Here is a 71,790-nt window from a genome sequence, read left to right as displayed (position 1 = left end):
CGCTGTCAGTGCAGTGTGCCACTTTTCCCTCCATTCAGAGCAGTGTGTCACTTTGCCCACAATCAGCGCAGTGGGTGACTCTGCCAACAGTCAGGGCAGTGTGTCACTGCCCACAGTCAGTGCAGTGGTGCACTTTTAACATAGTCAGTGCATTGTGTCACTTTTGCCCAATGTCAGTGCAGTGTGTAACTTTGCCCACAGTCAGTGCAGTGTGTCACTCTGCCCACAGTCAGCGCAGAGTGCCACTTTGCCACAGTCTTTGCAGTGTGTCACTTTTGCCCACAATCAGTGCAGTGTGTGACTCTGCCAACAGCCAGTGCAGTGGCACACTTTTGACACAGTCAGTACAGTGTGTCACTTTCCCCACAGTCCGTGCAGTTTGCCACTTTTCCCCACAGTCAGTGGATTTAGGCACTGTGACAACTGTCAGCGCAGTGTGGGACTTTGGCCACAGTTACTGCAATGTGTCACTTTGCCCACTGTCAGTACAGTGTGTTAGATTGCCCACAGTCAGTGCAGTGTGTCACTTTTGCCCACAGTCCTTGCAATGTTCCACTTTCCCCACATTCAGTACACTGTATCATTTAGTCCACAGTCAGTGCAGTGTTTCACTTTTCCCGTCAATCAGTGCAGTGTGTGACTCTGCCAGCAGTCAGTGCAGTGTGTCACTCTGCGCACAGTCAGTGCAGTGTGTCACTCTGCGCACAGTCAGTGCACTGTGGCACTGTTAACACAGTCAGCGCAGAGAGCCACTTTGCCAAAGTCAGTGCAGTGTGTCACTTTTCCCCATAATCAGTGCAATGTGTGACTCTACCAACAGTCAGTGCAGTGTGTCACTCTGCCCACAGTCAGTGCAGTGGCGCACTTTTAACACTGTCATTGCAGTGTGTCACTTTTGCCCACAGTAATTGCAATGTTCCACTTTCCCCACATTCAGTACACTGTATCATTTAGTCCACAGCCAGTGCAGTGTGTCACTTTTCCCACAGTCTTGCAATGTGCCACTTTGCCTACAAACGGTGCAACTTTGCCAAAAGTCAGTGCATGGTGTAAATTTTCCCTGCTCTCAGTGCAGTGTGCCACTTTTCCCTACATTCAGAGCAGTGTTTCACTTTGCCCAAAGTCAGTGCAGTGTGTCACTTTTACCCACTGTCAGTGCAGCATGTATCTTTGCCCACAGTCAGCGCAGAGAGCCACATTGCCACAGTCTTTGCAGTGTGTCACTTTTGCCCACAATCAGCGCAGTGGGTGACTCTGCCAACAGTCAGGGCAGTGTGTCACTGCCCACAGTCAGTGCAGTGGTGCACTTTTAACATAGTCAGTGCATTGTGTCGCTTTTCCCACAGTCATGCAGTGTGTCACTTTACCCCACAGTCAGTGCAGTGTGTAACTTTGCCCACAGTCAGCGCAGAGAGCCACTTTGCCAAAGTCAGTGCAGTGTGTCACTTTCCCCCATAATCCGTGCAATGTATGACTCTACCAACAGTCAGTGCAGTGTGTCACTCTGCCCACAGTCAGTGCAGTGGTGCACTTTTAACACAGTCAGTGCATTGTGTCACTTTTCCCACAGTCATGCAGTGTGTCACTTCCCACAGTCGTGCAGTTTGCCACTTTTCCCCACAGTCAGTGGAGTTTGGCACTGTGGCAACAGTCATCGCAGTGTGGGACTTTTGCCACAGTCACTGCAATGTGTCCCTTTGCCCACAGTCAATGCAGTGTGTTACATTGCCCACAGTCAGTGCAGTGTGTCATTTTTCCCGACAGTCAGTGCATTGTGCCACTTTGCACACAGTCAGCGCTAAGTGTCACTTTGCCAAGAGTCACTGCCTGCTCTAAATTTTCCCCACAGTCATGCAATGTGCCACTTTGCCTACAACCGGTGTAATGTGCAACTTTGCCAAAAGTCAGTGCATGGTGTAAATTTTCCCCGCTCTCAGTGGAGTGTGCCACTTTTCCCTGCATTCAGAGCAGTGTGTCACTTTGCCCAAAGTCAGTGCAGTGTGTCACTTTGCTCAAAGTCAGTGCAGTGTGTCACTTTTACCCACTGTCAGTACAGTGTGTAACTTTGCCCACAGTCAGCGCAGAGAGCCACTTTGCCACATTAATTGCAGTGTGTCATTTTTCCCCACAATCAGTGCAGTGTGTGACTCTGCCAACAGTCAGTGCAGTGTGTCACTCTGCCCACAGTCAGTGCAGTGGCGCACTTCTAACAGTCAGTGCATTGTGTCACTTTTCCCACAGTCATGCAGTGTGTCACTTTTCCCCACAGTCCATGCAGTGTGTCACTTTTCCCACAGTCAGTGCAGTGTGGCACTTTGCCAACAGTCAGCAGAGTGTGGGACTTTGGCCACAGTCAGTTAATGTGCCCATATATAGTGACGTTTGTCTCTTTTGACCGCAGTCAGCGCAGTGTGTCTCTTTTCCACACTATCAGTGCAGTGTGTCACTGTTCCACATAATCATTGAAGTGTGTCACTTTACTCACAGTCAGTGGAGAGAGCCACTTTGTCACAGTCAGTGCAGTGTACCACTTTTCCCACATTCATTGCAGTGGGTCAGTTTATCCCAACATTCAGTGCAAGGTGCCACTTTGCCACAGCCCATTCAATGTGCCACTCTGCCCACAGTCAGTGCAGTGTGTCAATCTGCCCACAGTCAGTGCAATGTGTCACTTTGCCCACATTCTATGCAATGTGCCACTTTGCCCACAGTCAGTGCAGTGTGTCATGTTTCCCCACAGTCAGTGCAGTGTGTCAGTTTTCCCCACATTCCGTGCAATGTGCCATTTTCCCACTGTCAGTGCAATGTGCCATTCTCCCACAGTGAGTGTAGTGTTTCAATTTGCCCGCAGTGAGAGCAATTATCACTTTGCCCACAGTCAGTGCAATGCACCACTTTGCCCACAATCAGTGCACTGAGACACTTTTACCAGCAGTCAGTGCAGTGTGTCACTTTTGCCCACAATCATTGCAGTGTGTGACTCTGCCAACAGTCAGTGCAGTGTGTCACTCTGCCCACAGTCAGTGCAGTGGCGCACTTTTAACATGGTCAGTGCATTGTGTCGCTTTTCCCACAGTCATGTAGTGTGTCACTTTTCCCCACAGTCAGTGCAGTGTGTAAATTTGCCCATAGTCAGCGCAGAGAGCCACTTTGCCAAAGTCAGTGCAGTGTGTCACTCTGCCCACAGTCACTGCAGTGCCGCACTTTTAACACAGTCAGTGCAGTCGGTCACTTTTCCCACAGTCCTGCAGTGGCGCACTTTTAACACAGTCTGTGCAGTGTGTCAATCTGCCCACAGTCAGTGCAGTGCCGCACTTTTAACACAGTCAGTGCAGTGTGTCACTTTTTCCCATAGTCCTTGCAATGTTTCACTTTCCGCACTTTCAGTACACTGTATCATTTAGGCCACTGTCAGTGCAGTGTGTCAATTTTCCCACAGTCATGCAATTTGCCACTTTGCCTACAACCGGTGCAACTTTGCCAAAAGTCTGTGCATGGTATAAATTTTCGCCGCTGTCAGTGCAGTGTGCCACTTTTCCCTCCATTCAGAGCAGTGTGTCACTTTGCCCAAAGTCAGTGCATTGTGTCACTTTTGCCCAATGTCAGTGCAGTGTGTAACTTTGCCACAGTCAGTGCAGTGTGTCACTCTGCCCACAGTCAGCGCAGAGTGCCACTTTGCCCACAGTCAGTGCAGTGGCACACTTTTGACACAGTCAGTACAGTGTGTCACATTCCCCACAGTCCGTGCAGTTTGCCACTTTTCCCCACAGTCAGTGGATTTAGGCACTGTGACAACTGTCAGCGCAGTGTGGGACTTTGGCCACAGTTACTGCAATGTGTCACTTTGCCCACTGTCAGTACAGTGTGTTAGATTGCCCACAGTCAGTGCAGTGTGTCACTTTTGCCCACAGTCCTTGCAATGTTCCACTTTCCCCACATTCAGTACACTGTATCATTTAGTCCACAGTCAGTGCAGTGTTTCACTTTTCCCGTCAATCAGTGCAGTGTGTGACTCTGCCAGCAGTCAGTGCAGTGTGTCACTCTGCGCACAGTCAGTGCAGTGTGTCACTCTGCGCACAGTCAGTGCACTGTGGCACTGTTAACACAGTCAGCGCAGAGAGCCACTTTGCCAAAGTCAGTGCAGTGTGTCACTTTTCCCCATAATCAGTGCAATGTGTGACTCTACCAACAGTCAGTGCAGTGTGTCACTCTGCCCACAGTCAGTGCAGTGGCGCACTTTTAACACTGTCATTGCAGTGTGTCACTTTTGCCCACAGTAATTGCAATGTTCCACTTTCCCCACATTCAGTACACTGTATCATTTAGTCCACAGCCAGTGCAGTGTGTCACTTTTCCCACAGTCTTGCAATGTGCCACTTTGCCTACAAACGGTGCAACTTTGCCAAAAGTCAGTGCATGGTGTAAATTTTACCCGCTCTCAGTGCAGTGTGCCACTTTTCCCTACATTCAGAGCAGTGTGTCACTTTGCCCAAAGTCAGGGCAGTGTGTCACTTTTACCCACTGTCAGTACAGTGTGTAACTTTGCCCACAGTCAGCGCAGAGAGCCACTTTGCCACATTAATTGCAGTGTGTCATTTTTCCCCACAATCAGTGCAGTGTGTGACTCTGCCAACAGTCAGTGCAGTGTGTCACTCTGCCCACAGTCAGTGCAGTGGCGCACTTCTAACAGTCAGTGCATTGTGTCACTTTTCCCACAGTCATGCAGTGTGTCACTTTTCCCCACAGTCCATGCAGTGTGTCACTTTTCCCACAGTCAGTGCAGTGTGGCACTTTGCCAACAGTCAGCAGAGTGTGGGACTTTGGCCACAGTCAGTTAATGTGCCCATATATAGTGACGTTTGTCTCTTTTGACCGCAGTCAGCGCAGTGTGTCTCTTTTCCACTCTATCAGTGCAGTGTGTCACTTTTCCACATAATCATTGAAGTGTGTCACTTTACTCACAGTCAGTGGAGAGAGCCACTTTGTCACAGTCAGTGCAGTGTACCACTTTTCCCACATTCATTGCAGTGGGTCAGTTTATCCCAACATTCAGTGCAAGGTGCCACTTTGCCACAGCCCATTCAATGTGCCACTCTGCCCACAGTCAGTGCAGTGTGTCACTCTGCCCACAGTCAGTGCAATGTGTCACTTTGCCCACATTCTATGCAATGTGCCACTTTGCCCACAGTCAGTGCAGTGTGTCACTTTGCCCACATTCGGTGCAATGTGCCACTTTGCCCACAATCAGTGCACTGAGACACTTTTACCAGCAGTCAGTGCAGTGTGTCACTTTTGCCCACAATCATTGCAGTGTGTGACTCTGCCAACAGTCAGTGCAGTGTGTCACTCTGCCCACAGTCAGTGCAGTGGCGCACTTTTAACACAGTCAGTGCATTGTGTCGCTTTTCCCACAGTCATGCAGTGTGTCACCTTTCCCCACAGTCAGTGCAGTGTGTAAATTTGCCCATAGTCAGCGCAGAGAGCCACTTTGCCAAAGTCAGTGCAGTGTGTCACTCTGCCCACAGTCACTGCAGTGCCGCACTTTTAACACAGTCAGTGCAGTCGGTCACTTTTCCCACAGTCCTGCAGTGGCGCACTTTTAACACAGTCTGTGCAGTGTGTCAATCTGCCCACAGTCAGTGCAGTGCCACACTTTTAACACAGTCAGTGCAGTGTGTCACTTTTTCCCATAGTCCTTGCAATTTTTCACTTTCCGCACTTTCAGTACACTTTATCATTTAGGCCACTGTCAGTGCAGTGTGTCAATTTTCCCACAGTCATGCAATTTGCCACTTTGCCTACAACCGGTGCAACTTTGCCAAAAGTCTGTGCATGGTATAAATTTTCGCCGCTGTCAGTGCAGTGTGCCACTTTTCCCTCCATTCAGAGCAGTGTGTCACTTTGCCCACAATCAGCGCAGTGGGTGACTCTGCCAACAGTCAGGGCAGTGTGTCACTGCCCACAGTCAGTGCAGTGGTGCACTTTTAACATAGTCAGTGCATTGTGTCACTTTTGCCCAATGTCAGTGCAGTGTGTAACTTTGCCCACAGTCAGTGCAGTGTGTCACTCTGCCCACAGTCAGCGCAGAGTGCTACTTTGCCACAGTCTTTGCAGTGTGTCACTTTTGCCCACAATCAGTGCAGTGTGTGACTCTGCCAACAGTCAGTGCAGTGGCACACTTTTGACACAGTCAGTACAGTGTGTCACTTTCCCCACAGTCCGTGCAGTTTGCCACTTTTCCCCACAGTCAGTGGATTTAGGCACTGTGACAACTGTCAGCGCAGTGTGGGACTTTGGCCACAGTTACTGCAATGTGTCACTTTGCCCACTGTCAGTACAGTGTGTTAGATTGCCCACAGTCAGTGCAGTGTGTCACTTTTGCCCACAGTCCTTGCAATGTTCCACTTTCCCCACATTCAGTACACTGTATCATTTAGTCCACAGTCAGTGCAGTGTTTCACTTTTCCCGTCAATCAGTGCAGTGTGTGACTCTGCCAGCAGTCAGTGCAGTGTGTCACTCTGCGCACAGTCAGTGCAGTGTGTCACTCTGCGCACAGTCAGTGCACTGTGGCACTGTTAACACAGTCAGCGCAGAGAGCCACTTTGCCAAAGTCAGTGCAGTGTGTCACTTTTCCCCATAATCAGTGCAATGTGTGACTCTACCAACAGACAGTGCAGTGTGTCACTCTGCCCACAGTCAGTGCAGTGGCGCACTTTTAACACTGTCATTGCAGTGTGTCACTTTTGCCCACAGTAATTGCAATGTTCCACTTTCCCCACATTCAGTACACTGTATCATTTAGTCCACAGCCAGTGCAGTGTGTCACTTTTCCCACAGTCTTGCAATGTGCCACTTTGCCTACAAACGGTGCAACTTTGCCAAAAGTCAGTGCATGGTGTAAATTTTACCCGCTCTCAGTGCAGTGTGCCACTTTTCCCTACATTCAGAGCAGTGTTTCACTTTGCCCAAAGTTAGTGCAGTGTGTCACTTTTACCCACTGTCAGTGCAGCATGTATCTTTGCCCACAGTCAGCGCAGAGAGCCACTTTGCCACAGTCTTTGCAGTGTGTCACTTTTGCCCACAATCAGCGCAGTGGGTGACTCTGCCAACAGTCAGGGCAGTGTGTCACTGCCCACAGTCAGTGCAGTGGTGCACTTTTAACATAGTCAGTGCATTGTGTCGCTTTTCCCACAGTCATGCAGTGTGTCACTTTTCCCCACAGTCAGTGCAGTGTGTAACTTTGCCCACAGTCAGCGCAGTGAGCCACTTTGCCAAAGTCAGTGCAGTGTGTCACTTTGCCCCATAATCCGTGCAATGTGTGACTCTACCAACAGTCAGTGCAGTGTGTCACTCTGCCCACAGTCAGTGCAGTGGTGCACTTTTAACACAGTCAGTGCATTGTGTCACTTTTCCCACAGTCATGCAGTGTGTCACTTTTCCCCACAGTCCGTGCAGTTTGCCACTTTTCCCCACAGTCAGTGGAGTTTGGCACTGTGGCAACAGTCATCGCAGTGTGGGACTTTTGCCACAGTCACTGCAATGTGTCCCTTTGCCCACAGTCAATGCAGTGTGTTACATTGCCCACAGTCAGTGCAGTGTGTCAATTTTCCCGACAGTCAGTGCATTGTGCCACTTTGCACACAGTCAGCGCTAAGTGTCACTTTGCCAAGAGTCACTGCCTGCTCTAAATTTTCCCCACAGTCATCCAATGTGCCACTTTGCCTACAACCGGTGTAATGTGCAACTTTGCCAAAAGTCAGTGCATGGTGTAAATTTTCCCCGCTCTCAGTGGAGTGTGCCACTTTTCCCTGCATTCAGAGCAGTGTTTCACTTTGCCCAAAGTCAGTGCAGTGTGTCACTTTTACCCACTGTCAGTGCAGTGTGTAACTTTGCCCACAGTCAGCACAGAGAGCCACTTTGCCAAAGTCAGTGCAGTGTGTCACTTTGCCCCATAATCAGTGCAATGTGTGACTCTACCAACAGTCAGTGCAGTGTGTCACTCTGCCCACAGTCAGTGCAGTGGTGCACTTTTAACACAGTCAGTGCATTGTGTCACTTTTCCCACAGTCATGCAGTGTGTCACTTTTCCCCACAGTCCGTGCAGTTTGCCACTTTTCCCCACAGTCAGTGGAGTTTGGCACTGTGACAACAGTCATCGCAGTGTGAGACTTTTGCCACAGTCACTGCAATGTGTCCCTTTGCCCACAGTCAATGCAGTGTGTTACATTGCCCACAGTCAGTGCAGTGTGTCAATTTTCCCGACAGTCAGTGCATTGTGCCACTTTGCACACAGTCAGCGCTAAATGTCACTTTGCCAACAGTCACTGCCAGCTGTAAATATTCCCCACAGTCATGCAATGTGCCACTTTGCCTACAACCGGTGTAATGTGCAACTTTGCCAAAAGTCAGTGCATGCTGTAAATTTTCGCCTCTGTCAGTGCAGTGTGCCACTTTTCCCTCCATTCAGAGCAATGTGTCACTTTGCCCAAAGTCAGTGCAGTGTGTCACTTTGCCCCATAATCCGTGCAATGTGTGACTCTACCAACAGTCAGTGCAGTGTGTCACTCTGCCCACAGTCAGTGCAGTGGTGCACTTTTAACACAGTCAGTGCATTGTGTCACTTTTCCCACAGTCATGCAGTGTGTCACTTTTCCCCACAGTCCATGCAGTTTGCCACTTTTCCCCACAGTCAGTGGAGTTTGGCACTGTGGCAACAGTCATCGCAGTGTGGGACTTTTGCCACAGTCACTGCAATGTGTCCCTTTGCCCACAGTCAATGCAGTGTGTTACATTGCCCACAGTCAGTGCAGTGTGTCAATTTTCCCGACAGTCAGTGCATTGTGCCACTTTGCACACAGTCAGCGCTAAGTGTCACTTTGCCAAGAGTCACTGCCTGCTCTAAATTTTCCCCACAGTCATCCAATGTGCCACTTTGCCTACAACCGGTGTAATGTGCAACTTTGCCAAAAGTCAGTGCATGGTGTAAATTTTCCCCGCTCTCAGTGGAGTGTGCCACTTTTCCCTGCATTCAGAGCAGTGTTTCACTTTGCCCAAAGTCAGTGCAGTGTGTCACTTTTACCCACTGTCAGTGCAGTGTGTAACTTTGCCCACAGTCAGCGCAGAGAGCCACTTTGCCAAAGTCAGTGCAGTGTGTCACTTTGCCCCATAATCAGTGCAATGTGTGACTCTACCAACAGTCAGTGCAGTGTGTCACTCTGCCCACAGTCAGTGCAGTGTCGCACTTTTAACACAGTCAGTGCATTGTGTCACTTTTCCCACAGTCATGCAGTGTGTCACTTTTCCCCACAGTCCGTGCAGTTTGCCACTTTTCCCCACAGTCAGTGGAGTTTGGCACTGTGACAACAGTCATCGCAGTGTGAGACTTTTGCCACAGTCACTGCAATGTGTCCCTTTGCCCACAGTCAATGCAGTGTGTTACATTGCCCACAGTCAGTGCAGTGTTTCAATTTTCCCGACAGTCAGTGCATTGTGCCACTTTGCACACAGTCAGCGCTAAATGTCACTTTGCCAACAGTCACTGCCAGCTGTAAATATTCCCCACAGTCATGCAATGTGCCACTTTGCCTACAACCGGTGTAATGTGCAACTTTGCCAAAAGTCAGTGCATGCTGTAAATTTTCGCCTCTGTCAGTGCAGTGTGCCACTTTTCCCTCCATTCAGAGCAATGTGTCACTTTGCCCAAAGTCAGTGCAGTGTGTCTCTTTGCCCAAAGTCAGTGCAGTGTGTAACTTTGCCCACAGTCAGCGCAGAGCGCCACTTTGCCCCAGTCTTTGCAGTGTTTCACTTTTGCCCACAATCAGTGCAGTGTGTGACTCTGCCAACAGTCAGTGCAGTGTGTCACTCTGCCCACAGTCAATGCAGTGGCGCACTTTTGACACAGTCCGTGCAGTGTGTCACTTTTCCCACAGTCAGTGCATTGTGTCACTTTTCCCACAGTCAGTGCAGTGTGTCACTTTTGCCCACAGTCCATGCAGTTTGACACTTTTCCCCACAGTCAGTGGATTTTGGCGCTGTGACATCTGTCAGCGCAGCGTGGGACTTTGGCCACAGTCACTGCAATGTGTCACTTTGTCCACTGTCAGTACAGTGTGTTAGATTGCCCACAGTCAGTGCAGTTTGTCACTTTTGCCCACAGTCCTTGCAATGTTCCACTTTCCCCACATTCAGTACACTGTATCATTTAGTCCACAGTCAGTGCAGTGTGTCACTTTTCCCCACAATCAGTGCAGTGTGTGACTATGCCAGCAGTCAGTGCAGTGTGTCACTCTGCCCTCAGTCAGTGCATTGTGGCACTGTTAACACAGTCAGTGCAGACTGTCACTTTTCCCACAGTCATGCAGTGGCGCACTTTTAACAGTCAGTGCAGTGTGTCACTCTGCCCACAGTCGTGCAGTGTCGCACTTTTAACACAGTCAGTGCAGTGTGTCACTTTTGCCCACAGTCCTTTCAATGTTCCACTTTCCGCACATTCAGTACACTGTATCATTTAGTCCACAGTCAGTGCAGTGTGTCAATTTTCCCACAGTCATGCAATGTACCACTTTGCCTACAACCGGTGCATCTTTGCCAAAAGTCAGTGCACGGTGTAAATTTTCGCCGCTGTCAGTGCAATGTGCCACTTTTCCCTACATTCAGAGCAGTGTGTCACTTTGCCCAAAGTCAGTGCAGTGTGTCACTTTTGCCCACTGTCAGTGCAGCATGTATCTTTGCCCACAGTCAGCGCAGAGAGCCACTTTGCCACAGTCTTTGCAGTGTGTCACTTTTCCCCACAGTCCATGCAGTGTGTCACTTTTCCCACAGTCAGTGCAGTGTGGCACTTTGCCAACAGTCAGCAGAGTGTGGGACTTTGGCTACAGTCAGTTAATGTGCCCATATATAGTGATGTTTGTCTCTTTTGACCGCAGTCAGCGCAGTGTGTCTCTTTTCCACGCTATCAGTGCAGTGTGTCACTTTTCCACATAATCATTGAAGTGTGTCACTTTACTCACAGTCAGTGGAGAGAGCCACTTTGTCACAGTCAGTGCAGTGTACCACTTTTCCCACATTCATTGCAGTGGGTCAGTTTATCCCAACATTCAGTGCAAGGTGCCACTTTGCCACAGCCCATTCAATGTGCCACTCTGCCCACAGTCAGTGCAGTGTGTCAATCTGCCCACAGTCAGTGCAATGTGTCACTTTGCCCACATTCGGTGCAATGTGCCACTTTGCCCACAGTCAGTGCAGTGTGTCATGTTTCCCCACAGTCAGTGCAGTGTGTCAGTTTTCCCCACATTCCGTGCAATGTGCCATTTTCCCACTGTCAGTGCAATGTGCCATTCTCCCACAGTCAGTGTAGTGTTTCAATTTGCCCGCAGTGAGAGCAATTATCACTTTGCCCACAGTCAGTGCAATGCACCACTTTGCCCACAATCAGTGCACTGAGACACTTTTACCAGCAGTCAGTGCAGTGTGTCACTTTTGCCCACAATCATTGCAGTGTGTGACTCTGCCAACAGTCAGTGCAGTGTGTCACTCTGCCCACAGTCAGTGCAATGGCGCACTTTTAACACAGTCAGTGCATTGTGTCGCTTTTCCCACAGTCATGCAGTGTGTCACTTTTCCCCACAGTCAGTGCAGTGTGTAAATTTGCCCATAGTCAGCGCAGAGAGCCACTTTGCCAAAGTCAGTGCAGTGTGTCACTCTGCCCACAGTCACTGCAGTGCCGCACTTTTAACACAGTCAGTGCAGTCGGTCACTTTTCCCACAGTCCTGCAGTGGCGCACTTTTAACACAGTCTGTGCAGTGTGTCAATCTGCCCACAGTCAGTGCAGTGCCGCACTTTTAACACAGTCAGTGCAGTGTGTCACTTTTTCCCATAGTCCTTGCAATGTTTCACTTTCCGCACTTTCAGTACACTGTATCATTTAGGCCACTGTCAGTGCAGTGTGTCAATTTTCCCACAGTCATGCAATTTGCCACTTTGCCTACAACCGGTGCAACTTTGCCAAAAGTCTGTGCATGGTATAAATTTTCGCCGCTGTCAGTGCAGTGTGCCACTTTTCCCTCCATTCAGAGCAGCGTGTCACTTTGCCCAAAGTCAGTGCATTGTGTCACTTTTGCCCAATGTCAGTGCAGTGTGTCACTTTTGCCCACTGTCAGTGCAGCATGTATCTTTGCCCACAGTCAGCGCAGAGAGCCACTTTGCCACAGTCTTTGCAGTGTGTCACTTTTGCCCACAATCAGCGCAGTGGGTGACTCTGCCAACAGTCAGGGCAGTGTGTCACTGCCCATAGTCAGTGCAGTGGTGCACTTTTAACATAGTCAGTGCATTGTGTCGCTTTTCCCACAGTCATGCAGTGTGTCACTTTTCCCCACAGTCAGTGCAGTGTGTAACTTTGCCCACAGTCAGCGCAGTGAGCCACTTTGCCAAAGTCAGTGCAGTGTGTCACTTTGCCCCATAATCCGTGCAATGTGTGACTCTACCAACAGTCAGTGCAGTGTGTCACTCTGCCCACAGTCAGTGCAGTGGTGCACTTTTAACACAGTCAGTGCATTGTGTCACTTTTCCCACAGTCATGCAGTGTGTCACTTTTCCCCACAGTCCGTGCAGTTTGCCACTTTTCCCCACAGTCAGTGGAGTTTGGCACTGTGGCAACAGTCATCGCAGTGTGGGACTTTTGCCACAGTCACTGCAATGTGTCCCTTTGCCCACAGTCATGCAGTGTGTTACATTGCCCACAGTCAGTGCAGTGTGTCAATTTTCCCGACAGTCAGTGCATTGTGCCACTTTGCACACAGTCAGCGCTAAGTGTCACTTTGCCAAGAGTCACTGCCTGCTCTAAATTTTCCCCACAGTCATGCAATGTGCCACTTTGCCTACAACCGGTGTAATGTGCAACTTTGCCAAAAGTCAGTGCATGGTGTAAATTTTCCCCGCTCTCAGTGGAGTGTGCCACTTTTCCCTGCATTCAGAGCAGTGTTTCACTTTGCCCAAAGTCAGTGCAGTGTGTCACTTTTACCCACAGTCAGTGCAGTGTGTAACTTTGCCCACAGTCAGCGCAGTGAGCCACTTTGCCAAAGTCAGTGCAGTGTGTCACTTTGCCCCATAATCAGTGCAATGTGTGACTCTACCAACAGTCAGTGCAGTGTGTCACTCTGCCCACAGTCAGTGCAGTGGCGCACTTTTGACACAGTCCGAGCAGTGTGTCACTTTTCCCACAGTCAGTGCATTGTGTCACTTTTCCCACAGTCAGTGCAGTGTGTCAGTTTTCCCCACATTCCGTGCAATGTGCCATTTTCCCACTGTCAGTGCAATGTGCCATTCTCCCACAGTCAGTGTAGTGTTTCAATTTGCCCGCAGTGAGAGCAATTATCACTTTGCCCACAGTCAGTGCAATGCACCACTTTGCCCACAATCAGTGCACTGAGACACTTTTACCAGCAGTCAATGCAGTGTGTCACTTTTGCCCACAATCATTGCAGTGTGTGACTCTGCCAACAGTCAGTGCAGTGTGTCACTCTGCCCACAGTCAGTGCAGTGGCGGACTTTTAACACAGTCAGTGCATTGTGTCGCTTTTCCCACAGTCATGCAGTGTGTCACTTTTCCCCACAGTCAGTGCAGTGTGTAAATTTGCCCATAGTCAGCGCAGAGAGCCACTTTGCCAAAGTCAGTGCAGTGTGTCACTCTGCCCACAGTCCTGCAGTGGCGCACTTTTAACACAGTCTGTGCTGTGTGTCAATCTGCCCACAGTCAGTGCAGTGCCGCACTTTTAACACAGTCAGTGCAGTGTGTCACTTTTTCCCATAGTCCTTGCAATGTTTCAATTTCCGCACTTTCAGTACACTGTATCATTTAGGCCACTGTCAGTGCAGTGTGTCAATTTTCCCACAGTCATGCAATTTGCCACTTTGCCTACAACCAGTGCAACTTTGCCAAAAGTCTGTGCATGGTATAAATTTTCGCCGCTGTCAGTGCAGTGTGCAACTTTTCCCTCCATTCAGAGCAGTGTGTCACTTTGCCCAAAGTCAGTGCATTGTGTCACTTTTGCCCAATGTCAGCGCAGTGTGTCACTTTGCCCACAGTCAGTGCAGTGTGTCACTCTACCCACAGTCAGCGCAGAGTGCCACTTTGCCACAGTCTTTGCAGTGTGTCACTTTTGCCCACAATCAGTGCAGTGTGTGACTCTGCCAACAGTCAGTGCAGTGTGTCGCTCTGCCCACAGTCAGTGCAGTGGCACACTTTTGACACATTCAGTACAGTGTGTCACTTTCCCCACAGTCCGTGCAGTTTGCCACTTTTCCCCACAGTCAGTGGATTTAGGCACTGTGACAACTGTCAGCGCAGTGTGGGACTTTGGCCACAGTTACTGCAATGTGTCACTTTGCCCACTGTCAGTACAGTGTGTTAGATTGCCCACAGTCAGTGCAGTGTGTCACTTTTGCCCACAGTCCTTGCAATGTTCCACTTTCCCCACATTCAGTACACTGTATCATTTAGTCCACAGTCAGTGCAGTGTTTCACTTTTCCCGTCAATCAGTGCAGTGTGTGACTCTGCCAGCAGTCAGTGCAGTGTGTCACTCTGCGCACAGTCAGTGCAGTGTGTCACTCTGCGCACAGTCAGTGCACTGTGGCACTGTTAACACAGTCAGCGCAGAGAGCCACTTTGCCAAAGTCAGTGCAGTGTGTCACTTTTCCCCATAATCAGTGCAATGTGTGACTCTACCAACAGTCAGTGCAGTGTGTCACTCTGCCCACAGTCAGTGCAGTGGCGCACTTTTAACACTGTCATTGCAGTGTGTCACTTTTGCCCACAGTAATTGCAATGTTCCACTTTCCCCACATTCAGTGCACTGTATCATTTAGTCCACAGCCAGTGCAGTGTGTCACTTTTCCCACAGTCTTGCAATGTGCCACTTTGCCTACAAACGGTGCAACTTTGCCAAAAGTCAGTGCATGGTGTAAATTTTACCCGCTCTCAGTGCAGTGTGCCACTTTTCCCTACATTCAGAGCAGTGTTTCACTTTGCCCAAAGTCAGTGCAGTGTGTCACTTTTACCCACTGTCAGTGCAGCATGTATCTTTGCCCACAGTCAGCGCAGAGAGCCACTTTGCCACAGTCTTTGCAGTGTGTCACTTTTGCCCACAATCAGCGCAGTGGGTGACTCTGCCAACAGTCAGGGCAGTGTGTCACTGCCCACAGTCAGTGCAGTGGTGCACTTTTAACATAGTCAGTGCATTGTGTCGCTTTTCCCACAGTCATGCAGTGTGTCACTTTTCCCCACAGTCAGTGCAGTGTGTAACTTTGCCCACAGTCAGCGCAGAGAGCCACTTTGCCAAAGTCAGTGCAGTGTGTCACTTTGCCCCATAATCAGTGCAATGTGTGACTCTACCAACAGTCAGTGCAGTGTGTCACTCTGCCCACAGTCAGTGCAGTGGTGCACTTTTAACACAGTCAGTGCATTGTGTCACTTTTCCCACAGTCATGCAGTGTGTCACTTTTCCCCACAGTCCGTGCAGTTTGCCACTTTTCCCCACAGTCAGTGGAGTTTGGCACTGTGGCAACAGTCATCGCAGTGTGGGACTTTTGCCACAGTCACTGCAATGTGTCCCTTTGCCCACAGTCAATGCAGTGTGTTACATTGCCCACAGTCAGTGCAGTGTGTCAATTTTCCCGACAGTCAGTGCATTGTGCCACTTTGCACACAGTCAGCGCTAAGTGTCACTTTGCCAAGAGTCACTGCCTGCTCTAAATTTTCCCCACAGTCATGCAATGTGCCACTTTGCCTACAACCGGTGTAATGTGCAACTTTGCCAAAAGTCAGTGCATGGTGTAAATTTTCCCCGCTCTCAGTGGAGTGTGCCACTTTTCCCTGCATTCAGAGCAGTGTTTCACTTTGCCCAAAGTCAGTGCAGTGTGTCACTTTTACCCACAGTCAGTGCAGTGTGTAACTTTGCCCACAGTCAGCGCAGTGAGCCACTTTGCCAAAGTCAGTGCAGTGTGTCACTTTGCCCCATAATCAGTGCAATGTGTGACTCTACCAACAGTCAGTGCAGTGTGTCACTCTGCCCACAGTCAGTGCAGTGGTGCACTTTTAACACAGTCAGTGCATTGTGTCACTTTTCCCACAGTCATGCAGTGTGACACTTTTCCCCACAGTCCGTGCAGTTTGCCACTTTTCCCCACAGTCAGTGGAGTTTGGCACTGTGACAACAGTCATCGCAGTGTGAGACTTTTGCCACAGTCACTGCAATGTGTCCCTTTGCCCACAGTCAATGCAGTGTGTTACATTGCCCACAGTCAGTGCAGTGTGTCAATTTTCCCGACAGTCAGTGCATTGTGCCACTTTGCACACAGTTAGCGCTAAATGTCACTTTGCCAACAGTCACTGCCAGCTGTAAATTTTCCCCACAGTCATGCAATGTGCCACTTTGCCTACAACCGGTGTAATGTGCAACTTTGCCAAAAGTCAGTGCATGGTGTAAATTTTCGCCTCTGTCAGTGCAGTGTGCCACTTTTCCCTCCATTCAGAGCAATGTGTCACTTTGCCCAAAGTCAGTGCAATGTGTCTCTCTGCCCAAAGTCAGTGCAGTGTGTAACTTTGCCCACAGTCAGCGCAGAGCGCCACTTTGCCCCAGTCTTTGCAGTGTATCACTTTTGCCCACAATCAGTGCAGTGTGTGACTCTGCCAACAGTCAGTGCAGTGTGTCACTCTGCCCACAGTCAATGCAGTGGCGCACTTTTGACACAGTCCGTGCAGTGTGTCACTTTTCCCACAGTCAGTGCATTGTGTCACTTTTCCCACAGTCAGTGCAGTGTGTCACTTTTGCCCACAGTCCATGCAGTTTGACACTTTTCCCCACAGTCAGTGGATTTTGGCGCTGTGACATCTGTCAGCGCAGCGTGGGACTTTGGCCACAGTCACTGCAATGTGTCACTTTGTCCACTGTCAGTACAGTGTGTTAGATTGCCCACAGTCAGTGCAGTTTGTCACTTTTGCCCACAGTCCTTGCAATGTTCCACTTTCCCCACATTCAGTACACTGTATCATTTAGTCCACAGTCAGTGCAGTGTGTCACTTTTCCCCACAATCAGTGCAGTGTGTGACTATGCCAGCAGTCAGTGCAGTGTGTCACTCTGCCCTCAGTCAGTGCATTGTGGCACTGTTAACACAGTCAGTGCAGACTGTCACTTTTCCCACAGTCATGCAGTGGCGCACTTTTAACAGTCAGTGCAGTGTGTCACTCTGCCCACAGTCAGTGCAGTGTCGCACTTTTAACACAGTCAGTGCAGTGTGTCACTTTTGCCCACTGTCCTTTCAATGTTCCACTTTCCGCACATTCAGTACACTGTATCATTTAGTCCACAGTCAGTGCAGTGTGTCAATTTTCCCACAGTCATGCAATGTACCACTTTGCCTACAACCGGTGCATCTTTGCCAAAAGTCAGTGCACGGTGTAAATTTTCGCCGCTGTCAGTGCAATGTGCCACTTTTCCCTACATTCAGAGCAGTGTGTCACTTTGCCCAAAGTCAGTGCAGTGTGTCACTTTTGCCCACAGTCAGCGCAGAGAGCCACTTTGCCACAGTCTTTGCAGTGTGTCACTTTTGCCTACAATCAGTGCAGTGTGTGACTCTGCCAACAATCAGTGCAGTATGTCACTCTGCCCACAGTCAGTGCAGTGGTGCACTTTTAACATAGTCAGTGCATTGTGTCGCTTTTCCCACAGTCATGCAGTGTGTCACTTTTCCCCACAGTCAGTGCAGTGTGTAACTTTGCCCACAGTCAGCGCAGAGAGCCACTTTGCCAAAGTCAGTGCAGTTTGTCACTTTCCCCCATAATCCGTGCAATGTGTGACTCTACCAACAGTCAGTGCAGTGTGTCACTCTGCCCACAGTCAGTGCAGTGGTGCACTTTTAACACAGTCAGTGCATTGTGTCACTTTTCTCATAATCATGCAGTATGTCACTTTTCCCCACTGTCCATGCAGTTTGACACTTTTCCCCACAGTCAGTGGAGTTTGGCACTGTGACAACAGTCATCGCAGTGTGGGACTTTTGCCACAGTCACTGCAATGTGTCCCTTTGCCCACAGTCAATGCAGTGTGTTACATTGGCCACAGTCAGTGCAGTGTGTCAATTTTCCCGACAGTCAGTGCATTGTGCCTCTTTGCACACAGTCAGCGCTAAGTGTCACTTTGCCAACAGTCACTGCCTGCTGTAAATTTTCCCCACAGTCAGTGCACTGTGTTGCTTTTCCCACAGTCAGTGCAGTGTGTCAATTTTCCCACAGTCATGCATTGCGCCAATTTGCCCACAATCAGTGTAATGTGCCGCTTTGCCAATAGTCAGTGCATAGTGTCACTTTTCCCCGTAGTCAGTGCAGTGTGCCAATTTTCCCCACAGTCATTACAGTGTGGCACTTTTGCCCACAGTCAGCGCAGAGAGCCACTTTGCCACAATCTGTGCAGTGTTTCCCTTTTCCCCACAGTCATTGCAGTGTTCCAATTTTCCCACAGTCATGCAATGTGCCACTTTGCCTACAACCGGTGTAATGTGCAACTTTGCCAAAAGTCAGTGCATGGTATACATTTTCCCCGCTTCAGTGCAGTGTGCCACTTTTCCCTGCATTCAGAGCAGTGTGTCACTTTGCCCAAAGTCAGTGCAGTGTGTCACTTTTGCCCACTGTCAGTGCAGTGTGTAACTTTGCCCACAGTCAGCACAGAGAGCCACTTTGCCACAGTCATTGCAGTGTGTCATTTTTCCCCACAATCAGTGCAGTTTGTGACTCTGCCAACAGTCAGTACAGTGTGTCACTCTGCCCACAGTCAGTGCAGTGGCGCACTTCTAACAGTCAGTGCATTGTGTCATTTTTCCCACAGTCATGTAGTGTGTCACTTTTCCCCACGGTCCGTGCAGTGTGTGACTTTTCCCACAGTCAGTGCCGTGTGGCACTTTGCCAACAGTCAGCAGAGTGCGGGACTTTGGCCACAGTCAGTTAATGTGCCCATATTCAGTGACATTTGACTCTTTTGACCGCAGTCAGTGCAGTGTGTCACTTTACTCACAGTCAGTGGAGAGAGCCACTTTGCCACAGTCAGTGCAGTGTACCACTTTTCCCACATTCATTGCAGTGGGTCAGTTTATCCCAACATTCAGTGCAAGGTGCCACTTTGCCACAGCCCATTCAATGTGCCACTCTGCCCACAGTCAGTGCAGTGTGTCAATCTGCCCACAGTCAGTGCAATGTGTCACTTTGCCCACAGTCGGTGCAATGTGCCACTTTGCCCACAGTCATTGCAGTGTGTCATGTTTCCCCACAGTCTGTGCAGTCTGTCAGTTTTCCCCACATTCCGTGCAATGTGCCACTTGCCCACTGTCCATGAAATGTGCCATTCTCCCACAGTCAGTTTAGTGTTTCAATTTGCCCGCAGTGAGAGCAATTATCACTTTGCCCACAATCATTGCAATGTACCACTTTGCCCACAATCAGTGCACTGAGACACTTTTACCAGCAGTCAGTGAAGTGTGTCACTTTTGCCCACAGTCCTTGCAATGTTCCACTTTCCCCACATTCAGTACACTGTATCATTTAGTCCACAGTCAGTGCAGTGTGTCACTTTTCCCCAGATTCAGTGCAGTGTGTGACTCTGCCCGCAGTCAGTGCAGGGTGTTCCTTTTCCCCACAGTCAGTGCAGTGTGTCAATTTTCCCAGAGTCATGCATTGCGCCACTTTGCCCACAATCAGCGTAATGTGCCGCTTTGCTAACAGTCAGTGCAGTGTGTCACTTTTCCCTGTAGTCAGTGCAGTGTGCCACTTTTACCCACAGGCAGTGCAGTGTGTCACTTTTGCCCACAGTCAGCGCAGAGACCCACTTTTCCACAGTCAGTGCAGTGTGTCCCTTTTCCCCACAGTCATTGCAGTGTGCCACTTTGCCTACACCCAGTGTAATGTGCAACTTTGCCAAATGTCAATGCATGCTGTAAATTTTCCCCGCTGTCAGTGCAGTGTGCCACTTTTCCCTGCATTCAGAGCAGTGTGTCACTTTGCCCACAGTCAGTGCAGTGTGTCACTCTGCCCACAGTCAGTGCAGTGGTGCACTTTTAACACAGTCAGTGCATTGTGTCACTATTCCCACAGTCATGCAGTGTGTCACTTTTCCCCACAGTCCGTGCTGTTTGCCAATTTTCCCCACGGTGAGTGGATTTTGGCACTGTGACAACAGTCATCACAGTGTGGGACTTTGGCCACAGTCACTGCAATGTGTCCCTTTGCCCACAGTCAGTGCAGTGTGTCACTTTGCAGACAGTCAGCGCTAAGTGTCACTTTGCCAACAGTCAGTGCCTGCTGTAAATTCTCCCCCCAGTCAGTGCACTGTGTTGCTTTTCCCCACAGTCAGTGCAGTGTGTCAATTTTCCCACAATCAGTGTAATGTGCCATTGTGCCAAATATCAGTGCATGTTGTAAATTTTCCCCACAGTCAGTGCAGGGTGTCACTTTTCCCACAGTCATGCATTGCGCCACTTTGCGCACAATCAGCGCGATGTGTGACTTTGCCAACAGTCAGTGCATGCTGTAAATTTTCCCCACAGTCAGTGCAGTGCGTCACTTTTCCCCACATTCTGTGCATTGTGTCACTTTTCCCACAGTCAGTGCAGTGTGTCACTTTGCCAACAGTCAGCACAGTGTGGGACCTTGGCCACAGTCAGTGCAATGTGCCCATATTCAGTGATGTTTGACTCTTTTGCCTGCAGTCACTGCAGTTTGCCACATTTCCGCACCATCAGTGCCGTGTGGCCCTTATTCCCACAGTCAGAGCAGTGTGTCAATTTTCCCTTAGTCATGCAATGTGCCACTTTGCCTACAACCGGTGTAATGTGCAACTTTGCCAAAAGTCAGTGCATGGTGTAAATTTTTCCCCTCTGTCAGTGCAGTGTGCCACTTTTCCCTGCATTCAGTGCAGTGTGTCACTTTTGCACACTGTCAGTGCAGTGTGTCACTTTGCCCACAGTCAGCGCAGAGAGCAACTTTGCCACAGTCAGTGCAATGTGTCACTTTGCCCACAGTCAGCGCAGAGAGCAACTTTGCCACAGTCAGTGCAATGTTTCACTTTGCCCACAGTCGGTGCAACGTGCCACTTTGTCCACTGTCAGTGCAGTGTGTCATTTTCCCAAAGTCAGTGCAGAGTGTCAGTTTGCCCCACATTCCGTGCAATGTGCCACTTTCCCACAGTCCGTGAAATGTGCCATCCTCCCACAGTCAGTGTAGTGTGTCAATTTGCCCGCAGTCAGAGCAATTATCACTTTGCCCAGATGAATGCAATGTACCACTTTGCCCACAACCAGTGGATTGAGATACTTTTACCAGCAGTCAGTGCACTGTGTCACTTTTGCCCACAGTCCTTGCAATGTTCCACTTTCCCCACATTCAGTACACTGTGTCATTTAGTACACCGTCAGTGCAGTGTGTCACTTTTCCCCACAATCAGTGCAGTGTGTGACTCTGCCAGCAGTCAGTGCAGTGTCACTCTGCCCACAGTCAGTGCAGTGTCGCACTTTTAACAAAGTCAGTGCAGTGGGTCACTTTTCCCCACAATCAGTGCAGTGTGTGACTCTGCCAGCAGTCAGTGCAGTGTGTCACTTTTCCCACAGTCATGCAATGTCGCACTTTTAACACAGTCAATGCAGTGTGTCACTTTTCCCACACTCATTCAGTGGCGCACTTTTAACACAGTCGTGCAGTGTGCCCACAACCAGTGGATTGAGATACTTTTACCAGCAGTCAGTGCACTGTGTCACTTTTGCTCACAGTCCTTGCAATGTTCCACTTTCCCCACATTCAGTACACTGTGTCATTTAGTACACCGTCAGTGCAGTGTGTCACTTTTCCCCACAATCAGTGCAGTGTGTGACTCTGCCAGCAGTCAGTGCAGTGTGTCACTCTGCCCACAGTCATGCAGTGGCGCACTTTCAATACCATCAGTGCAGTGTGTCACTCTGCCCACAATCAGTGCAGTGTGTGACTCTGCCAACAGTCAGGGCAGTGTGTCACTCTGCCCACAGTCAGTGCAGTGGTGCACTTTTAACACAGTCAGTGCAGTGTGTCACTTTTCCCCACAGTCCGTGCAGTTTGCCACTTTTCCCCACAGTCAATGGATTTTGACACTGTGACAACAGTAAGCGCAATGAGGGACTTTGGCTACAGTCTCTGCAATGTGTCCCTTTGCCCACAGTCATTGCAGTGTGTTACATTGCCCACAGTCAATGCAGTGTGTCAATTTTCCCGACAGTCAGTGCATTGTGCCGCTTTGCACACAGTCAGCGCCAACTGTCATTGCAGTGTGTCACTCTGCCCACAGTCAACGCTGAAAGCCAATTTGCCAACAGTCAGTGCATGCTGTAAATCTTCCCCGCAGTCAGTGCAGTGTGTGACTTTTCCCCACAGTCAGTGCAGTCAGTCAATTTGCCCACACTCGGTGCACTATATCACTTTGCCCACAGTCGGTGCAATGCACCACTTTTCCACGGTCAGTATACTGAGTTCATTTTTCCCACGGTCATTGCAGTGTATCACTTTATGACACACTCACTGCAGTGTGCCGCTATTCCCACGATCAGTTCAGTGTGTAACATTGGCCACAGTCAGTGCATTGTCACTTACTCCCACAGTCAGTGCAGTTTGCTACAATTGCCTTCAGTCAGTGCAGTGTGCAACGTTTGCCCACAGTCAGTGCATCTGTTGCTTTTCCCCACAGTCAGTGCAGTGTGCCACTTTTCCACAGTCAGTGCAGTGTGTCACTTATCCCCACAGTCAGTGCAGTGTGTCTGTTTTCCAACAGTCAGTGCAGTGTGTCACTTTTCCCCACAGTCAGTGCAGTGTGTCTGTTTTCGAAAAGTCAGTGCAGTGCGCCACTTTTGCCCACAGTCAGTGTAGTGTGCCAATTTTGCCCATAATCAGTGCAGTCTATCCCTTTGCGCACAGTCAGTGCATTGTGTCACTTTTCCCAACAGTCAGTGCAGTGTGCCACTTTACCCACAGTCAGTGCAGTGTCATTTTTCCCCATAGTCAGTGCCGTCTATCACTTTACCCACAGTCAGGCAAGTGGGTCACTTTTCCGCACAGCCTGTGCAGTGAGCCAATTTGTCCACAGCCAATGCGGTGTGTCACTTTTCCCACAGTCAGTGCAGTGTTTCCCTTTTCCCCCAAGTCAGTGCAGTGTGCCACTTTCCCACAGTCAGTGCAGTGTTTCTCTTTTCCCCACAGTCAGTGCAGTGTGTCTCTTTTCCCCACTGTCATTGCAGTGTGTCACATTTCCCCTCAGTCAGTGCAGTGTGTCATTTTTCCGCACAGTCTGTGCAGTATGAAAATTTGTCCCACAGTCAGTGCAGCATGTCACTTTTCCCCACTCTCAGTGCAATGTGTCAATTTCCCCACAGTCAGTGCAGTGTATCAATCTTCCCACAGTTGTTGCAATGTGTCACTTTTACCCACAGTCAGTGCAGACTGTCTCTTTTCCCCACATTCCATGCAATTTGCCACTTTGCCACTGTCCGTGCAATGTGCCATTCACCCACCTTCAGTGCAGTCAGTCAATTTGCCTACATTCAGTGCACTATATCACTTAGCCCGCAGTCGGTGCAATGTGTCACTTTTACCCACAGTCAGAGCAGACTGTCTCTTTTCCCCACATTCCATGCAATTTGCACTTTGCCACTGTCCGTGCAATGTGCCATTCACCCACAGTCAGTGCAGTCAGTCAATTTGCCCACATTCGGTGCACTATATCACTTTGCCCACAGTCGGTACAATGCACCACTTTTCCACGGTCAGTATACTGAGTTCATTTTTCTCACGGTCATTGCAGTGTGTCACTTTATCACACACTCACTGCAGGGTGCCGCTATTCCCACAGTCAGTTCAGTGTGTAACATTGGCCACAGTCAGTGCAGTTTGTCACTTATTCCCACAGTCAGTGCATTGTGTCACTTTTCCCAACAGTCAGTGCAGTGTGCCACTTTACCCACAGTCAGTGCAGTGTGTCACTTTTCCCCATAGTCAGTGCAGTCTCACTTTGCCCACAGTCAGGCAAGTGGGTCACTTTTCCTCACATGCTGTGCGGTGAGCCAATTTGTCCGCAGCCAATGCAGTGTGTCATTTTTCCCACAGTCAGTGCAATGTTTCCCTTTTCCCCCAGTCCATGCAGTGTGTCACTTTCCCACAGTCAGTTCAATGTGCCACTTTTCTCCACAGTCAGTGCAGTGTGTCTCTTATCTCCACTGTCATTGCAGTGTGTCACATTTCCCCACAGTCAGTGCAGTGTGTCACTTTTCTGCACAATCTGTGGAGTATGAAAATTTGCCCCACAGTCAGTGCAGCCTGTCACTTTTCCCCACTCTCAGTGCAATGTGTCACTTTTCCCCACAGTCAGTGCAGTGTACCACTTTTCCCCACAGTCAATGCAGTGTATCACTTTTCCCCACAATCAATGCAGTGTGCCACTTTTCCCACAGTCAGTGGAGTTTGGCACTGTGACAACTGTCAGTGCCGTGTGTTACATTGGCCACTGTCAGCACTATGTGTCACTTTTACACACAGTCAGTGCAGACTGTCTCTTTTCCCCACATTCCGTGCAATTTGCCACTTTGCCACTGTCTGTGCAATGTGCCATTCACCCACAGTCAGTGCAGTCACTCAATTAACCCACATTCGGTGGAATATATCACTTTGCCCACAGTCGGTGCAATGCACCAATTTTCCACGGTCAGTATACTGAGTTAATTTTTCCCACAGTCATTGCAGTGTGTCATTTAACCCACACTCACTGCAGTGTGTCGCTATGCCCACAGTCAGTGCAGTGTGTAACATGGGCCACAGTCAGTGCAGTTTATCAGTTATCCCCACAGTTAGTGCAGTTTGCTACTTTCCCACAGTCAGTGCAGTTTGCTACTTTCCCACTGTCTGTGCAGTGTGTCACTTTTCCCCACTGTCAGTGCAGTGTGTCACTTTTCCCCACTGTCAGTGCAGTGTGTCACTTTTGCCCACAGTCAGTGCAGTGTGCCACTTTGCCACAGTCAGTGCAGTATGTCACTTTCCCACAGTCAGTGCAGTGCGTCACTTTACCCCACTGTCAGTGCAATGTGTCACTTTATCCCACAGTCAGTGCAGTGTGTCACTTTTGACTACAGTCAGGGCTGTGTCTTTTGCCCACAGTCCGTGCAATGTTCCACTTTCCCCACAGTCAATGCAGTGTGTCACTTTCCCACAGTCAGTGCAGTGTGTCACTTTACCCCACCGTCAGTGTAGTGTGTCACTTTTGCCCACAGTCAGTGCAGTGTGTCACTTTACCCCACTGTCAGTCAGTGTGTCACATTTCCCCACAGTCAGTGCAGTGTGTCACTTTTTCCCACAGTCAGTGCAGTGTGCCAGTTTTCCCCACAATCAGTGCACTGTGCCACTGTGAAACAGTCGGTGCAGTGTGTCACATTTCCGCATAGCCTGTTCAGTGTGACAATTTGCCCACAGCCAACGCAGTTTGTCACTTTTCCTCGCAGTCAGTGCGGTGTGCCACTTTTCCTGTCAGTCAGTACAGTATCCAACTGTGCCCACAGTCAGTGCAGTGCGTCACTTTTACCCACAGTCACGGCAGTGTGTTCTTTTCCCCACAGTCAGTGCAGTGTATCAATCTTCCCACAGTTGTTGCAATGTGTCACTTTTACCCACAGTCAGTGCAGACTGTCTCTTTTCCCCACATTCCATGCAATTTGCCACTTTGCCACTGTCCGTGCAATGTGCCATTCACCCACAGTCAGTGCAGTCAGTCAATTTGCCCACATTCAGTGCATTATATCACTTAGTCCGCAGTCGGTGCAATGTGTCACTTTTCCACGGTCAGTATACTGAGTTCATTTTTCCCACGGTCATTGCAGTGTGTCACTTTATCACACACTCACTGCAGTGTGCCGCTATTCCCACAGTCAGTTCAGTGTGTAACATTGCCACAGTCAGTGCAGTTTGTCACTTATTCCCACAGTCAGTGCAGTTTGCTACATTTGCCTTCAGTCAGTGCAGTGTGCGACTTTTGCCCACAGTCAGTGCATTCTGTTGCTTTTCCCCACAGTCAGTGCAGTGCGCCACTTTTCCCCACAGTCAGTGCAGTGTGTCTGTTTTCCAACAGTCAGTGCCAGTGTGCCACTTTTGCCCACAGTCAGTGTAGTGTGCTAATTTTCCCCATAATCAGTGCAGTCTATCCCTTTGCGCATAGTCAGTGCATTGTGTGACTTTCCCAACAGTCAGTGCAGTGTGCCACTTTACCCACAGTCAGTGCAGTGTGTCACTTTTCCCCATAGTCAGTGCAGTCTATCACTTTGCCCACAGTCAGGCAAGTGGGTCACTTTTCCTCACATGCTGTGCGGTGAGCCAATTTGTCCGCAGCCAATGCAGTGTGTCATTTTTCCCACAGTCAGTGCAGTGTTTCCCTTTTCCCCCAGTCCATGCAGTGTGTCACTTTCCCACAGTCAGTTCAATGTGCCACTTTTCTCCACAGTCAGTGCAGTGTGTCGCTTATCTCCACTGTCATTGCAGTGTGTCACATTTCCCCACAGTCAGTGCAGTGTGTCACTTTTCTGCACAATCTGTGGAGTATGAAAATTTGCCCCACAGTCAGTGCAGCCTGTCACTTTTCCCCACTCTCAGTGCAATGTGTCACTTTTCCCCACAGTCAGTGCAGTGTACCACTTTTCCCCACAGTCAATGCAGTGTATCACTTTTCCCCACAATCAATGCAGTGTGCCACTTTTCCCACAGTCAGTGGAGTTTGGCACTGTGACAACTGTCAGTGCCGTGTGTTACATTGGCCACTGTCAGCACTATGTGTCACTTTTACACACAGTCAGTGCAGACTGTCTCTTTTCCCCACATTCCGTGCAATTTGCCACTTTGCCACTGTCTGTGCAATGTGCCATTCACCCACAGTCAGTGCAGTCACTCAATTAGCCCACATTCGGTGGAATATATCACTTTGCCCACAGTCGGTGCAATGCACCAATTTTCCACGGTCAGTACACTGAGTTAATTTTTCCCACAGTCATTGCAGTGTGTCATTTAACCCACACTCACTGCAGTGTGTCGCTATGCCCACAGTCAGTGCAGTGTGTAACATGGGCCACAGTCAGTGCAGTTTATCAGTTATCCCCACAGTTAGTGCAGTTTGCTACTTTCCCACAGTCAGTGCAGTTTGCTACTTTCCCACTGTCTGTGCAGTGTGTCACTTTTCCCCACTGTCAGTGCAGTGTGTCACTTTTCCCCACTGTCAGTGCAGTGTGTCACTTTTGCCCACAGTCAGTGCAGTGTGCCACTTTGCCACAGTCAGTGCAGTATGTCACTTTCCCACAGTCAGTGCAGTGCGTCACTTTACCCCACTGTCAGTGCAATGTGTCACTTTATCCCACAGTCAGTGCAGTGTGTCACTTTTGACTACAGTCAGGGCTGTGTCTTTTGCCCACAGTCCGTGCAATGTTCCACTTTCCCCACAGTCAATGCAGTGTGTCACTTTCCCACAGTCAGTGCAGTGTGTCACTTTACCCCACCGTCAGTGTAGTGTGTCACTTTTGCCCACAGTCAGTGCAGTGTGTCACTTTACCCCACTGTCAGTCAGTGTGTCACATTTCCCCACAGTCAGTGCAGTGTGTCACTTTTTCCCACAGTCAGTGCAGTGTGCCAGTTTTCCCCACAATCAGTGCACTGTGCCACTGTGAAACAGTCGGTGCAGTGTGTCACATTTCCGCATAGCCTGTTCAGTGTGACAATTTGCCCACAGCCAACGCAGTTTGTCACTTTTCCTCGCAGTCAGTGCGGTGTGCCACTTTTCCTGTCAGTCAGTACAGTATCCAACTGTGCCCACAGTCAGTGCAGTGCGTCACTTTTACCCACAGTCACGGCAGTGTGTTCTTTTCCCCACAGTCAGTGCAGTGTATCAATCTTCCCACAGTTGTTGCAATGTGTCACTTTTACCCACAGTCAGTGCAGACTGTCTCTTTTCCCCACATTCCATGCAATTTGCCACTTTGCCACTGTCCGTGCAATGTGCCATTCACCCACAGTCAGTGCAGTCAGTCAATTTGCCCACATTCAGTGCATTATATCACTTAGTCCGCAGTCGGTGCAATGTGTCACTTTTCCACGGTCAGTATACTGAGTTCATTTTTCCCACGGTCATTGCAGTGTGTCACTTTATCACACACTCACTGCAGTGTGCCGCTATTCCCACAGTCAGTTCAGTGTGTAACATTGCCACAGTCAGTGCAGTTTGTCACTTATTCCCACAGTCAGTGCAGTTTGCTACATTTGCCTTCAGTCAGTGCAGTGTGCGACTTTTGCCCACAGTCAGTGCATTCTGTTGCTTTTCCCCACAGTCAGTGCAGTGCGCCACTTTTCCCCACAGTCAGTGCAGTGTGTCTGTTTTCCAACAGTCAGTGCCAGTGTGCCACTTTTGCCCACAGTCAGTGTAGTGTGCTAATTTTCCCCATAATCAGTGCAGTCTATCCCTTTGCGCATAGTCAGTGCATTGTGTGACTTTCCCAACAGTCAGTGCAGTGTGCCACTTTACCCACAGTCAGTGCAGTGTGTCACTTTTCCCCATAGTCAGTGCAGTCTATCACTTTGCCCACAGTCAGGCAAGTGGGTCACTTTTCCTCACATGCTGTGCGGTGAGCCAATTTGTCCGCAGCCAATGCAGTGTGTCATTTTTCCCACAGTCAGTGCAATGTTTCCCTTTTCCCCCAGTCCATGCAGTGTGTCACTTTCCCACAGTCAGTTCAATGTGCCACTTTTCTCCACAGTCAGTGCAGTGTGTCGCTTATCCCCACTGGCATTGCAGTGTGTCACATTTCCCCACAGTCAGTGCAGTGTGTCACTGTTCCTCACAATCTGTGCAGTATGAAAATTTGCCCCACAGTCAGTGCAGCATGTCACTTTTCCCCACTCTCAGTGCAATGTGTCACTTTTCCCCACAGTCAGTGCAGTGTGCCACTTTTCTCCACAGTCAATGCAGTGTGTCACTTTTCCCCACAATCAATGCAGTGTGCCACTTTTCCCACAGTCAGTGGAGTTTGGCACTGTGACAACTGTCAGTGCCGTGTGTTACATTGGCCACTGTCAGCACTATGTGTCACTTTTACACACAGTCAGTGCAGACTGTCTCTTTTCCCCACATTCCGTGCAATTTGCCACTTTGCCACTGTCTGTGCAATGTGCCATTCACCCACAGTCAGTGCAGTCACTCAATTAGCCCACATTCGGTGGAATATATCACTTTGCCCACAGTCGGTGCAATGCACCAATTTTCCACGGTCAGTACACTGAGTTAATTTTTCCCACAGTCATTGCAGTGTGTCATTTAACCCACACTCACTGCAGTGTGTCGCTATGCCCACAGTCAGTGCAGTGTGTAACATGGGCCACAGTCAGTGCAGTTTGTCAGTTATCCCCACAGTCAGTGCAGTTTGCTACTTTCCCACAGTCAGTGCAGTTTGCTACTTTCCCACTGTCTGTGCAGTGTGTCACTTTTCCCCACTGTCAGTGCAGTGTGTCACTTTACCCCACTGTCAGTGCAGTGTGTCACTTTTGCCCACAGTCAGTGCAGTGTGCCACTTTGCCACAGTCAGTGCAGTATGTCACTTTCCCACAGTCAGTGCAGTGCGTCACTTTACCCCACTGTCAGTGCAATGTGTCACTTTATCCCACAGTCAGTGCAGTGTGTCACTTTTGACTACAGTCAGGGCTGTGTCTTTTGCCCACAGTCCGTGCAATGTTCCACTTTCCCCACAGTCAATGCAGTGTGTCACTTTCCCACAGTCAGTGCAGTGTGTCACTTTACCCCACCGTCAGTGTAGTGTGTCACTTTTGCCCACAGTCAGTGCAGTGTGTCACTTTACCCCACTGTCAGTCAGTGTGTCACATTTCCCCACAGTCAGTGCAGTGTGTCACTTTTTCCCACAGTCAGTGCAGTGTGCCAGTTTTCCCCACAATCAGTGCACTGTGCCACTGTGAAACAGTCGGTGCAGTGTGTCACATTTCCGCATAGCCTGTTCAGTGTGACAATTTGCCCACAGCCAACGCAGTTTGTCACTTTTCCTCGCAGTCAGTGCGGTGTGCCACTTTTCCTGTCAGTCAGTACAGTATCCAACTGTGCCCACAGTCAGTGCAGTGCGTCACTTTTACCCACAGTCACGGCAGTGTGTTCTTTTCCCCACAGTCAGTGCAGTGTATCAATCTTCCCACAGTTGTTGCAATGTGTCACTTTTACCCACAGTCAGTGCAGACTGTCTCTTTTCCCCACATTCCATGCAATTTGCCACTTTGCCACTGTCCGTGCAATGTGCCATTCACCCACAGTCAGTGCAGTCAGTCAATTTGCCCACATTCAGTGCATTATATCACTTAGCCCGCAGTCGGTGCAATGTGTCACTTTTCCACGGTCAGTATACTGAGTTCATTTTTCCCACGGTCATTGCAGTGTGTCACTTTATCACACACTCACTGCAGTGTGCCGCTATTCCCACAGTCAGTTCAGTGTGTAACATTGCCACAGTCAGTGCAGTTTGTCACTTATTCCCACAGTCAGTGCAGTTTGCTACATTTGCCTTCAGTCAGTGCAGTGTGCGACTTTTGCCCACAGTCAGTGCATTCTGTTGCTTTTCCCCACAGTCAGTGCAGTGCGCCACTTTTCCCCACAGTCAGTGCAGTGTGTCTGTTTTCCAACAGTCAGTGCCAGTGTGCCACTTTTGCCCACAGTCAGTGTAGTGTGCTAATTTTCCCCATAATCAGTGCAGTCTATCCCTTTGCGCATAGTCAGTGCATTGTGTGACTTTCCCAACAGTCAGTGCAGTGTGCCACTTTACCCACAGTCAGTGCAGTGTGTCACTTTTCCCCATAGTCAGTGCAGTCTATCACTTTGCCCACAGTCAGGCAAGTGGGTCACTTTTCCTCACATGCTGTGCGGTGAGCCAATTTGTCCGCAGCCAATGCAGTGTGTCATTTTTCCCACAGTCAGTGCAGTGTTTCCCTTTTCCCCCAGTCCATGCAGTGTGTCACTTTCCCACAGTCAGTTCAATGTGCCACTTTTCTCCACAGTCAGTGCAGTGTGTCGCTTATCCCCACTGGCATTGCAGTGTGTCACATTTCCCCACAGTCAGTGCAGTGTGTCACTGTTCCTCACAATCTGTGCAGTATGAAAATTTGCCCCACAGTCAGTGCAGCATGTCACTTTTCCCCACTCTCAGTGCAATGTGTCACTTTTCCCCACAGTCAGTGCAGTGTGCCACTTTTCCCCACAGTCAATGCAGTGTGTCACTTTTCCCCACAATCAATGCAGTGTGCCACTTTTCCCACAGTCAGTGGAGTTTGGCACTGTGACAACTGTCAGTGCCGTGTGTTACATTGGCCACTGTCAGCACTATGTGTCACTTTTACACACAGTCAGTGCAGACTGTCTCTTTTCCCCACATTCCGTGCAATTTGCCACTTTGCCACTGTCTGTGCAATGTGCCATTCACCCACAGTCAGTGCAGTCACTCAATTAGCCCACATTCGGTGGAATATATCACTTTGCCCACAGTCGGTGCAATGCACCAATTTTCCACGGTCAGTACACTGAGTTAATTTTTCCCACAGTCATTGCAGTGTGTCATTTAACCCACACTCACTGCAGTGTGTCGCTATGCCCACAGTCAGTGCAGTGTGTAACATGGGCCACAGTCAGTGCAGTTTGTCAGTTATCCCCACAGTCAGTGCAGTTTGCTACTTTCCCACAGTCAGTGCAGTTTGCTACATTTGCCTTCAGTCAGTGCAGTGTGCGACTTTTGCCCACAGTCAGTGCATTCTGTTGCTTTTCCCCACAGTCAGTGCAGTGCGCCACTTTTCCCCACAGTCAGTGCAGTGTGTCTGTTTTCCAACAGTCAGTGCAGTGTGCCACTTTTGCCCACAGTCAGTGTAGTGTGCTAATTTTCCCCATAATCAGTGCAGTCTATCCCTTTGCGCATAGTCAGTGCATTGTGTCACTTTTCCCAACAGTCAGTGCAGTGTGCCACTTTACCCACCGTCAGTGCAGTGTGTCACTTTTCCCACAGTCAGTGCAGTTTTTCCCTTTTCCCCCTGTCCATGCAGTGTGCCACTTTCCCACAGTCCATACAATGTTCCACTTTCCCCACAGTCAGTGCATTGTGTAACATTGGCCACAGTCAGTGCAGTTTGTCACTGATCCCCACAGTCAGTGCAGTTTGCTACTTTCCCACAGTCAGTGCAGTGTGTCACTTTTCCCCACTGTCAGTGCAGTGTGTCACTTTTCCCCACTGTCAGTGCAGTGTGTCGCTTTTCCCCACAGTCAGTGCGGTGTGCCACTTTCCCACAGTCAGTGCAGTGTGTCACTTTTGCCCACAGTCAGGGCTGTGTGTCACTTTTGCCCACAGTCTGTACAAAGTTCCACTTTCCCCACAGTTAGTGCAGTGTGTAACATTGGCCACAGTCAGTGCAGTTTGTCACTGATCCCCACAGTCAGTGCAGTTTGCTACTTTCCCACAGTCAGTGCAGTGTGTCACTTTTCCCCACTGTCCATGCAGTGTGTCGCTTTTCCCCACTGTCAGTGCAGTGTGCCACTTTCCCACAGTCAGTACGGTGTGTCACTTTCCCACAGTCAGTGCAGTGCGTCACATTACCCCACTGTCAGTGCAGTGTATAACTTTTTCCCACAGTCAGTGCAGTGTGTCACTTTTCCCCACAGTCAGTGCAGTGTGTCTGTTTTCTAACAGTCACTGCAGTGTGCCACTTTACCCACAGTCAGTGCAGTGTGTCACTTTTCCCCATAGTCAGTGCAGTGTGTCACTTTTTCCCACTGTCAGGGCTGTGTGTCACTTTTGCCCACAATCTGTACAATGTTCCACTTTCCCTACAGTCAGTGAAGTTAGTCAATTTGCCCACATTCTGTGCAATATATGACTTTGCCCAACAGTCATTGCAATGCACCACTTTGCCCATGGTCAGTGCACTGAGTCAATTTTACCCACAGTCAGTGCAGTGTGTCACTTTACCCCAATGTCAGTGCAATGTGTCACTTTTCCGCACAGTCTGTGCAGTATGAAAATTTACCCACAGCCAATGCAGTGTGTCACTTTTCCCACAGTCAGTGCAGTGTGTCTGTTTTCCAACAATTAGTGCAGTGCACCACTTTTTCCCACAGTCAGTGCAGTGTGCCAGTTTTCCCCACAATCAGTGCACTGTGCCACTTTTAAACAGTCGGTGCAGTGTGTCACTTTTCCGCATAGCCTGTTCAGTGTGACAATTTGCGCACAGCCAACAAGGTGTGTCACTTTTCCCCACAGTCAGTGCTGCATGCCACTTTTCCCGACAGTCAGTGCAGTGTCTAACTTTGCCCACAGTCAGTGCAGTGTGTCATGTTTCCCCATAGTGAGTGCAGTGTGTCACTTTTACCCACAGTCACGGCAGTGTGTTTATTTACCCACAGTCAGTGCAGTTTGTCAATCTTCCTACAGTTGGTGCAATGTGTCACTTTTACCCACAGTCAGTGCAGACTGTCTCTTTTCCCCACATTCCGTGCAATTTGCCACTTTGCCACTGTCCGTGCAATGTGCCATTCACCTACAGTCAGTGCACTCAGTCAATCTGTCCACATTCGGTGCAATATGTCACTTTGCCCATAGTCAGTGCAATGCACCACTTTTCCACGGTCAGTACACTGAGTTAATTTTACGCACATGGCAGTGTGTCACTTTATCACACACTCACTGCAGTTTGCCGCTATGCCCACAGTCAGTGCAGTGTGTATCATTGGCCACAGTCAGTGCAGTTTGTCACTTATTCCCACAGTCAGTGCAGTTTGCTACTTTGTCTTCAGTCAGTGCAGTGTGCGACTTTTGCCCACAGTCAGTGCAGTCTGTCGCTTTTCCCCACAGTCAGTGCAGTGTGCCACTTTCCCACAGTCAGTGCATTGTGTTACATTGTCCACAGTCAGTGCAGGGTGTCCATTTTCCCGACAGTCAGTGCATTGTGCCACTTTGCACACAGTCAGCGCTATGTGTTACTTTGCCAACAGTCATTGCATGCTGTAAATTTTCCACGATCAGTGCAGTGTGTCAATATTCCCCACAGTCTGTGCAGTGTGTCCCTTTTCCCCAGTCAGTGCGGTGTGTCACTTTTCCCCACAGTCAGTGAAGTGTGTCACTTTGCTCACAGTCAGTGGAGAGAGACACTTTGCCACAGTCAGTGCAGTGTATCTCCTTTCCCACATTTAGTGCAATGTGCCACTCTGCCCACAGTCAGTGCAGTGTGTCGATCTTCCCACAGTCAGTGCAATGTGTCACTTTTACCCACAGTCAGTGCAGACTGTCTCTTTTCCTCACATTCTGTGCAATTTGCCACTTTGCCATTGTCTGTGCAATGTGCCATTCACCCACAGTCTGCAGTCAGTCAATATGCCCACATTCGGTGCACTATATCACTTTGCCCACAGTCGGTGAAATGCACCATTTTTCCACGGTCAGTGCACTGAGTTAATTTTAGCCATATTCATTGCAGTGTGTCACTTTATCACAAACTCACTGCAGTGTGCCGCTATTCCCACAGTCAGTGCAGTGTGTCACTTTTCCCGACAGTCAGTGCATTGTGCCACTTTGCACACAGTCAGCGCTATGTGTTACTTTGCCAACAGTCATTGCATGCTGTAAATTTTCCACGATCAGTGCAGTGTGTCAATATTCCCCACAGTCTGTGCAGTGTGTCCCTTTTCCCCACAGTCAGTGCAGTGTGTCACTTTTCCCCACAGTCAGTGAAGTGTGTCACTTTGCTCACAGTCAGTGGAGAGAGACACTTTGCCACAGTCAGTGCAGTGTATCTCCTTTCCTACATTTAGTGCAATGTGCCACTCTGCCCACAGTCAGTGCAGTGTGTCGATCTTCCCACAGTCAGTGCAATGTGTCACTTTTACCCACAGTCAGTGCAGACTGTCTCTTTTCCTCACATTCCGTGCAATTTGCCACTTTGCCACTGTCTGTGCAATGTGCCATTCACCCACAGTCAGTGCAGTCAGTCAATATGCCCACATTCGGTGCACTATATCACTTTGCCCACAGTCGGTGAAATGCACCATTTTTCCACGGTCAGTGCACTGAGTTAATTTTAGCCATATTCATTGCAGTGTGTCACTTTATCACAAACTCACTGCAGTGTGCCGCTATTCCCACAGTCAGTGCAGTGTGTCACTTTTCCCCACAGTCAGTGCAGTGTGTCACTTTTCCCCACAGTCAGTGCAGTGTGTCACTTTGCCCACAGTCAGTGCAGTGTGTAACATTGGCCACAGTCAGTGCAGTTTGTCACTTATTCCGACAGTCAGTGCAGTTTGCTACTTTGCCTTCAGTCAGTGCGGTGTGCCACTTTTGCCCACAGTCAGTGGAGTCTGTCGCTTTTCCCCACAGTCAGTGCAGTGTGCCACTTTTCCCAACAGTCAGTGCAGTGTGCCAATTTCCCCTACAGTCAGTGCAGTGTGCCACTTTTCCCCACAGTCAGTGCAGTGTGCCAATTTTCCCATAGTCAGTGCAGTCTATCCCTTTGCCCACAGTCAGTGCAGTGTGTAACATTGGCCACAGTCAGTGCAGTTCGCTACTTTGCCTTCAGTCATTGAAGTTTGTCACTTTTCCTACAGTCATGAAGTGTGTCAATATTCCCCACAGTCTGTGCAGTTTGCCACTTTTCCCCACAGTCAGTGGAGTGTGGCACTTTGCCAACAGTCAGCGCAGTGTGTAACTTTTCCCACATTCAGTGCAGTTTGTCGCTTTTCCCCACAGTCAGTGCAGTGTGCCACATTTGCCCGTTTGCCAGTTTTCCCCACAATCAATGCACTGTGCCACTTTGAAACAGTCAGTGCAGTGTGTCACTTTTCCTCATAGCCTGTTCAGTGTGACAATTTGCCCACAGCCAATGTGGTGTGTCACATTTCCCCCCAGTCAGTGCAGTGTGCCACTTTTCCCGACAGTCAGTGCAGTGTCTAACTTTGCCCACAGCCAGGGCAGTGTATCATTCTTCCCCATAGTGAGTGCACTGTGACATTTTTACCCACAGTCACGGCAGTGTGTTCTTTTCCCCACACTCAGTGCGGTGTATCACTTTTCCCCACAGTCTGTCCAGTATGAAAATTTGCCCCACAGCCAATGCAGTTTGTCACTTTTCCCACAGTCAGTGCAGTGTGTCTCTTTTCCAACAGTCAGTGCAGTGTGCCACTTTTCCCCATAGTCAGTGCAGTGTGCCAATTTTCCCCTTAGTCAGTACAGTCTATCACTTTGCCCACAGTCAGTGCAGTGTGTCACTTTTCCCAACAGTCAGTGCAGTGTGCCACGTTGCCCACAGTCATTGCAGTGTGTCACTTTACCCCACACTCAGTGCAGTGTGCCGCTATGCCCACAGTCAGTGCAGTGTGTAGCGTTGGCCACAGTCATTGTAGTTTGTCACTTTTCCCCACAGTCAGTGCAGTTTGCTTCTTTGCCTTCAGTCAGTGCAGTGTGCCACTTTTGCCCACAATCAGTGCAGTCTGTCGCTTTTCCCCACAGTCAGTGCAGTGTGTCACTTTCCCAAAGTCAGTCCAGTGTGTCACTTTTCCCCACTGTCAGTGCAGTGTGTCACTTTTCCCCACAGTCATTGCAGTGTGTCAGTTTTCCTCACCGTCTGTGCAGTATGAAAGTTTGCCCACAGCCAATGCGGTGTGTCACTTTTCGCACAGTCAGTGCAGTGCGTCTGTTTTCCAACAGTCAGTGCATTGCACCACTTTTCCCCACAGTCATTGCAGTGTGCCAGTTTTCCCCACAATCAGTGCACTGTGACACTTTGAAACAGTCAGTGCAGTATGTCACTTTACCGCATAGCCTGTTCAGTGTGACAATTTGCCCACAGCCTATGCGGTGTGTCACTTTTCCCCACAGTCAGTGCAGTGTGCCACTTTTCCCGACAGTCAGTGCAATGTCTAACTTTGCCCACAATCAGTGCAGTGTGTTATTTTTGCCCACAGTCCGTACAATGTTCCACTTTCCCCACAGTCAGTGCAGTGTGTCCCTTTGTCCACATTCACGGCAGTGTGTCACTTTCCCCACAATCAGTGCAGTGTGTGACTCTGCCAACAGTCAGTGCAGTGCCTCACTTTTCCCACAGTCATTGCAGTGTGTCACTTTTCCTACAGTCATGAAGAGTGTCAATATTCCCCACAGTGTTTGCAGTTTGCCACTTTTCCCCACAGTGAGTGGATTGTGGCAATTTGCCAACAGTCAGCGCAGTGTGGGACTTTGTCAAAAGTCACCGCAATGTGCCACTTTTCCCACATTCAGTTCAGTGTGAGACTTTTAAACACAGTCATTGCAGAATGCCACTATGCCCACAGACAGTGCAGAGTGTAACATTGGCCACAGTCAGTGCAGTTTGTCACTTTTCCCCACAGTCAGTGCAGTGTGTCACTTTTCCCCACAGTCAGTGCAGCATGTCACTTTTCTGCACAGTCTGTGCACTGTGCCACTTTGAAACAGTTGGTGCAGTGTCACTTTTCCGCATAGCCTGATCAGTGTGACACTTAGCCTACCGCCAATGCAGTGCACCACTTTTCCCCACAGTCAGTGCAGTGTGCCACTTTTCCCAACAGTCAGTGCAGTTTGTTATTTATCCCCATAGTGAGTGCAGTGTGTCAGGTTTACCCACAGTCACGGCAGTGTGTTTCTTTTAACCACGCTCAGTGCAGTGTGACACTTTTCCATCATCAGTGCTGTTCGCCACTTTTCCCACAGTCAATGCAGTTTGTCACTTTTCCCCACAGTCAGTGCAGTTTGCCACTTGCCCTCAGTCAGTGCAGTGAGCCGCTTTTCCCAACAGTCAGTGCAGTATACCACTTTCCCACAGTCAGTGCAGTGTGTCACTTTTCACACAGTCATGCAGTGTGTCAGCGCAATGTGGGACTTTGGCCACAGTCAGTGCATTGTGCCACTTTTCCGCACAGTCTGTGCAGTGTGTAACTTTGCCCACAGTCAGTGCAATGCGTCACGTTACCCCATAGTGAGTGCAGTGTGTCACTTTTACCCACAGTCACTGCAGTGTTTCTCTTTTCCCCACACTCAGTGCAGTGTGACACTTTTCCGCTCAGTCTGTTCAGTGTGAAACATTGCCCCACAGTCAGTGCAGCTTGTAACTTTTTCCCACTGTTAGTTCTATGTGTCACTTTTCCCCACAGTCAGTGGAGTGTGCCACTTTTCCCACATTCAGTGCATTGTGTCACTCTTAAACACAGTCATTGCAGAGTGCCACTTTGCCAACAGTCATTGTAGTATATCACTTTAACCCACACTAAGTGCAGTGTGCCACTATGACCACAGTCAGTGCAGTGTGTAACTTTGCCCACAATCAGTGCAGTGTGCCACTTTTCCCCACAATCAGTGCACTGTGCCACTTTGAAACAGTTGGTGCAATGTGTCACTTTTCCGCAAAACCTGTTCAGTGTGACACTTTGCCCACAGCCAATGCAGTGTGTCACTTTTCCCACAGTCAGTGCAGTGTGTCTGTTTTGCAACAGTCAGTGCAGAGTGTCACTTTTCCCGACAGACAGTGCAGTGTGTAACTTTGCCCACAATCAGTGCAGTGTGTCATTTTTCCCCCATAGTGAGTGCAGTGTGTCAGTTTTACCCACAGTCACGGCAGTGTGTCTCTTTTCCCCACACTCAGTGGCGTGTGCCACTTTTCCCCACAGTCAGTGCATTGTGACACTTTTCCCCACAATCAGTGCACTGTGCCACTTTGAAAAAGTCAGAGCAGTGTGTCACTTTTCCACATATTCTTTTCAGTGCGACACTTTGCCCACAGCCAATGCGGTTTGTCATTTTCTCACAGTCAGTGCAGTGTGTCCCTTTTCCAACAGTCAATGCAGTATGCCCCTTTGAAACAGTAGGTGCAGTGTGTCACTTTTCCACACAGCCTGTGCGGTGAGACAATTTGTCCACAGCCAACGCGGTGTGTCACTTTTCCCCCAGTCAGTGCAGTGTTTCCCTTTTAACACAGTCAGTGCAGTTCATCACTTTGCCCACAGTCAATGCAGTGTGTCACTTTTCCCCACAGTCAGTGTAGTTTTGCCACTTGCCCTCAGTCAGTGCAGCGTGCCACATTTGCCCACAGTCAGTCCAGTGTGTAGCATTTACCAACAGTCAGTGCAGTGTGCCACTTTGCCACAGTCAGTGCAGTGTATCATGTTACCCCATAGTGAGTGCATTGCTTCTCTTTTCCCCACACTTAGTGCAGTTTGTCACTTTTCCGCACAGTCTTTGCAGTGTGAAACTTTTTCCCCAGAGTCAGTGCTGTGTGTTACTTTTCCCCACAGTCAGTGCAAAGTGTCATTTTGAAAGAGTCAGAGCAGTGTGCCACTTTTCCGGATAGTCTGTTCAGTGTGACACTTTTCCCACAGCCAATGCGGTGTGTCACTATTCCCACAGTCAGTGCAGTGTGTCTGGTTTCCAACAGTCAGTGCAGTGCACCACATTTCCAAGCAGTCAGTGCAGTGTGGAAATTTTCCCCATAGTGAGTGCAGTGTGTCACTTTTACCCACAGTCGCTGCAGTGTGTCTCTTTTCCCCACACTCAGTGCAGTGTGTCACTTTTCCGCACAGTCTGTGCAGTATGAAAATTTGCCCCACTGTCAGTGCAATGTGTCACTTTTCCGCACAGTCAGTGCAGTGTGTCACTTTTCCCCACAATCAGTGCACTGTGCCACTTTGAAACCGGCAGAGCAGTATGTCACTTTTCCGCATAGCCTGTTCAGTGTGAGACTTTGCCCACAGCCAATGCGGTTTGTCACTTTTCACACAGTCAGTGATGTGTGACACTTTTCCCGACAGTCATTGCAATGTGTCTCTTTTCCAACAGTTACTGCAGTGTGTCACTTTTCCGCACAGTCATTGCAGTGTGTCTCTTTTCCAACAGTTACTGCAGTGTGTCACTTTTCCGCACAGTCAGTGCAGTGTACCAATTTTCCCCACAATCAGTGCATTGTGCCACTTTGAAACATCAGTGCAGTGTGTCACTTTTCCGCACAGCCTGTGCGGTGAGACAATTTGCCCACAGCCAATGCGGAGTGTCACTATTCCCATAGTCAGTGCAGTGTGCCACTTTGCCCTCAGTCAGTGCAGTGTGGCACTTTACGCCATAGTCAATGCAGTCCATCACTTTGCCCACAGTCAGTGCAGTGTGTCACTTTTCCCCAAATCAGTGCTGTTTGCCACTTGCCCTCAGTCATTGCAGCGTGTCACTTTTGCCCACAGTCAGTGCAGTGTGACACTTTTCCCACAATCATGCAATGTGCCACTTTTCCCGACAGTCATTGCAGTGTGTCTCTTTTCCAACAGTTACTGCAGTGTGCCACATTTCCCCACAGTCAGTGCAGTGTGCCAATTTTCCCCATAATCAGTGCATTGTGCCACTTTTCTGCACAGCCTGTGCGGTGAAAGAATTTGCCCACAGCCAATGCGGTGTGTCACTTTTCCAATAGTTAGTGCAGTGTGTCAGTTTGCCCACAGTCAGTACAGTGTGTCACTTTTCCCAACAGTCAGTGCAGTGTGTCACTTTTCCCCCAGTCAGTGCAATGTGGCACTTTGCCCACAGTCAGTGCAATGTATCACTTTTTGCCATAGACAGTGCGGTCTATCACTTTGCCCACAGTAAGTGCAGTGTGTCACATTTCCCAACAGTCAGTGCAGTGTGCCACTTTTCCACAGTCAGTGCAGTGTGTCACTTTTCCCACATCATACAGTGTGTCCCTTTTCCCCACAGTCGGTGCAATGTGCCACTTTTACCCACAGTCAGTGCATTGTGCTTCTCTGCCCACACTCAGCGCTATGTGTCAATATTCCCCACAGTCAGTGCAGACAGTCTCTTTTCCCCACATTCCATGCAAAGTGCCACTTTGCCACAGTCCGTGCAATGTGCCATTCTCCCACAGTCAGAGCAATTTGCTGCTTTTCCCCACAGCAGGGCAATGTGGGACTTTGGCCACGAACAGTGCATTGTGCCACTTTTTCTGACAGTCAGTGCAGTGTGTAACTTTGCCCACAGTCAGTGCAGTGTGTAACTTTGCCCACAGTCAGTGCAGTGTGTCACCTTACCCCATAGTGAATGCAGTGTGTCACTTTTACCCACAGTCACTGCAGTGTGTCTCTTTTCCCCGCACTTAGGGCAGTTTGTCACCATTCCGCACAGTCTGTACAGTGTGAAACTTTGCCCCACAGTCAGTGCAGCTTGTCACTTTTCCCCACTGTTAGTGCTATGTGTCAGTTTTCCCCACAGTCAATGCAGTGTGCCACTTTTCCACACAGTCAATGCAGTGTGCCACTTTTCCACACAGTCAGTGCAGTGTGCCACTTTTCCACACAGTCAGTGCAGTGTGCCACTTTTCTCCACAATCAGTGCAGAGTGTCACTTTGAAACTGTCGGAGCGTTGTGTCACTTTTCCGGGTAGCCTGTTCAGTGTGACACTTTGCCCACAACCAATGCAGTGTGTCACTTTTCCCACAGTCAGTGCAGTGTGTAACTTTGCCCACAGTCAGTGCAGTGTGTCTCTTTTCCCTGCACTTAGTGCAGTTTGTCACCATTCCGCACAGTCTGTACAGTGTGAAACTTTGCCCCACAGTCAGTGCAGCTTGTCACTTTTCTCCACTGTTAGTGCTATGTGTCAGTTTTCCCCACAGTCAATGCAGTGTGCCACTTTTCCACACAGTCAGTGCAGTGTTGCACTTTTCCTGACAGTCAGGGCAGTGTGTAACTTTGCCACAGTTGGTGCAGTGTGCCACTTTGCACACATCAGCGCTATGTTTCACTTTTCCCCACAGTCAGTGCAGACAGTCTCTTTTCCCCACATTCCGTGAAAATTGCCACTCTGCCACAGTCCGTTCAATGTGCCATTCTCCCACAGTCAGAGCAGTCAGTCAATTTGTCCTCATTCAGTGCAATATATCACTTTTCCCACAGTCGGTACAATGCACCACTTTGCCCAGGGTCAGTAAACTGAATCAATATTAGCCGCAGTCAGTGCAGTGTGCCACTTTGCCCACAGTCCGTGCAGTGTGTCATTTTTGCCCACAGTCCGTACAATGTTCCACTTTCCCCACAGTCAGTGCAGTGTGTCACTTTGTCCACATTCACGGCAGTGTTTCACTTTCCCCACAATCAGTGCGGTGTGTCAATCTGCCCACTGTCAGTGCAGTGTCTCACTTTTCCCACAGTTATTGCAGTGTATCACTTTTCCTACAGTCATGAAGTGTGTCAATATTCCCCACAGTGTTTGCAATTTGCCACTTTTCCCTACAAGTCAGTGGAGTGTGGCACTTTGCCAACAGTCAGCGCAGTGTGGGACTTTGTCCACAGTCACTGCAATGTGCCACTTTTCCCACACTCAGTGCAGTGTGAGACTTTTAAACACAGTCATTGCAGAGTGCCACTTTGCCAACAGTCATTGCAGTGTGTCACTTTACCCCACACTCAGTGCAGTGTGCCGCAATGCCCACAGACAGTGCAAAGTGTAACATTGGCCACAGTCAGTGCAGTTTGTCACTTTTCCCCACTGTCAGTGCAGCGTGTCACTTTTCTCCACAATCAGTGCATTGAGCCACTTTGAAACAGTTGGTGCAGTGTGTCACTTTTCCGCATAGCCTATTCATAGTGACACTTTGCCTACCGCCAATGCGGTGTGTCACTTTTCCCACAGTCAGTGCAGTGTGTCTGTTTTCCAACAGTGAGTGCAGTGCACCACTTTTCCCCACAGTCAGTGCAGTGTGCCACTTTTGCCCACAGTCATTGCAGTGTGCCACTTTTCCCCACAGTCAGTGCAGTGTGCCAATTTTCCCCACAATCAGTGCATTGTGCCACTTTTCTGCACAGCCTGTGCGGTGAGACAATTTGCCCACAGCCAATGCGGTGTGTCACTTTTCCAATAGTCAGAACAGTATTTCACTTTGCCCACAGTCAGTGCAGTGTGTCACTTTTCCCAACAGTTAGTGCAGTGTGCCACTTTTCCACAGTCAGTGCAGTGTGTCACTTTTCCCACAGTCATGCAGTGTGTCCCTTTTACCCCAGTCAGTGCAGTGTGGCACTTTTCCCAACAGTCAGTGCAGTGTGCCACTTTTCCACAGTCAGTGCAGTGTGTCACTTTTCCCACAGTCATGCAGTGTGTCCCTTTTCCCCACAGTCAGTGCAATTTGCCACTTTTCCCCACAGCAGGGCAGTGTGGGACTTTGGCCACGAACAGTGCATTGTGCCACTTTTTTCGACAGTCAGTGCAGTGTGTAACTTTGCCCACAGTCAGTGCAGTGTGTAACTTTGCCCACAGTCAGTGCAGTGTGTCACCTTACCCCATAGTGAATGCAGTGTGTCAATTTTACCCACAGTCACTGCAGTGTGTCTCTTTTCCCCGCACTTAGTGCAGTTTGTCACCATTCCGCACAGTCTGTACAGTGTGAAACTTTGCCCCACATTCAGTGCAGCTTGTCACTTTTCCCCACTGTTAGTGCTATGTGTCAGTTTTCCCCACAGTCAATGCAGTGTGCCACTTTTCCACACAGTCAATGCAGTGTGCCACTTTTCCACACAGTCAGTGCGGTGTGCCACTTTTCCACACAGTCAGTGCAGTGTGCCACTTTTCCACACAGTCAGTGCAGTGTGCCACTTTTCTCCACAATCAGTGCAGAGTGTCACTTTGAAACTGTCGGAGCGTTGTGTCACTTTTCCGCATAGCCTGTTCAATGTGACACTTTGCCCACAGCCAATGCGGTGTGTCACTTTTCCCACAGTCAGTGCAGTGTGTCTGTTTTCCAACATTCAGTGCAGTGCACCACTTTTGCCCACATTCAGTGCAGTGTTGCACTTTTCCTGACAGTCAGGGCAGTGTGTAACTTTGCCACAGTCGGTGCAGTGTGCCACTTTGCACACATCAGCGCTATGTTTCACTTTTCCCCACAGTCAGTGCAGTGTGTCACTTTTTCCAACATTCAGTGCAATGTACCACTTTGCCACAGTCGGTGCAATGTGCCACCCTGCCCACAGTCAGTGCAGTGTGTCTATGTTCCCACTGTCGGTGCAATGTTTCACTTTGCCCACCGTCGGTGCAATGTGCCACTTTTCCCCACAATCAGTGCATTTGCTACTCTGCCCACAGTCAGCGCTATGTGTCACTATTCCCCACAGTCAGTGCAGACAGTCTCTTTTCCCCACATTCCATGCAAAGTGCCACTTTGCCACAGTCCGTGCAATGTGCCATTCTCCCACAGTCAGAGCAATTTGCCGCTTTTCCCCACAGCAGGGCAGTGTGGGACTTTGGCCACGAACAGTGCATTGTGCCACTTTTTCCGACAGTCAGTGCAGTGTGCCATTTTTTCCGACAGTCAGTGCAGTGTGTAACTTTGCCCACAGTCAGTGCAGTGTGTAACTTTGCCCACAGTCAGTGCAGTGTGTCACCTTACCCCATAGTGAATGCAGTGTGTCACTTTTCCGCACAGTCTGTGCAGTATGAAAATTTGCCCCACAGTCAGTGCAGCGTGTCACTTTTCCCCACAATCAGTGCACTGTGCCACTTTGAAACAGTTGGTGCACTGTGTCACTTTTCCGCGTAGCCTATTCAGTAACACTTTGCCTACCGCCAATGCGGTGTGTCACTTTTCCCACAGTCAGTGCAGTGTGTCTGTTTTCCAACAGTCGGTGCATTGCACCACTTTTCCCCACAGTCATTGCAGTGTACCACTTTTCCCGACAGTCAGTGCAGTGTGTAACTTTGCCCACAGTCAGTGCAGTGTTTTATTTATCCCCATAGTGAATGCAGTGTATCAGTTTTACCCACAATCACGGCAGTGTGTCTCTTTTCCCCACGCTCAGTGCAGTGTGTCACTTTTCCGCACAGTCCCTACAGTATGAAAATTTGCCCCACTGTCAGTACCGTGTGTCACTTTTCCCCACAGTCAGTGCAGTGTGCATCTTTTCCCCACAGTCAGTACAGTGTGCCTCTTTTACCCACAGTCAGTACAGTGTGCCTCTTTTACCCACAATCAGTGCACTGTGACACTTTGAAACAGTCGGTGCAGTATGTCACTTTACCGCATAGCCTGTTCAGTGTGACAATTTGCCCACAGCCTATGCGGTGTGTCACTTTTCCCCACAGTCAGTGCAGTGTGCCACTTTTCCCAACAGTCAGTGCAATGTCTAACTTTGCCCACAATCAGTGCAGTGTGTTATTTTTGCCCACAGTCCATACAATGTTCCACTTTCCCCACAGTCAGTGCAGTGTGTCACTTTGTCCACATTCACGGCAGTGTGTGACTCTGCCAACAGTCAGTGCAGTGCCTCACTTTTCCCACAGTCATTGCAGTGTGTCACTTTTCCTACAGTCATGAAGAGTGTCAATATTCCCCACAGTATTTGCAGTTTGCCACTTTTCCCCACAGTGAGTGGAGTGTGGCAATTTGCCAACAGTCAGCGCAGTGTGGGACTTTGTCAACAGTCAGCGCAATGTGCCACTTTTCCCACATTCAGTTCAGTGTGAGACTTTTAAACACTATGCAGAGTGCCACTATGCCCACAGACAGTGCAGAGTGTAACATTGGCCACAGTCAGTGCAGTTTGTCACTTTTCCCCACAGTGCAGTGCAGTGTGTCACTATTCCGCACAGTCTGTGCATTATGAAAATTTGTCCCACAGTCAGTGCAGCATGTCACTTTTCCCCACAATAGGTGCACTGTGCCACTTTGAAACAGTTGGTGCAGTGTGTCACTTTTCCGCATAGCCTGATCAGTGTGGCCAATGCGGTGTGTCACTTTTCCCACAGTCAGTGCAGTTTGTTATTTATCCCCATAGTGAGTGCAGTGTGTCAGGTTTACCCACAGTCACGGCAGTGTGTTTCTTTTACCCACGCTCAGTGCAGTGTGTCACTTTTCCATCATCAGTGCTGTTCGCCACTTTTCCCACAGTCAGTGCAGTGTGCCAATTTTCCCCACAATGAGTGCAGTGTGCCACTTTGAAACAGTCAGTGCAGTGTGTCACTTTTCCGCACAGACTGTGCAGTGTGACAACTTGTCCACAGCCAATACAGTGAGTCACTTTTCCCACAGTCAGTGCAGTGTTTCCTTTTTCCCACAGTCAGTGCAGTGTGGCACTTTGCCCACATTCAGTGCAGTGTGACACTTTTCCCCACAGTCAGTGCAGTCTATCACTTTGCCCACAGTCAATGCAGTTTGTCACTTTTCCCCACAGTCAGTGCAGTGTACCAGTTTTCCCCACAATCAGTGCATTGTGCCACTTTGAAACATCAGTGCAGTGTGTCACTTTTCCGCACAGCCTGTGCGGTGAGACAATTTGCCCACAGCCAATGCGGAGTGTCACTTTTCCCATAGTCAGTGCAGTGTGCCACTTTGCCCACAGTCAGTGCAGTGTGGCACTTTACGCCATAGTCAATGCAGTCCATCACTTTGCCCACAGTCAGTGCAGTGTGTCACTTTTCCCCAAATCTGTGCTGTTTGCCACTTGCCCTCAGTCAGTGCAGTGTGTAACTTTGCCCACAGTCAGTGCAGTGTGTCACCTTACCCCATAGTGAATGCAGTGTGTCACTTTTACCCACAGTCACTGCAGTGTGTCTCTTTTCCCCGCACTTAGTGCAGTTTGTCACCATTCCGCACAGTCTGTACAGTGTGAAACTTTGCCCCACATTCAGTACAGCTTGTCACTTTTCCCCACTGTTAGTGCTATGTGTCAGTTTTCCCCACAGTCAATGCAGTGTGCCACTTTTCCACACAGTCAATGCAGTGTGCCACTTTTCCACACAGTCAGTGCAGTGTGCCACTTTTCCACACAGTCAGTGCAGTGTGCCACTTTTCTCCACAATCAGTGCAGAGTGTCACTTTGAAACTGTCGGAGCGTTGTGTCACTTTTCCGCATAGCCTGTTCAATGTGACACTTTGCCCACAGCCAATGCAGTGTGTCACTTTTCCCACAGTCAGTGCAGTGTGTCTGTTTTCCAACATTCAGTGCAGTGCACCACTTTTGCCCACATTCAGTGCAGTGTTGCACTTTTCCTGACAGTCAGGGCAGTGTGTAACTTTGCCACAGTCGGTGCAGTGTGCCACTTTGCACACATCAGCGCTATGTTTCACTTTTCCCCACAGTCTGTGCAGCGTGTCACTTTTCCCAACATTCAGTGCAATGTACCACTTTGCCACAGTCGGTGCAATGTGCCACCCTGCCCACAGTCAGTGCAGTGTGTCTATGTTCCCACTGTCGGTGCAATGTTTCACTTTGCCCACCGTCGGTGCAATGTGCCACTTTTCCCCACAATCAGTGCATTTGCTACTCTGCCCACAGTCAGCGCTATGTGTCACTATTCCCTACAGTCAGTGCAGACAGTCTCTTTTCCCCACATTCCATGCAAAGTGCCACTTTGCCACAGTCCGTGCAATGTGCCATTCTCCCACAGTCAGAGCAATTTGCCGCTTTTCCCCACAGCAGGGCAGTGTGGGACTTTGGCCACGAACAGTGCATTGTGCCACTTTTTCCGACAGTCAGTGCAGTGTGCCACTTTTTCCGACAGTCAGTGCAGAGTGTAACTTTGCCCACAGTCAGTGCAGTGTGTCACCTTACCCCATAGTGAATGCAGTGTGTCACTTTTCCTCAAAGTCTGTGCTGTATGAAAATTTGCCCTACAGTCAGTGCAGCGTGTCACTTTTCCCCACAATCAGTGCACTGTGCCACTTTGAAACAGTTGGTGCACTGTGTCACTTTTCCGCGTAGCCTATTCAGTGTAACACTTTGCCTACCGCCAATGCGGTGTGTCACTTTTCCCACAGTCAGTGCAGTGTGTCTGTTTTCCCACAGTCGGTGCATTGCACCACTTTTCCCCACAGTCATTGCAGTGTACCACTTTTCCCGACAGTCAGTGCAGTGTGTAACTTTGCCCACAGTCAGTGCAGTGTTTTATTTATCCCCATAGTGAATGCAGTGTATCAGTTTTACCCACAGTCACGGCAGTGTGTCTCTTTTCCCCATGCTCAGTGCAGTGTGTCACTTTTCCGCACAGTCCCTACAGTATGAAAATTTGCCCCACTGTCAGTACCGTGTGTCACTTTTCCCCACAGTCAGTGCAGTGTGCCTCTTTTCCCCACAGTCAGTACAGTGTGCCTCTTTTACCCACAGTCAGTACAGTGTGCCTCTTTTACCCACAATCAGTGCACTGTGACACTTTGAAACAGTTAGAGCCATGTGTCACTTTTCCACATAGCCTTTTCAGTGTGACACGTTGCCCACAGCCAATGCTGTTTTTCACTTTTCCCACAGTCAGTGCAGTGTGTCTCTTTTCCAACAGTCAGTGCAGTGTGCCAATTTTCCCCACAATGAGTGCAGTTTGCCACTTTGAAACAGTCAGTGCAGTGTGTCACTTTTCCGCAGAGCCTGTGCGGTGAGACAATTTGTCCACAGCCAATGCGGTGAGTCACTTTTCCCACAGTCAGTGCAGTGTTTCCTTTTTCCCACAGTCAGTACAGTGTGGGACTTTGCCCACAGTCAATTCAGTTTGTCACTTTTCCCCACAGTTAGTGCAGTGTAACACTTTGCCCACAGTCAGTGCAATGTGTCACTTTTCGCCATAGTCAGTGCAGTCTATCACTTTGCCAGCAGTCAGTGCAGTGTGTCACTTTTCCCAACAGTCAGTGCAGTGTGCCACTTTTCCACAGTCAATGCAGTGCGTCACTTTTCCCACAGTCATGCAGTGTGTCCCTTTTCCCCACAGTCAGTGCAATTTGCCGCTTTTCCCCACAGTCAGTGCAGTGTGTCACTTTTCCGCACAGCCTGTGCGGTGAGACAGTTTGCCCACAGCCAGTGCGGTGTGTCACTTTTCCCACAGTCAGTGCAGTGTGTCACGTTTCCCCATAGTGAGTGCAGTGTGCCACTTTTACCCACAGTCACTGAAGTGTGTCTCTTTTCCCCACACTCAGTGCAGTGTGTCACTATTCCGCACAATCTGTGCAGTCTGAAACTTTGCCCCACAGTCAGTGCAGCTTGTCACTTTTCCCCACTGTCAATGCTATGTGTCACTTTTCCACACAGTCAGTGCGGTGTGCCACTTTTCCCTACAGTCAGTGCAGTGTTCCACTTTTCCCTACAAGCAGTACAAAGTGTCACTTTGAAACTGCCAGAGCAGTTTGTCACTTTTCCGCATAGCCTGTTCAGTGTGTCACTTTTCCCACTGTCAGTGCAGCGTGTAACTTTGACCACAGTCAGTGCAGTGTGTCATTTTTCCCAATAGTGAGTGCAGTGTGTCACTTTTACCCACATCACGGCAGTGTGTCTCTTTTCCCCACACTCAGTGCAGTGTGTCACTTTGACGCACAGTCTGTGCAGTATGAAAATTTGCCCCACTATCAGTGCAATGTGAAACTTTTTCCCACAGTCAGTGCAGTGTGTCACTTTTCCTCACAGTCAGTGCAGTGTGTCACTTTTCCTCACAGTCAGTGCAGTGTGCCACTATCCCCCACAATCAGTGCAGTGTGCCACATTGAAACAGTCAGTGCAGAAAGTCACTTTTCCGCACAGCCTGTGCAGTGAGACAATTTGCCCACAGCCAATGCGGTATGTCACTTTTCCCACAGTCAGTGCAGTGTTTCCTTTTTCCCATAGTCAGTGCAGTGTGTCAATTTCCCCATAGTCAGTGCAGTGGGTCACTTTGCCCACAGTCAGTGCAGTGTGGCACCCTGCCCAAAATCAGTGCAGTTTGTCACTTGTCCCCATAGTCAGTACAGTCTATCACTTTTCCCACAGTCAATGCAGTGTGCCACTTTTCCCCACAGCCTGTGCGGTGTGACACCTTGCACACAGCCAATGCAATGTGTCACTTTTCCAATATTCAGTGCAGTGTGCCTCTTTTCCCACAGTCAGTGCAGTGTTTCACTTTTGCCCACACTGAGTGCAGTGTGTCTCTTTTCCCTACAATCAGTGCAGTGTGCCACTTTGCAGAAGTACTGCACAATGTGTCACTTTTCCCCACAGTCAGTGCAATATGCCACTTTGCCACAGTCAGTGCAGTGTGTCACTTTGCCCACAGTCAGTGCAGTGTGACATTTGGCCTACAGTCAGTCAGAGAACCACTTTGCCCACAGTCACTGCAGTCTGTCACTTTTCCCACAGTCAGTGCAGTGTGTCACTTTTCCCCACAGTCCTTGCAGTGTGACATATTTCCCAACAGTCAGTGCAGTCTGTCACTTTTCCCACATTCAGTGCAGTGTGTCACTTTGCCCACAGTCAGTGCAGTGTGTCACTTTTCCTCACAGTCCTTGCAGTGTGTCACATTTCCCCACAATCAGTGCAGTCTGCCACTTTGCCCACAGTCAGTGCAGTGTGTCTCTTGTCCCACAGTCAGTGCAGTGTGCCACTTTGCCCACAGTCAGTGCAGGGTGATACATTTCCCCACATTCAGTGCACAATACAGCGTGTCATTTTTCCACACAGCATGTGCAGTGTGAAACTTTGCCCCACAGTCAGTACAGCATGTCACTTTTCTGCACAGCCTGTGCAGTGTGACACTTTGCACACAGCCAAGGCGGTGTGTCACTTTGCCCACAGTCAGCGCAATGCGACACTTTACCTCACAGTCAGTGCAGTGTGCCACTTTTCCCCATAGCCTGTGCGATGTGACACTTTGCATACAGCTAAGGCGGTGTGTGACTTTGCCCACAGTCAGTGCAATGTGTCCCTTTTCCCAACAGTCAGGGCAGAGTGCCTCCTTTCCCCACTGTCAGTCCCGTGTGTCACTTTTCCCCACAGTTAGTGGATCGTGTTACTTTTCCCCACAGTTAGTGCAGTGTGTTCATTTGCCAACAGTCATTGCAGTGTAACACTTTGCCCACATTCAGTGCAGTGTGTCAATTTTCCCCACAGTCAGTGCACTGTGCGACTTTGCAGACTTTCAGCGCTATGTGTCACTTTTCCCCACATCCCGTGCAGAGAGCCACTTTTCCACACATTCAGTGCAAATTATCACTTTGCAACAGTCCGTGCAATCTGCCACGCTGCCCACAGTCAGTGCAGTGCGTCAATCTGCCCACAGTCAGTGCAATGTAACACTTTCCCCACAGTCAGTGCAGTTTGCCATTTTGCCAACATTCAGTGCAGTGCGCCACTTTTCCCCTCAGTCAAGGCAATTTGCCACTTTTTCCCACAGTCAGTGCAGTGTGTCACTTTGCCCACAGTCAGTGCAGTGTGTCACTTTGCCCACAGTCAGTGTAGTGTGTCACTTTGCCCACAGTCAGTGCAGATTGACACTTTGCCCATAGTCAGCGTAGTGTGTCACTTTTCTCCACAGTCAGTTCAGGGTGACACATTTCCCCACAGTCAGTGCACAGTACAGCGGGTCATTTTTCCACACAGCCTGTGCAGTGTGAAACTTTGCACCTCAGTCAGTACAGCCTGTCACTTTTCCGCACAACCTGTGCGGTGAGACACTTTGCACACAGCCAAGGCGGTGTGTCACTTTGCCCACAGTCAGCACAATGTGACACTTTTCACTACAGTCAGTGCAGTGTGCCACTCTTCCCCACAGCCTGTGCGGTGTGACACTTTGCACACAGGCAACATGGTGTGTCACTTTTCCCATATTCAGTGCAGTGTGCATCTTTTCCCACATTCAGTGCATTGTGCCACTTTGCCCACAGTCAGTGCAGTAAGTCACTTTGCCCACAGCCAGTGCAGGATGACACTTTACCCCACAGTCAGTGCAGTGTGTCACTTTCCCGCATGAAACTGTGCAGTGTGAAACTTTGCCCCAATGTTAGTACAGCGTGTCATTTTTCCACACAGCCTGTGCAGTGTGACACTTTGCACACAGCCAAGGCGGTGTGTCACTTTGCCCACAGTCAGTGCAGTGTGCCACTTTTCCCCACAGTCAGTGCAGTGTGCCACTTTTCCCCACAGCCTGTGCGGTGTGACACCTTGCACACAGCCAATGCAGTTTGTCACTTTTCCTATGGTCAGTGCATTGTGTCACTTTTGTCCACAGTCAATGCAGGCTGTCTCTTTTCCCCTCAGTCAGTGCACTGTGTCACTTTTCCCCACAGTTAGTGCAGTGTGTTACTTTGCCAACAGTCATTGCAGTGTACCACTTTGCAAAGGTCCGTGTAATGTGCCACGCTGCCCGCTGTCAGTTCAGTGCGTCAATCTGCCCACAGTCGGTGCAATGTTTCACTTTGCCCACAGTCGGTGCAATGTTTCACTTTGCCCACAGTCAGTGCAGTGAGTCACTTTGCCCACAGTCAGTGCAGTGTGTCAAGTTCCCACGTGAAACTGTGCAGTGTGAAACTTTGCCCCAATGTCAGTACAGCGTGCCATTTTTCCACACAGCCTGTGCAGTGTGACACTTTGCAAACAGCTAAGGCGGTGTGTCACTTTGCCCACAGTCAGTGCAATGTGTCACTTTTCCCAACAGTCAGGGCAGAGTGCGTCCTTTCCCCACAGTCAGTGCAGTGTGCCACTTTTCCACACAAACAGCGCAGTGTGCCACTTTGCAAACAGTCAGTGCAATGTGTCACTTTTCTGCATAGCCTGTGCAGTGTGACAGTTGCACACAGCCAAGGCGGTGTGTCATTTTCCCACATTCAGTGCAGTGTGTCACTTTGCCCCACAGTCAGTGCAGTGTGCCACTTTGCCCACAGTCAGTGCAGTGGGTCACTTTGCCCATAGTCAGTGCAGTGTGTCATTTTTCTCCACAGTCATTGCAGGGTGAAACATATCCCACAGTCAGTGCAGTGTGCCACTTTGCCTACAGTTAGTGCAGTGTGCCACTTTTTCCGACAGTCAGAGCAGAGTGCCACCTTGAACACAGACAGTCAGTGAGGCACTTTTCCCACAGTCAGTGCACTCTGTCACTTTTCCCCATGGTCAGTGCAGTGTGTCGATTACCCGAAAGTCATTGCAATGTGCCACTGTGCCACAGTCCGTGCAGTCTGTCAGTTTTCCCCACAGTCAATGCAGTGTGTCGCTTTTCCCAACAGTCTGTGCAGAGTGTCTCTTTTCCCCACAGTCAGTGCGGTGTGTCAATACTCCCCACTGTCACTGCAGTGTGCCACTTTGCCCACAGTCATTGCAGTGTGTCACTTTTCCCCACATTCAGTGCATTGTGACATTTTGCCCACAGTCAGTGCAGTGTGTCACTTTTCCCCACAGTCAGGGAAGTAGGCCACTTTTCCCACTGTCATTGCAGTGTGTCACCTTTCCCCACATATAATGCATTGTGACACTTTGCCCACAGTCCGTGCTGTGTGTCACTTATCCGCATAGTCAGTGCAGTGTGTCACTTTTCCCCACAGTCTGTGCAGTGTGCCATTTTTCCCCACATTCAGTGCAGTGTGTCTCTTTTCCCACAGTCATTGCATGTGTCACTTTGCCCACAGTCTGTGCAGTGTGTTACTTTGCCCAAAATCAGTGCAGTGTTTCACTTTTCCCCACAGTCAGTGCAGGGTGACACATATCCCCACAGTCAGAGCATCTTGTCAATTTTCCGCAGGAAACTTTGCAGTGTGAATCTTTTCCCACGGTCAGTACAGCGTGTCATTTTTCCCCGCAGCCTGTGCAGTGTGACACTTTGCACACAGCCAAGGTGGTGTGTCAATTTTCCCACATTCAGTGCCGTGTGTCTCTTTTCCCAAAGTCAGGGCAGTGGGTCACTTTGCCTACAGTCAGTGCAATGTGCCACTTTGCCCACAGTCACGGCAGTGGGTCACTTTGCCTACAGTCAGTGCAGTGTGCCACCTTGCCTACAGTCAGTGCACTGCGCCACTGTGACAACAGTCAGTCAGAGAGCCACTTTGCCCACAGTCAGTGCAGTGTGTCGCTTTTCCCCACGGTCCGTGCAGTGTGTCACTTTTCCTCACAGTCAGTGTAGTGTGCCACTTTGCCAACACTCAGTGCAGTGTGTCACTTTTCCCCTAAGTCAGTGCAGTTTGACACTTTTTCCCACAGACAGTGAAGTGCGCCACTTTTCCCCACAGTCAGTGCAGTTTGCCACTTTGCCAACATTCAGGGCAGTGTGTCACTTTTCCCCTAAGTCAGTGCAGTTTGCCACTTTTTCCCACAGTCAGTGCAGTGTGTCACTATGCCCACAGTCAGTGCAGTGTGTCACTTTGCCCACAGTCAGTGCAGTGTGACACTTTGCCCATAGTCAGTGCAGTGTGTCAATTTTCTCCACAGTCAGTGCAAAGTACAGCATGTCATTATTCTGCACAAGCTGTGCGATGAGACACTTCACACACAGCCAAGGCGGTGTGTCACTTTGCCCACAGTCAGCGCAATGTGACACTTTTCCCCACAGTCAGTGCAGTGTGCCACTTTTCCCCACAGCCTGTGCGGTGTGACACCTTGCACACAGCCAATGCAATGTGTCAATTTTCCTATGGTCAGTGCATTGTGTCACTTTTGTCCACAGTCAGTGCAGGGTGACACATTTCCCCACAGTCCGTGCACAGTGTTGCGTTTCCCCACAGTCAGTGCAGTGTGTTACTTTGCCAACAGTCATTGCAGTGTGCCACCTTGCAACGGTCCGTGCAATGTGCCACGCTGCCCCCTGTCAGTACAGTGCGTCAATCTGCCCACAGTCGGTGCAATGTTTCATTTTGCGCACAGTCAGTGCAATGTGTCACTATTCCCCACAGACAGTGAAGTGCACCACTTTTCCCACAGTCAGTGAAGTTTGTCAGTTTGCCAACATTCAGTGCAGTGTGTCACTTTTCCCCTAAGTCAGTGCAGTTTGCCACTTTTTCCCACAGTCAGTGCAGTGTGTCACTTGACCCCCAGTCAGTGCAGTGTGACGCTTTGCCCATAGTCAGTGCAGTGTGTCACTTTTCTCCACAGTCAGTGCAGGGTGACACATTTCCCCACAGTCAGTGCACAGTACAGCAGGTCATTTTTCCACACAGCCTGTGCGGTGTGACACTTTGCACACAGGCAATGTGGTGTGTCACTTTTCCCATATTCAGGGCAGTGTGAAACTTTGCTCCACAGTCGTTGCAGTTTGTCACTTTTTCCCACGGTCAGTGCAGTGTGCTATTTTGCCCACAGTCATTGCCGTATGTCACTTTTCCCCACATTCAGTGCATTGTGCCACTTTGCCCACAGTCAGTGCAGTAAGTCACTTTGCCCACAGTCAGTTCAGGATGACACTTTACCCCACAGTCAGTGCAGTGTGTCAATTTCCCGCATGAAACTGCAGTGTGAAACTTTGTCCCAATGTCAGTACAGTGTGTCATTTTTCCACACAGCCTGTGCAGTGTGACACTTTACACACAGCCAAGTCTGTGTGTCACTTTGCCCACAGTCAGTGCAGTGTGCCACTTTTCCACACAAACAGCGCAGTGTGCCACTTTGCAAACAGTCAGTGCAATGTGTCACTTTTCTGCACAGCCTGTGCTGTGTGACACTTGCACACAACCAAGGCGATTTGCCACTTTGCCAACATTCAGTGCAGTGTGTCACTTTTCCCCTAAGTCAGTGCAGTTTGCCACTTTTTCCCAGTCAGTGCAGTCTGTCACTTTGCCCACAGTCAGTGCAGTGTGACACTTTGCTCATAGTCAGTGCAGTGTGTCACTCTTCTCCACAGTCACCGCAGGGTGACACATTTCCCCACAGTCAGTGCAAAGTACAGCGGGTCATTTTCCCACACAGCCTGTGCAGTGTGAAACTTTGCTCCACAGTCAGTACAGCGTGTCACTATTCTGCACAACCTGTGCGGTGTGACACTTCTCACACAGCCAAGGCGGTGTGTCACTTTGCCCACAGTCAGCGCAATGTGACACTTTTCCCCACAGTCAGTGCAGTGTGCCACTTTTCCACACAGCCTGTGCAGTGTGACACTTTTCACACAGGCAACGTGGTGTGTCAATTTTCCCATATTCAGTGCAGTGTGGCTCTTTTCCCACATTCACTGCAGTGTGTCACTTTGCCCACAGAGAGTGCATTGTGCCACTTTGCCCACAGTCCGTGCTGTGTGTCACTTATCCCTACAGTCAGTGCAGTGTGTCACTTTTCCCCACATCCTGTGCGGTGTGACACTTTGCACACAGGCAATGTGGTGTGACACTTTGCCCACCGACGTTGCAGTTTGTCACTTTTTCCCACGGTCAGTGCAGTGTGCTATTTTGCCCAAAGTCATTGCCGTGTGTCAATTTGCCCACAGTCAGTGCAGTATGTCACTTTGCACACAGTCAGTGCAGGATGACACTTTACCCCACAGTCAGTGCAGGGTGTCAATTTCCCGCATGAAACTGTGCAGTGTGAAACTTTGCCCCAATGTCAGTGCAGCGTGTCATTTTTCCACACAGCCTGTGCAGTGTGACACTTTGCACACAGCTAAGGCAGTGTGTCACTTCGCACACAGTCAGTGCAATGTGCCACTTTGCCCACAGTCAGGGCAGTGAGTCACTTTGCCTACAGTCAGTGCAGTGTGCCACTTTGCCTACAGTCAGTGCACTCTTCCACTTTGACAACAGTCAGTCAGAGAGCCACTTTGCCCACTGTCAGTGCAGTCTGTCACCTTTCCCACAGTCAGTGCAGTGTGTCACATTTCCCCACAGTCAGTGCACCGAGTCACTTTTCCCCACAGTCATTGCAATGTGCCACTGTGCCACAGTCCATGAAATGTGCCACTCTGCCCACCGTCAGTGCAGTGTGTTTCTTTACCCACTGTATGTGCAGTGTGTCACTTTGCCCACAGTCAATGCAGTGTGCCACTTTGCCCATAGTCAGTGCAGTGTGTCACTTTTCTCCACAGTCAGTGCAGGGTGACACTTTTCCACACAGTCAGTGCACAGTACAGCATGTCATTTTTCCACACAGCCTGTGCAGTGTGAAACTTTGAACTACAGTCAGTACAGCGTGGCACTTTTCCGCACACCTGTGCGGTGTGACACTTTGCACACAGCAAAGGCGGTGTGTCACTATGCCCATTTTCAGTGCAGAGTGCCTCGTTTCCAACATTCACTGCAGTGTGCCACTTTGCCCACATTCAGTGCAGTGTGACACTTTGCCCACAGTCGTTGCAGTTTGTCACTTTTTCCCACAGTCAGTGCAGTTTGACACTTTGCCAACATTCAGTGCAGTGTGTCACTTTTCCCCTAAGTCAGTGCAGTTTGCCACTTTTTCCCACAGTCAGTGCAGTCTGTCACTTTGCCCACAGTCAGTGCAGTCTGTCACTTTGCCCACAGTCAGTGCAGTGTGACACTTTGCCCATAGTCAGTGCAGTTTGTCAATTTTCCACAAGAAATTTTGCAGTGTGAATCTTTGCCCCACAGTCAGTACGGCGTGTCATTTTTCCCCTGCAGCCTGTGCAGTGTGACACTTTGTACACATCCAAGCTTGTGTGTCACTTTTCCCACAGTCAGTGCAGTGTGCCACTTTGCCTACAGTCAGTGCACTGTGCCACTTTGCCCGACAGTCAGTGCAGTCTGTCACTTTTCCCACAGTCAGTGCAGTGTGCCACTTTTCCCCACAGTCAGTGCAATGTGCCACTGTGCCACAGTCCATGAAATGTGCCACTCTGCCCACAGTCAGTGCAGTGTGTCTCTTTTCCCACAGTATGTGCAGTGTGTCACTTTGCCCACAGTCAATGCAGTGTGACACTTTGCCCATAGTCAGTGCAGTGTGACACTTTTCTCCACAGTCAGTGCAGGGTGACACATTTCCCCACAGTCAGTGCAAAGTGCAGCAGGTCATTTTTCCACACAGCCTGTGCAGTGTGAAACTTTGCTCCACAGTCAGTACAGCATGTCACTATTCTGCACAACCTGTGCGGTGTGACACTTCACACACAGCCAAGAAGGTGTGTCACTTTGCCCACAGTCAGTGCAATGTGACACTTTTCCCCACAGTCAGTGCAGTGTGACACTTTTCCCCACAGTCAGTGCATTGTGTCACTTTTGTCCACAGTCAGTGCAGGATGACACATTTCCCCACAGTCCATGCACAATGTTGCTTTTCCCCACAGTCAGTGCAGGCTGTCTCTTTTCCCCTCAGTCAGTGCACTGTGTCACTTTTCCCCACAGTTAGTGCAGTGTGTTACTTTGCCAACAGTCATTGCAGTGTACCACTTTGCAACAGTCCGTGTAATGTGCCACACTGCCCGCTGTCAGTGCAGTGCATCAATCTGCCCAGAGTCGGTGCAATGTTTCACTTTGCCCACAGTCGGTGCAATGTGCCACTTTCCCCACTGTCAGTGCGGTGTGTCACTTTGCCCACAATCAGTGCAATGTGTCACTATTCCCCACAGACATTGAAGTGTGCCACTTTTCCCCACAGTCAGTGCAGTTTGCCACTTTGCCCACAGTCAGTGCAGTAAGTCACCTTGCACACTGTCAGTGCAGGATGACACTTTACCCCACAGTCAGTGCAGTGTGTCAATTTCCCGCATGAAACTGTGCAGTGTGAAACTTTGCCTCAATGTCAGTATAGCGTGTCATTTTTCCACACAGCCTGTGCAGTGTGACACTTTGCACACAGCTAAGGCGGTGTGTCACTTTGCACACAGTCAGTGCAATGTGCCACTTTGCCCACAGTCAGGGCAGTGAGTCACTTTGCCTACAGTCAGTGCAGTGTGCCACTTTGCCTACAGTCAGTGCACTCTGCCACTTTGACAACAGTCAGTCGGAGAGCCACTTTGCCCACTGTCAGTGCAGTCTGTCACCTTTCCCACAGTCAGTGCAATGTGTCACATTTCCCCACAGTCAGTGCACCGAGTCACTTTTCCCCACAGTCATTGCAATGTGCCACTGCGCCACAGTCCATGAAATGTGCCACTCTGCCCACCGTCAGTGCTGTGTGTCTCTTTACCCACTGTATGTGCTGTGTGTCACTTTGCCCACAGTCAATGCAGTGTGACACTTTGCCCATAGTCAGTGCAGTGTGTCACTTTTCTCCACAGTCAGTGCAGGGTGACACATTTCCCCACAGTCAGTGCACAGTACAGCAGGTCATTTTTCCACACAGCATGTGCAGTGTGAAACTTTGCTCCACAGTCAGTACAGCATGTCACTATTCTGCACAACCCGTGCGGTGTGACACTTCACACACAGCCAAGGCGGTGTGTCACTTTGCCCACAGTCAGCGCAATGTGACACTTTTCCCTACAGTCAGTGCAATGTGCCACTTTTCCCCACAGCCTGTGCGGTGTGACACTTTGCACACAGGCAATGTGGTGTGTCACTTTTCCCATATTCAGGGCAGTGTGACACTTTGCCCACAGTCGTTGCAGTTTGTCACTTTTTCCCACGGTCAGTGCAGTGTGCTATTTTGCCCACAGTCATTGCCGTGTGTCACTTTTCCCCACATTCAGTGCATTGTGCCACTTTGCCCACAGTCAGTGCAGTAAGTCACTTTGCCCACAGTCAGTTCAGGATGACACTTTACCCTACAGTCAGTGCAGTGTGTCAATTTCCCGCATGAAACTGCAGTGTGAAACTTTGTCCCAATGTCAGTACATTTTTCCACACAGCCTGTGCAGTGTGACACTTTACACACAGCCAAGTCTGTGTGTCACTTTGCCCACAGTCAGTGCAATGTGTCACTTTTCCCAACAGTCAGGGCAGAGTGCCTCCTTTCCCCACAGTCAGTGCAGTGTGCCACTTTTCCACACAAACAGCGCAGTGTGCCACTTTGCAAACAGTCAGTGCAATGTGTCACTTTTCTGCACAGCCTGTGCTGTGTGACAGTTGCACACAGCCAAGGCGGTTTGCCACTTTGCCAACATTCAGTGCAGCGTGTCACTTTTCCCCTAAGTCAGTGCAGTTTGCCACTTTTTCCCACAGTTAATGCAGTCTGTCACTTTGCCCCACAGTCAGTGCAGTGTGTCACTTTGCCCAAAGTCAGTGCAGTGGGTCACTTTGCCCATAGTCAGTGCAGTGTGTCACTTTTCTCCACAGTCAGTGCAGGGTGACACATTTCCCACAGTCAGCGCAGTGTGCCACTTTGCCTACAGTCAGTGCAGTGTGCCACTTTGCCCGACAGTCAGAGCAGAGTGCCACCTTGCCCACAGACAGTCAGTGAGGCACTTTTCCCATAGTCAGTGCAGTCTGTCACTTTTCCCCATGGTCAGTGCAGTGTGTCGATTACCCAAAAGTCATTGCAATGTGCCACTGTGCCACAGTCAATGCAGTCTGTCACTTTGCACACAGTTTGCGCTAGGTGTCACTTTTCCCCACAGTCAGTGTCACTTTTCCACACATCCAGTGCAATGTGCCACTGTGCTACATTCCGTACAATGTGCCAATCTGCCCACAGTCAATGCAGTGTGTCAATCTGCCCACAGTCGCTATAATGTGCCACTTTCCCCACAGTCATTTCGGTTTGTCACTTTGCTCACAGTCAGTGCTATGTGTCACTTATCCCCACAGTCAGTGCAGTGTGTCACTTTTCCCCACAGTCAGTGCAGTGTGTCACTTTTCCACACATTCAGTGCAGTGTGTCTCTTTTCCCACTGTCAATGCATGTGTCACTTTGCCCACAGTCAGTGCAGTGTGTTACTTGGCCCAAAATCAGTGCAGTGTTTCAGTTTTCCCCACAGTCAGTGCAGGGTGAAAAAAATCCCCATAGTCAGTGCAGTTTGTCAATTTTCCACAGGAAACATTGCAGTGTGAATCTTTGCCCCACAGTCAGTACAGCATGTCATTTTTCCCCTGCAGCCTGTGCAGTGTGACACTTTGCACACATCCAAGCTTGTGTGTCACTTTTCCCACAGTCAGTGCAGTGTGCCACTTTGCCTACAGTCAGTGCAGTGTGCCACTTTGCCCGACAGTCAGTGCAGAGTGCCACTTTGCCCACAGTCAGTCAGAGAGCCACTTAGCCCACAGTCAGTGCAGTCTGTCACTTTTCCCACAGTCAGTGCAGTGTGACACTTTGCCCACAGTCAGTGCAGAGTGACACTTTTCTCCACTGTCATTGCGGGGTGACACATTTCCCCACAGTCAGTGCAGAGTACAGCGTGTCATTTTTCCACACAGCCTGTGCAGTGGGAAACTTTGTCCCACAGTCAGTACAACTTGGCACTTTTCCGCACATCCTGTGCGGTGTGACACTTTGCACACAGCCAAGGCGGTGTGTCACTTTGCCCACAGTCAGTGCAGTGTGCCACTTTTCCCCACAGCCTATGTGGTGTGACACTTTGCACAAAGGTAATGTGGTGTGTCACTTTTCCCATATTCATTGCAGTGTGCCTCTTTTCCCACATTCACTGCAGTGTGTCACTTTGTCCACACTCAGTGCCGTGGGTCACTTTTCTCCACAGTCAGTGCAGGGTGACACATTTCCCCACAGTCAGTGCACAGTGTTGCTTTTCCCCACAGTCAATGCAAGCTGTCTCCTTTCCCCTCAGTCTGCGCTATGTGTCACTTTTCCACACAGTCAGTGCAGTGTGTCACTTCTCCCCACATTCAGTGCAATATACCACCTTGCAATGGTCCGTACAATGTGCCACGCTGCCCACAGTCAGTGCAGTGTGTCAATCTGCCCACAATCGGTGCAATGTGTCACTTTGCCCACATTCGGTGCAATGTGCCACTTTCCCCACAGTCAGTGCGGTTTGTCACTTTGCACACAGTCAGTGCTACGTTTCACTATTCCCCACAGACAGTGCAGTGCGCCACTTTTCCCCACAGTCAGTGCATGCTGTCTCCTTTCCCCTCAGTCATTGCAGTGTACCACTTTGCCCACATTCAGTGCAGTGGGTCACTTTTTCCCACAGTCAGTGCACTGTGCTACTTTGCAGACTTTCAGCGCTATGTGTCACTTTTCCACACAGTCAGTGCCGAGTGTCACTTTTCCCCACATTCTGTGCAATATACCGCTTTGCAACGGTCCATGCAATGTGCCACGCTGCCCACAGTCATTGCCATGTGTCACTTTTCCCGACATTCATTGCATTGTGTCACTTTGCCCGCCGTTCGGTGCAGTAAGTCACTTTACCAACAGTCAGTGCAGTGTGTCAATTTTCCGCATGAAACTGTGCAGTGTGAAACTTTGCCCCAATGTCAGTACAGCGTGTCATTTTTCCACACAGCCTGTACAGTGTGACACTTTGTACACAGGCAATGTGGTGGGTCACTTTTCCCATATTCAGTGCAGTGTGCCTCTTTTCCCACATTCACTGCAGTGTGCCACTTTGCCCACATTCAATACAGCGTGACACTTTGCCCACAGTCGTTGCAGTTTGTCAATTTTTCCCACAGTCAGTGCAGTCTGCCAATTTGCTCACAGTCATTGCCATGTGTCTCTTTTTCCTACATTCAGTGCATTGTGCCACTTTGCCCACAGTCGGTGCAGTGAGTCACTTTTCCCCACAGTCATTGCAGTTTGTCAATTTTCCACATGAAACTGTGCAGTGTGAAACTTTGCCCCAATGTCAGTACAGCGTGTCATTTTTCCACACAGCCTGTGCAGTGTGACACTTTGCACACAGCCAACTCGGTGTGTCACTTTGCCCACAGTCAGTGCAATGTGTCACTTTTCCCAACAGTCAGGGCAGAGTGCCTCCTTTCCCCACAGTCAGTGCAGTGTGCCACTTTTCCACACAATTAGTGCAGTGTGCCACTTTGCAAACAGTCAGTGCAATGTGTCACTTTTCCGCACAGACTGTGCGGTATGACACTTGCCCACAGCCAAGGCGGTGTGTTAATTTTCCCACATTCAGTGCAGTGTGTCTCTTTTCCCACATTCAGTGCAGTGTGTCACATTGCCCACAGTCATTGCAGTGGGTCACTGTGCCCATTGTCAGTGCAGTGTGTCACTTTTCCCCACATTCAGTGCAGGCTCTCTCTTTTCCCCTCAGTCAGTGCACTGTGTCACTTTTCCCCACAGTTAGTGCAATGTGTTACTTTGCCAACAGTATTTGCAGTGTGTCACTTTGCCCACATTCAGTTAAGTGGGTCACTTTTCCCCACAGTCAGTGCACTGTGCTACTTTGCAGAATTTCATTACTATGTGTCACTTTTCCAGACAGTCAGTGCCGAGTGTCACTTTTCCCCACATTCAATGCATTGTGCCCCTTTGCAACGGTCTGTGCAATGTGCCGCACTGCCCACTGTCAGTGCAGTGCGTGAATCTGCCCACAGTCGGTGCAATGTGTCACTTTGCCCACAGTCGGTGCAATGTGCCATTTTCCCTACAGTTAATGCCGTCTGTCAATTTGCACACTGTGCGCTATGTGTCACTTCTCCCCACAGACAGTGCAGTGCGCCACTTTTCCCCACAGTCAGTGCCGTTTGCCACTTTTTCCCACAGTCAGTGCAGTGTGCCACTTTGCCCACAGTCGCTGCAGTTCGTCACGTTTTCCCACAGTCACTGCATTGTGCCACTTTGCCCACAGTCAGTGCAGCGTGTCACTTTTCCCCACATTCAGTGCATTGTGCCAAATTGCCCACAGTCAGTGCAGCGTGTCACTTTTCCCCATATTCAGTGCAGTGTGTCTCTTTACCCACAGTCATTGCATGTGTCACTTTGCCCACAGTCATTGCAGTGTGCCACTTTGGCCACAGTCAGTGCAATGTGTTACTTTGCCCAAAATCAGTGCAGTTTTTCACTTTTCCCCACAGTCAGTGCAGGGTGACACATATCCATATAGTCAGTGCAGTTTGTCAATTTTCCGCAGGAAACTTTGCAGTGTGAATCTTTGCCCCACAGTCAGTACAGCGTGTCATTTTCCCCTGCAGCCTGTGCAGTGTGACACTTTGCCCACAGCCAAGGTTGTGTGTCACTTTTCCCACATTCAGTGCAGTGTGTCTCTTTTCCCACAATCAGTGCTGTGTGTCACTTTGCCCACAGTCATTGCAATGTGCCACTTTGCCCACAGTCAGGGCAGTGGGTCACTTTGCCTACAGTCGGTGCAGTGTGCCACTTTGCCTACAGTCAGTGCAGTGTGCCACTTTGCCCGACATTAAGTGCAGAGTGCCACTTTGCCCACAGTCAGTGCAGTCTGTCACTTTTCCCACAGTCAGTGCAGTGTGTCACTGTGCCACAGTCCATGAAATGTACCCCTCTACCCACAGTCAGTTGAATGTGCCTCTTTTCCCACAGTACTTGCAGTGTGTCACTTTGCCCACAGTCAGTGCAGTGTTCCACTTTGCCCATATTCAGTGCAGTGGGTCACTTTGTCCACAGTCAGTGCAGTGTGACACTTTGCCCATAGTCAGTGCAGTGTGTCACTTTTCTCCACAGTCAGTGCAGGGTGACACATTTCCCCACAGTCAGTGCACAGTACAGCGTGTCATTTTTCCACACAGCCTGTGCAGTGTGAAACTTTGCCCCACAGTCAGTACAGCGTGGCACTTTTCCGCACAACCTGTGCACTGTGACACTTTGCACACCACCAAGACGGTGTGTCACTTTGCCCACAGTCAGCGCAATGTGTCACTTTTCCCCACAGTCAGTGCAGTGTGCCACTTTTCCCCAATGCCTGTGCGGTGTGACACTTTGCACACAGGCAATGTGGTGTGCCACTTTTCCCATATTCAGTGCAGTGTGCCTCTTTTCCCAAATTCACTGCCGTGTGTCACTTTGCCCACAGACAGTGCAGTGTGACACTTTGCCCACAGTCGTTGCAGTTTGTCACTTTTTCCCACTATCAGTGCAGTGTGTGTCTTCTCCCACAGTCAGTGCAGTGTGTCACATTGCCCACAGTCACTGCAATGTGCCACTTTCCCCACAGTCAGTGCGGTTTGTCACTTTGCACACAGTCAGTGCATTGTGTTACTATTCCCCACAGACAGTGCAGTGCGCCACTTTTCCCCACAGTCAGTGCAGTTTGCCACTTTGCCAACATTCAGTGCAGGGTGTCTCTTTTCCCAGCATTCTGTGCAGTGCGTCACTTTTCCCCACAGTCAGTGCATTGTGACACTTTGCCCACGGTCAGTGCCGTGTGTCACTTTTCCCCACAGTCAGTGCAGTGTGTCACTTTTCCCCACTGTCGGTGCAGGGTGTCTCTTTTCCCCAACATCAGTGCAGTGTGTCACTTTTTCTCACAGTCAGTGCAGGGTGTCACTTTGCCCAAGATCAGAGCAGTGTTTCACTTTTCCTCACAGTCAGTGCAGGGTGGCACATTTCCTCACAGTCAGTGCACTGTGTCACTTTTCCCCACAGTTAGTGCAATGTGTCACTTTTCCCCAGTTAGTGCAGTGTGTTATTTTGCCCACAGTCATTGCAGTGTCCCACTTTGCAGACTTTCAGCGCTATGTGTCATTTTCCCCACAGCTATCGCAGAGTATCACTTCTCCACATATTCAGTGCAATATACCACTTAGCAACAGTCTGTGCAATGTGCCACGCTGACCTCTGACAGGGCAGTGCATCAATCTGCCCACAGCCAGTGCAGTGAGACACTTTTCCCCACAGTCAATGCTGTGAAACACTTTGCCCCATATTTAGTGCAGAGTTTCACTTTTCCCCCAAAGTCAGTGCAGGGTAGCACATTTCGACAAAGTCAGAGCACTGTGTTGCATTTCCCCACAGTCAGTGCAGTGTGTCACTTTTCCCACATTCAGTGCAGTGTGTCTCTTTTCCAACAGTCAGTGCAGTGGGTCACTTCCACACAGTCAGTGCGTTGTGACACTTTGCCCATAGTCAGTGCAGTGTGTCACTTTTCTCCACAGCCAGTGCAGGGTGACACATTTCTCCACAGTCAGTGCACAGTGTCGCTTTTCCCAACAGTTAGTGCAGCCTGTTACTGTGCCCACAGTCAGTGCAGTGTGTCTCTTTTCCCACAGTCAGTTCAGTGTGCCACTTTTCCGCATGGACAGTGCAGTGTGTCACATTTCCCCACAGTCAGTGCACCGAGTCGCTTTTCCCAACAGTCTGTGCAATGTGAAACTCTGCCCACAGTCAGTGCAGCGTGTCTCTTTTCCCTGCATTCTGTGCAGTGTGTCACTTATCCCCACATAGAGTGCATTGTGACTCCTTGCCCACGGTCAGGGCCGAGTGTCACTTTTCCCCACAGTCGGTGCAGTGTGTCGCTTTTCCCCACAGTCAGTGCAGGGTGTATCTTTTTCCGGCATTCTGTACAGTGCGTCGCTTTTCCCCACATAAAGTGCATTGTGACACTTTGCCCACAGTCAGTGCAGTGTGTCACATTTCCCAACAGTCAGTGCTCCGAGTCGCTTTTCCCCACCGTCAGTGCAATGTGCCACTGTACCACAGTCAGTGCAATGTGCCACTCTGCACACAGTCAGTGCAGTGTGTTACTTTGCCTACTGTCAATGCACCGTGTCACATTTCCCCACAGTCAGTGCACTCTGTCGCTTTTCCCCACTGTCAGTGCAGGATGTATCTTTTCCCCACAGTCAGTGCAGTGTGTCACTTTTTCTCACAGACAGTGCAGTGTGCGACTTTGCCCACAGTCAATGCAGTGTGGCACTTTGCCCACATTCAGTGCAGTGTGTCTCTTGTCGCACAGTCAGTGCAGTGTGTCACTTTGCCCATAGTCAGTGCAGTGTGTCAATTTTCTCCACAGTCAGTGCAGGGTGATACATTTCCTCACAGTCAGTGCACTGTGTCACTTTTCCCCACAGTTAGTGCAGTGTGTTACTTTGCCCACAGTCATTGCAGTGTACCACTTTGCAGACTTTCAGCACGATATGTCACTTTTCCCCACAGCCAGCGCAGAGTGCCACTTTTCCTCACAATCAGTGCAATATACCACTTGGAACAGTCCATGCAATGTGCAACGCTGTCCTCTGTCAGTGCATGCGTCAATCTGCCCAGAGTCAGTGCAGTGAGTCACTTTTCCCCACAGTCAGTGCAATGTTTCAATTTTCCCCCACAGTCAGTGCAGGGTGGCACATTTCTTCAAAGTCAGTGCACAGTGTAGCATTGACCCACAGTCAGTTCAGTGTGTCACTTTTCCCACATTCAGTGCAGTGTGTCTCTTTTCCCACAGTCAGTGCATTGGGTCACTTGCCCACAGTCAGTGCAGTGTGACACTTTGCCCATAGTCAGTGCAGTGGGTCACTTGCCCACAGTCGGTGCACTGTGTCACTTTTCCCACAGTCAGTGCAGTGTGTCACCCTGCCCTCCGTCATTGCACTGTGTCAAATTTCCCCATGGTCAGTGCAGTGTGTCGCATTTCTGCACTGTCAGTGCTGGTTGTCTATTTTCCCCACAGTCAGTGCAGTGTGTCACTTTTCCCCACAGCCAGCGCAGAGTGCCACTTTTCCACACATTCAGTGCAATATACCACTTTGCAACAGTCCATGCAATGTGCCACGCTGCACACAGTCAGTGCAGTGAGTCACTTTTCCCCACAGTCAGTGCAGAGTTTCACTTTTCCCCCACAGTCAGTGCAGGGTAGCACATTTATCAAAGTCAGTGCACTGTGTTGCATTTCCCCACAGTCAGTGCAGTGTGTCACTTTTCCCACATTCAGTGCAGTGTATCTGTTTTCCAACAGTCAGTGCAGTGGGTCACTTGCACACAGTCAGTGTGGTGTGACACTTTGCCCATAGTCAGTGCAGTGTGTCGATTTTACCCACTGTGTCACTTTTCCCAACAGTTAGTGCAGCCTGTTACTTTGCCCACAGTCAGTGCAGTGTGTCTCTTTTCCCACAGTCAGTGCATTGGGTCACTTTGCCCACAGTCAGTGCACCGAGATGCTTTTCCCAACAGTCCGATCAATGTGCAACTCTGCCCACAGTCAGTGCAGTGTGTCACATTTCCCCACAAACAGTGCAGGGTGTCTCTTTTCCCCACATTCTGTACAGTGCGTCACTTTTCCCCACATACAGTGCATTGTAACACTTTGCCCACGGTCAGTGCCGTGGGTCACTTTTCCCCACGGTCAGTGCAATGTGTCACATTTCCCAACAGTCAGTGCACCGAGTCGCTTTTCCCCACCGTCAGTGCAATGTGCCACTGTGCCGCAGTCAGTGCAATGTGCCACTCTGCCCACTGTCAGTGCAGTGGGTCACTTTTCCCCACAGTCATTGCACCGTGTCACATTTCCCCACATTCAGTGCACTGTGTCGCTTTTCCCCACTGTCAGTGCAGGATGTATCTTCTCCACAAAGTCAGTGCAGTGTGTCACTTTTTCTCACAGTCAGTGCAGTGTGCCACTTTGCCCACAGTCAATGCAGGCTGTCTCTATTACCCACAGACTCTATTCCCCACAGACAGTGTAGGGTGTCACTCTTCCCGTCAGTCAGTGCAGATTGCCACATTTCCCCACAATCAGTGCAGTGTGCCACTTTGCCTACAGTCAGTGCACTGTGCCAATTTTCCCGACAGTCAGAGCAGAGTGCCACTTTTCACACAATTAGTGCAGTGTCACTTTTTCTCACAGTCATTTCATTGTGACACTTTGCCCACAATCAGTGCAGTGTGTCACTTTCCCCACAATCAGTACAGTGTGCCTCTATTACCCACAGTCAGTGCACTGTGTCACTTTTCCACACAGTCAGTGCTGTGTGTCACTTTTCCCCACAGTCAGTGCAGTGTGCCACTTTCCCCACAGTCAATGCAAGCTGTCTCTATTACCCACAGTCAGTGCAGTGTGTCACTTTTCCCCACAGTTAGTGCAGTGTGTTACTTTGCCCACAGTCAGTGCAGTGTGTCTCTTTTCCCACAGTCAGTGCAGTGTGCCACTTTTCCGCATGGTCAGTGCAGTCTGTCACATTTCCCAACAGTCAGTGCACCGAGATGCATTTCCCAACAGTCCGATCAATGTGCAACTCTGCCCACAGTCAGTGCAGTGTGTCACTTTTCCCCACTGTCAGTGCAGTGTGTCACTTTTCCCCACAGACAGTGCAGGGTGTCTCTTTTCCCCACATTCTGTACAGTGCGTCACTTTTCCCCACATATATTGCATTGTAACACTTGGCCCACGGTCAGTGCCGTGGGTCAATTTTCCCCACGGTGAGTGCAGTGTGTCACATTTCCCAACAGTCAGTGCACCAAGTCGCTTTTCCCCACCGTCAGTGAAATTTGCCACTGTGCCACAGTCAGTGCAATGTGCCACTCTGCCCACAGTCATTGCAGTGGGTCACTTTTCCCCACAGTATTTGCACCTTGTCACATTTCCCCACAGTCAGTGCACTGTGTCACTTTTCCCCACTCTCAGTGCATGATGTATCTTTTCCCCACAGTCAGTGCAGTGTGTCACTTTTTCTCACAGTCAGTGCAGTGTGCTACTTTACCCACAGTCAGTTCACCCTGTCACATTTCCCCACAGGCAGTGCACTCTGTCAGTGCAGTGGGTCACTTGCACACAGTCAGTGTGGTGTGACACTTTTCCCATAGTCAGTGCAGTGTGTCGATTTTACGCACATTCAGTGCAGGCTGTCTCTTTTCCCCACAGTCAGGGCACTGTGTCACTTTTCCCAACAGTTAGTGCAGCCTGTTACTTTGCCCACAGTCAGTGCAGTGTGTCTCTTTTCCCACAGTCAGTGCATTGGGTCACTTTGCCCACAGTCAGTGCAGTCTGTCACTTTTCCCACATTCAGTGCATTGTGCCACTTTTCCGCATGGTCAGTGCAGTGTGTCACAATTCGCAACAGTCAGTGCACCGAGACGCTTTTCCCAACAGTCCGATCAATGTGCAACTCTGCCCACAGTCAGTGCGGTGTGTCACTTTTCCCCACCGTCAGTTCAGTGTGTCAATTTTCCCCACAGTCAGTGCAGTGTGTCACTTTTCCCCACAGTCAGTGCACTGTGTCACTTTTCCCCACAGCCAGCGCAGAGTGCCACTTTTCCACACATTCAGTGCAATATACCACTTGGAACAGTCCGTGCAATGTGCAACGCTGTCCTCTGTCAGTGCAATGCGTCAATCTGCCCACAGTCAGTGCAGTGAGTCACTTTTCCCCACAGTCAGTGCAGTGTTTCAATTTTCCCCCACAGTCAGTGCAGGGTGGCACATTTCATCAAAGTCAGTGCACTGTATCGCATTTACCCACAGTCAGTGCAGTGTGACTCTTTTCCCACAGTCAGTGCACTGGGTTATTTGCCCACAATCTGTGCAGTGTGAGACTTTACCCATAGTCAGTGCAGTGTGTCACTTTTCCCACATTCAGTGCAGTGTATCTGTTTTCCAACAGTCAGTGCAGTGGGTCACTTGCACACAGTCAGTGTGGTGTGACACTTTGCCCATAGTCAGTGCAGTGTGTCGATTTTACCCACTGTGTCACTTTTCCCAACAGTTAGTGCAGCCTGTTACTTTGCCCACAGTCAGTGCAGTGTGTCTCTTTTCCCACAGTCAGTGCATTGGGTCACTTTGCCCACAGTCAGTGCACCGAGATGCTTTTCCCAACAGTCCGATCAATGTGCAACTCTGCCCACAGTCAGTGCAGTGTGTCACATTTCCCCACAAACAGTGCAGGGTGTCTCTTTTCCCCACATTCTGTACAGTGCGTCACTTTTCCCCACATACAGTGCATTGTAACACTTTGCCCACGGTCAGTGCCGTGGGTCACTTTTCCCCACGGTCAGTGCAATGTGTCACATTTCCCAACAGTCAGTGCACCGAGTCGCTTTTCCCCACCGTCAGTGCAATGTGCCACTGTGCCGCAGTCAGTGCAATGTGCCACTCTGCCCACTGTCAGTGCAGTGGGTCACTTTTCCCCACAGTCATTGCACCGTGTCACATTTCCCCACATTCAGTGCACTGTGTCGCTTTTCCCCACTGTCAGTGCAGGATGTATCTTCTCCACAAAGTCAGTGCAGTGTGTCACTTTTTCTCACAGTCAGTGCAGTGTGCCACTTTGCCCACAGTCAATGCAGGCTGTCTCTATTACCCACAGACTCTATTCCCCACAGACAGTGTAGGGTGTCACTCTTCCCGTCAGTCAGTGCAGATTGCCACATTTCCCCACAATCAGTGCAGTGTGCCACTTTGCCTACAGTCAGTGCACTGTGCCAATTTTCCCGACAGTCAGAGCAGAGTGCCACTTTTCACACAATTAGTGCAGTGTCACTTTTTCTCACAGTCATTTCATTGTGACACTTTGCCCACAATCAGTGCAGTGTGTCACTTTCCCCACAATCAGTACAGTGTGCCTCTATTACCCACAGTCAGTGCACTGTGTCACTTTTCCACACAGTCAGTGCTGTGTGTCACTTTTCCCCACAGTCAGTGCAGTGTGCCACTTTCCCCACAGTCAATGCAAGCTGTCTCTATTACCCACAGTCAGTGCAGTGTGTCACTTTTCCCCACAGTTAGTGCAGTGTGTTACTTTGCCCACAGTCAGTGCAGTGTGTCTCTTTTCCCACAGTCAGTGCAGTGTGCCACTTTTCCGCATGGTCAGTGCAGTCTGTCACATTTCCCAACAGTCAGTGCACCGAGATGCATTTCCCAACAGTCCGATCAATGTGCAACTCTGCCCACAGTCAGTGCAGTGTGTCACTTTTCCCCACTGTCAGTGCAGTGTGTCACTTTTCCCCACAGACAGTGCAGGGTGTCTCTTTTCCCCACATTCTGTACAGTGCGTCACTTTTCCCCACATATATTGCATTGTAACACTTGGCCCACGGTCAGTGCCGTGGGTCAATTTTCCCCACGGTGAGTGCAGTGTGTCACATTTCCCAACAGTCAGTGCACCAAGTCGCTTTTCCCCACCGTCAGTGAAATTTGCCACTGTGCCACAGTCAGTGCAATGTGCCACTCTGCCCACAGTCATTGCAGTGGGTCACTTTTCCCCACAGTATTTGCACCTTGTCACATTTCCCCACAGTCAGTGCACTGTGTC

Source organism: Carcharodon carcharias, chromosome 10 (assembly GCF_017639515.1).
Source record: "Carcharodon carcharias isolate sCarCar2 chromosome 10, sCarCar2.pri, whole genome shotgun sequence".
NCBI classification, from domain to species: Eukaryota; Metazoa; Chordata; class Chondrichthyes; order Lamniformes; family Lamnidae; genus Carcharodon; species Carcharodon carcharias.
The sequence above is the reverse complement of the archived record's forward strand: the minus strand, read 5'-3'. Positions refer to the sequence as shown.